Genomic DNA, 72,089 nt, shown 5'->3' with positions numbered 1-72,089 from the left:
TAAGAAGGCAACTCCCAGAGTGCCTGGTTGCAGATCATGACCTTCTGATTTACAAATTTAGTTGCATTTTGTACGTTTAGATGAACTAATTCATTAACAATGTGAAGGGGCAGGAACCAGCCATTTTTCCCACTAATGCCTATATGTAAAGGGACATCACTATTTATGCACTTTAATGAGTCCAATGCCCCATTGCTAGGAATCTCAGCTGCCAATAAATATTTAATCTAGCAGTCGATAATTCCAAAATGAAATAATACTACACCTATAGTTTACGACTTTTCACATTTCTTGCAAAATGGAAACCAAATGTAATGTCATCAGTAGGCCTTTGTCTATTTTCGCAATCACCAAACTTATCTCATGCTAGCATATTGTGTTCATGAAAAGACAAACTATCATATTTTCAATAGCACATGTCTACCCAATAGTTTTTTGGGGAGAGGTTACCCATAGTTTTTTGGGCTTAGATAGCACATGTCTACCCAATAGCGTTTTCTGGGATCGTTAATATATTCTTATATTGATTGTGAACACATGTAGCGCACTGAGCCTGGAAATTTGGTTGAGTTCTACAAGGAGACGCGTTGGTCCAAGAAAAAGAACAAGTTTGTGACAGACGCTACAGAAGAGACTTATGTGAGTAGTAAACTTACAGCCCTTGGGATCTATGTTTATTTCTGAATGTGATAAATGCCACCTTTTAGCACTAAACATAGATTGTTAATAATTGTTGTTTTCTCAATGTGCAGAAGGAGATGCAATGTAGGTTGCAAACTAGTTTGGATGGCCTAGGACCAGAGCAGCCTAGTGATGAGGCAGCAGCGGCTATCTTTAGGGAGGTCCTTGGCCATCGACCGGGATACGCAAGAGGACTCGGGGAGATGGTCATCCCCGAGTCAAGTAGACAACGCGAGCAACTTCAAACGCAACATTACTTGTCTGAAATAGAAAAACACAATAAAGATGTTAAACAACATAAGAAAGATGCTGAAGAGTACAAGAGTCAGTTGGATGAGATGAGGAGAGAGATGCGGGATCTTAGGGAGCATCAGATACAGACTGACAACATGCTTCAGTCTTTCTTTAGGGGTTTTCCGTCATTCACTGAGTCTCTTCGACAGACTCAGTGTAACAATTCCCCAGACCCATAAGGGGGTCCTATCTTTTGGGAAATTTTGGGTGGTTTTTTGTTAGTCAATATGACAACTGGGCAATATATATATATATATATATATGTATATATAGTACTATCTATATATATATATATGAAGGGATCTATGTCTACATCGGGGATATACAAAAGTCTGGGTATCTTGTTTTTTGGGAAGTTTCTGAATTATATCTTGGGACTCCATACCTGAGCCATTCCAGTAGGGAGATGTTTTGTGAAAATCTTTTGTGGGCATGTCCCTTTTATTCACAAGTAGGGGGCAATTATCGTTGTCGTGAACGTAAGTTGTACAGTTAACTCTCAGTGTAAGTTAAATGTTTTTCAGAAATAATTTTCTCCATTCAAACAGTACAAATTGCTATTTGTATGACTCTTTCTTCCTATTTTCTGATTCGGGTTATTTTTTATTCTAGTGATGTGACTAGCTTAAATCAACTAATGGGACGTGGCTGTGAACATAGTGCAAGATGAATGTATATTTGTAATGATTTGCTGTTTGTACTTTAAATGTTAATATGAACAAGATCTAGGCCTCGTTTGTTTTCATAAAACATCTCATTTCATCTCATCTCATCCCATCTTATCATTACAACTTTTTCAAATCCCCATACAAAATAAAATAAACAATTCAACTTTTTCAAATCCTAAAATAAAAATAATACTAAAAAATATATTCTAACAATATTTTATTCAACTTTTTAACTTTAATCTCATCTCATCTCATCTCATCTCTGAAAACAAACGAGCCCCTAATGTCTATTCATTGCTTAATTGGTAATACTCAAGACTAAGTGAAAAGCAAGTAGAATTTCATTTTTCCTTGGATCACTGAGCGAAGTTATTAGCAGTCCTGCTCAAGATGCTGTTAATTGGGCTTGTACCCATTTTGATTGTCAAGTTTTTTTAGTTGACGAGGAGAGTAAAAGAGATGCGCATCCTTATTTTTTTCATTGTCACATACCTTCGCTCAGTGACTGCATCTTATTGGAGTTGCAGCCTTGATTTCTAATTTCTATTTTTTTATTCATTCATAAAAATTTTCCCAGATTGACATAGATGGGAATCAGCCTGGATTTGGTCATCCGGACTGGGTGAAGACACATGAAAAAGCTTTCTTGAACATCTCCCGTGGCAAGTACTATTGTCGAAGGAGGTACTACTATTGGACATCTACCTTGGGTTTTTAGCATGATTTAAGATAACTGTAGAATGTTTAGATCCAATTCTTATGTTAGCTCCAGATTTGATTTACTTCATGATATTATCAATGGGGAACATTACTCTCTTGAAGAGTTTGATTGTCTTGATTTTAAAAAATGAAGTATTACAAATATTAATGCACAAATTATTTACAAAATTAGATGGATTCAGTTTGTTTTTAAAACTGAGTTTAATGTTAAGATTGTTGAATAGACTTATGATATTTCAAAAACTCATGCAAAACGTTGTTTGTATAATCGAAAGTTCAACCACCATTTTCTTTTCCGAGACTCATCTTCCATACCCATTCTGGACTACGTATGAGTTCTTAATTTTCTTTTCATGTTTTCATCTTTCATACCCCTTATGTTTATATTGAAATCATAATATACCTCCAATATATATATATATATATGTTAAGCACTTGTGTGTGTGTGTGTGTGTGTGTGTCTTAAATAAAGACTTTTGGAAAATTCCAAGTCATGTGAACTAATTCATGTGACATGAAAGCCCTCAAGTGCAACCCAGCATCACTATCTCCATATGAGAGAGAGAACCCTTTCAAAGGTATAGATTCTAGAAGGCAGGTGTTGTGAAAGAAAAAGATAAGGTCTCAAAATTATATTAGGTAAAACCATTTGTCTTGATTATTGTAAGCTTCCACTACAGCAAAACCATCTCAAAGTTGAATATTGTAAGCAGGATATAACATTAAATATACATCTAGAAATGACCGAGTTCACTTATTGGCAGATGGGTATTCATTTCATAAAAGTCTAAATGTGATTGGCAGTAAAATTGTATATATAGTCAAACAAAGTTTGACTTTGAGATGGTTTTGCATTAGTGGAAGCTTACAATAATCAAGACAAATGGTTTTACCTAAAATAATTTTGAGACCTTATCTTTTACTCTTAATGAATGCCTTCTAGAATCTATACATCTCAATCTTTTTGGATAGGGACATTGACAAACATATAAAACCATCAAAGTTCTAACATGGGGATTTTTAATATGAATACAAAATCTCCCCCTCTTGAGAATGACGAAACCAGTACTGCAGAGACATTTCAAAATGATGGCAAGCCGTAGATTCATGCACATCCTTCCTATTGTTTACACCTTCTTCATTTTCATCACTGCTAGAAGTACTGCCATGGCTGCCTCGCGATCCACTTCTTCATTTTCACCCCCCATGTTTCCCACCCACTTCTCATTTTCGATCTTCATGCTCTTTGTCTCTATTGTCTTTCGACTTTTTAATTCTTGAAGTGAATTTTTGAGAAACAAATGCAAGGTTAAACACCATGATTCCAGCAAGTTTCAGCTCAAGTACCTGATCCACAAAACCTCATTACCAAACCCAGCTCTGCGGCTCTCCCTCTTATACTTATAAAAAAAACAACTAAAATACCTATTCATGATTTTTGACGAGTCACTGTGTGTTCTGTACCTCAGGACTTTTAGTAAGTAAATTTATATTTTTCCAATAAAAATTTAGTGACAAGTCCTGTAGCATTCTTTATGTTATCAGCTCTGTTTAAAAATTGAATACTCGTGTTTGTTGTGATGCTTGATCATATTTTAAATCATTGAGCAAGCTAATTGTTTTAATATGTTGATTAAGCCTTTCTTACTAACAGTACATATATGGCAAGTGTTGATGGTGTTGGTGGGGTGAGAATACCTGCTGTTGATTGTGGCATTCTAGGATTTTGGCATTCTAGGATTCTAACCCTCACATCTATATATTTCACATTAACTTTCATCCTTGTCAAGGGGCTTTTACTATACTTATCAGGCTCTACTATTGTTTTTTTGCCTTGGGTATATCCTATAGGTTTTCTTCATAACATGCTTTGTTAAATCTATTCTTTTCATATAACTGATTTTTTTAGTTTTCCTTAATGTTGTGCAGATAGTTGATTTTGTCAAATACACAGATAAGGAGTATGAGAACACACATGATAGTGCTATATCTATGAAATCGCCACCTTTCTTGATCAAAGTCGATATGTAAAACTGTTTGGGTGCCAATGCTGATGGGCAGTCCCACTCTAATAGAAACTGATGTGGAACTTGGTAGTAGTTATTTCGGTGGATATATTTAAGAGTTAAACAATTTGTTATAACTGTGATATTGTATCTAGTATTTAATATGTAGCTAGCTCAGTTTGTACTTGATATGAGAATGTAATGCACCACCCTAGTGTATATATGTATATATATTTGTTGATGGATTAGTTTTATGAGATGCTTTTAGTCTTCAATTTGAACGAATGGATGTGAGGTTGTTTGAATAATGAATGTTGCCTCTAGGAACAAGCAAAAAACAACGCCCAGTAAAGAAAACAGAGTCCATAAAATGATGAAATTATTCTTGCGGCGATTTACAAACTTATACCGGCGAAATATTATCGCCGCTAAATATATCTTCAGATACTTTTGAATCAAATACCAGCGAGTCATTTTCGCTGCTATTTACCATCTATTGGCGATTTAATATATCGTCGCCATTGGATAAACAAAATAGAAATGTCTATAACGGCGCTTTAATTTATCGCTAGTATTTCACATATACCGGCGATTTTGTAATCGATGCAATTGAACACAGAAACGAAAGGATTCATAACGGTGATTTAATTTATCGCTGGTATATCACAAATACCAGCGATAAATTAATCGCTGCAAAATGAGTTAAGAAAACCAAAACTAAATTGCAGCGATAAAAAACTCGCTGCAAATTCATATTTACCAGCGATATAAAGATCGTTGGGAAACTTGTATCCGGCGATTTATAATCGCCGCAAGAAGTCTCATGCGACTGTGAAGTCATTGCCGGCGTTGTTGTGAAAACGCTGGGAAGATATATTTGCGGCGATTTAGTTACTCTATAGTGATGATGTAGACTCACCGGAATTAATCTTTCACAACGATTATAACTGAAATCTACATGGCATATTGCGGCGATATGTAATACTATTTGGGGTGAAAACTTTCGTCGGTAAAGTTTAATTTTTAGCGGCGATTTTTGGCTTCCGTTGGCGTAGCTCAGAAGGGGAGATTTAATACCGGCGAATGTCCGGCGATGTTAATATTGCTGGCAAAGGTGTTTAGCAGCGATTTGTATGCCTTATACCGGCGAAATTGATCGCCGAGAAATACTATTTTTCTTGTAGTGACAGTTGTTCTTCTTTTTTTGTTTGTTGTTTTTATTATTTTCATGCTTTGAATGCACGAGAGATATTGAAACAGGTGGGACAACAATGGAGTTTTCAGGGCCCTCCATGAATGGCCTATATGCTCCAACTACAAGGAGCAGCAAGCCAGCCTGTACGGACCACCAACAATGGATTTTTTTTTAATATATTTTTTAAAGAGGAAGGTACTTCTTAAACTTTATTAAAGAAATCTCTCATTTATAGATAAGGATATAAGGTACAAAAAAAATATTTATAATTATAGAATGTCTAAGCGTTGCATCTTCATTTTGAAAAAAAAAAAATAAATACTGAATTCACATAAAAAAAATAACTTTTAATGATGGACTCTACTTATTTTAAAATGAAATGTGTGGCGTTTACAAAACCCATAAATGTATGTCGTATGTATATATATCTCGACGAAGATGCACCAACTCCTTCCCCTCTAGATCAAAGAGAAAAGTGAAATGTTATAGGAGGAGTGTGATACAGTTGTTGCCTGTTGGCCAGTGCATGGAATCTACTTTCCCCCCCCCCTCTCTCTCTCAACAAGCATGCATTATATTGAAAACTAAATTAGAGAATACATAAAGTTTAAGGTGGGTTTTGCCACTATTAATATATAAGATATATCTAGGAATGCTATCAAGGGGTATATGACAAAAAAATAAATTGGTTGTTACCCATTATGCCATAGAATGCGCACACCAATATTGTAACTCTGATGCTATTAGACCCAGTAAAGGAATTGGGTTGATTAACAATTGTATCCAATCAATTATTGAGTTGATTGGTAGTAATGAAAGGTTTAATGGCCAACTACTTTGTTGCCATATTATGCGAGCAACAGGACATTGAACGAAGAGATGACGCAATGTTTCTTCTTACTCGTTGCACATAGGCCAATTTTCATGTTAAAAATTTGGGATGATGTTGCTCAGTCTTGTCCTCGTAGGAAGCATATTTGATATTATTTTCTCGAGTAGCAAGTTGGGTTGATCATGGATTTTCAATCTCCAAAGTTTTATGAAGTTGGAATTTGTGAAATTTTGGGGAGAGGTCATACTTGAGTCATTTGCTGCTAAGTGATATGCAGTTTTGACTGTGAATTTCTCATTCTGATTTGGGTACTAGATCACTGAGTCATTTCTTTGGCTATTTTGAGGAAGAGAGATGTTTTGGATTTGTGCAATGATATCTTGTTCAAACAGTGTTAGCATTTTCTCTATGTTTCAGGAGCGATGATTATTTGTAATGATATCAGAAACTTTCAAAAGAGGGTGTACTCCATTCATTTGCTGAATAGACATTGGCTTGAAAGTTTATATTGTTAGGATCCAAGATTCTGTTCATACATTTACTATTAGTCCATTGAAGATTTGATAGCATTTGCCTTTTGAAATCAATTTCCTCGTCTTAAGGATTCCTTTCCATATCCATGAGTTTGATGATTTTAGAGTTGCACTCGAGAAGTCTGTTGAGCTGAGGTATTTTTTTTTTTAATAGAATCTCATGTCACTCGCTTGACTCAATTCCCAACCTGTTTTTTCTAATAGTGCTAAATTCATATTCTCCATGATTTCAAAGAGAGGTTGTATTTTTTCTTTAGAGAAACCCCACCTGAAATTTTGTAAGCTAGTATTTAATGATTTGCACACTGATTGTGGTAGCATAAAAGTTTGCATTTGATATGTCGGGATCGTGCTTGCAACCGTTCTTATTAGCATTGTTCGTCTTGCTTGTGAAAGTAATTTTGATTTCCAACCTTCTAATTTGTTGTTGATTTTTTCCATTAAATGTTCAAAACTCTCTTTTTTGGCTTTGATGAAGGAGGTTAGAAGACCTAAATACTTCATTCTGGACGAGGATGACTTGTATGACAATATTTGAGTAATCGATGTTTTGATCATGAAATTGGTGTTCCTCGTGATGAAAATGGATGATTTTTTTAGATTGATTTTTGTCTTGACCATTCTATATATTTTCCAAAATTTCCAAATATGAATTGAGCATTTTGTTCGTTTGCTCTCCCAAAAACTATGAGGTCATTTGCGAATAATAGGTGGAAGATTGGATGATTGTTTCTGCTTAATTGAATACTCTTAAACTTTCCTTGAGCTTCTGATCTAGTTATTAATTTGGGTAACACCTCCGTGCATAAAGTGAATAAGAAATGTGAGATGGAGTTGCCTTGTCCGAGTCCCTTTGAACTTTAAAGAAACCTATTAGGGTTTCGTTAATGATGATGGAGAAAGATGTTGCAGTTATACATTCTCTTATAAGGGTTTTCCAAATGGTGCTGAATCCCATAACTTCCATCACTTTGAACAAAAACTCTCATTCTACATAATCAAAAGTCTTTTCCATATCAAACTTTATTGTCATTAGTCATCTTTTCCCTGATTTCTTTTTTCAGGTAATGAAATAGCTCATGGGCAATCATTGTATTTTCTTTTATGTTTATACCAGGAACAAAAGTCGTTTGGAGTAAGATGATGCGGGGAAGGGTAGTTTTGAGACAGCTTTCCAAGATTTTAGTGATGATTTGTGGATGGCATTCGTCAAGCAGATTGGACAATAATGTTGGGGTTGACTAGGGTTGAGAATTTTTGGAATGACTGCAATATTTGTGTGGTTCATTTGTTTCAGTAGTTTACCACTTTGAAAGAAATTATGTATTACTTTGATGACTTCACTCTTAATAAAATTCCAATAGTGTCAGTAAAAAAGAGTAGTCATTCGTCTAGGCTTGGGGCTTTTTGATTCGGGATTTGTTTTAGTGCTGTAAAAAATTATTCTTCATTGAGTAGAGCACTAAGAAAATTATTATCTTGATCCGAGATTTGCCTTTCGAAAAGATTTTCAAGATGTCTCAAGGCAGTTGGATTTGAGGTGACATATATGGTCCAAAAATAATCAATAAAAGTAGACTCAATTAAAGATTGGCCCATCGACCAATTACCTAGGACCCAATTTAATGGAGTCGATCACATTTCTCCATCTTTTGATAGTTGTTGATAAATGATAGAATTTGGTGTTGAGATCCGTGGTTGTCAACCATGAGATTCATGATTTTTGACGCCATAAGACTTCTTCATTTTTCAGTTACTTCTAGAGGTTGTGTTGGATATGTTGTTCTCTTATCTGATTCTGTAGAGATGGGGTGCGACGTTATACTTCAGGGACCTCACTTTCTAATTTTTGGATGTTGACTTGGATTTTTCCAAAATGAACTATGCTCCAATGTTTAAGAGCATCTTTGGTGGCCTGATTGTTTTGCATAAAATGTAAGTTGTGGTTCCTCTAAATTGGTTGCTCCATACTTTTTAGATTATTATTTGACTGAAAGATTTATGGATCCAGAATTCTTCAAATTTAAAAGAATGAGGCCAAATTTGTTGAGCTATTGTGTTTAGTAGTAGAGGATGATGATCCAAAGCCAAGGAGGTCAGATGTTGAAGGGTGGCATTAGGGAATAGCAGTCTCCACTATTGATTTACAATACACCGATTCAGTTTCTCTCGAATGAGTGCTCTACCTTGTCTGTTATTTGTCCATGTAAAAGATGGGCTTGTCTGTTTTTTTGACTGGTTAAGTCATTGAAATTGCCAATGGAACACCATGTTCCAAAAAAAGCCATGATTATAGAATCCAAGTCTTTCCAAAAATTTGCTTTGAAATGCCATTTAGCCGGATCATTAAAAAAAGTATTTAGCAATGGATGATATGGAGGATCATAGTAGATTAAAATAGAAATAGCATTCATATTAATATTGACCGGTTTAATATATCTACACCTGATCACCATATAAGCAAAAGACCTCATTTGTTCCCTGAGGCTAGGAAATTTACAAAATAGTGGAAACTAGTACTATTTACAATAGCTAAGGTGCGTTATGCAGGCACCATGCTTTCTGACAAAAAGATAATATCCATATTATATTTTCTAATATTAGCCATTAGATATCTGATTGCTTTGGGTTGGCTAGTCCCCTACAATCCCAAACCAATGTCTTCAAATAGCTGGTGGAGGCATTTTTAAGCTTGTCTCTTTAGCTTTTTTGGTTCTTTTAGACACGGGTGAATGTGATATGAGGTATGGGGTGACCCTTGATTGCTCTTTGTATTTCTTTTCTTTCCCCACAAAGTTGATTTTCAGTTCCAAAAGCATAATGGCCATATCTGAGTCATCAAGGTTGGGTTCGAGAGACCCTGTTTTTTTTTTTCACACAAATGGTGGTTTTTTGTGATATTTTCTTAAGGGGTAGCTGATCAGAGAGACTTGCATGGGTGGGCTCAGCCTTTTTGTTGTTTCTGGCTTTTTTAAGAGTGGGTGGGTGGACTCTATCACTTATGTTGGGCTATTTATGCTGGTGGGGGTCTCGATAGTGGATGATGTATTAATCAATAGATTTGTGATTTTTGGGCCACTTGATTTAGTACTTGAGGCTAATTGGGCTTGATCACTCCTAAATGGACTTTGCAATATAAAATAAGACAAATGGTAGTTAGGCTCACTCTGAAGGGTTGAGTATTGGCAGTCCTGTGTTTGATTTGTTGTGCATTAAAGCCTTGCATTGTCGATTGGAGTTGTCTCCACTGAGAGCGATAAGGGGCCTTCTTCGTCTGACTCTCAGCTATTGAAGAGAGGGATCCATCTAGATGCGACATTTCTGTCAAAGCCTTGAGGGTATAATTTCCCCTAGTGATAGGAGTTGCAATCTTGTCTTAGCTGATGATGAGATTGCATTAACAGTGAAATATTTTATTCCCTCACTGTTTTGTTTGGGTGGGGTTGGTGCCGACGGGTTAATGCTTGGAGGATTGAAGCCATGTCACTATAGCTCTTTGCCTCAGATTGCTGAAAAATGTGTCAGTATCCTTTTGTGTTGTGGGCTTTTCAGCTGCATTGAGGTCTCCATGGGGATGTTTGGGGTGTACCCAAAAATTTATGGGCTCTTTTAACATGTAAATTCCAACATTCAAGGTTCTAGGTTACTCTACTTCTGGATTTCAATTACCTCTTCCATCAATATCCCTTTCCCTTTTTCATTTCGAGTAGGGTATTGTTGATCTATCAATTGCAGAGTTTCTTTTATAGGAGTTGTACTATGTGGCTTGTGGATGATTGAAACAGGTTTGAACTGTGATGTTGGTGGGAGCCGAGAGATGGTGGGGGATGGGTGTCTTCCAATTCTTGATTTGAGATTAAAGGGATTGTGGGTAGGATTGTTTGAGAATGATTTGGGTTGAGATTCCCAACTCGTATTCATGGTCTGTATGATAGATTCGTCACAATTGATTTGAGTAATGTGCAGAATATTTGAGAGTGACCCAATCTGCCACAAGCATACTAGAAATTTGACAATTTTTCATATTTGAAAGCCACCCACATATCAATGTTGTAGTCTCTAGGAAGAGTGAAACCTTCTGCAATGGATAGGTGATATCAATTTCCACTTTGATCCTGATAAATTTCCTGCATGTAATTCCAACTTCAAAGTTTTTTTAACCTCAATTAGGTTACCCAGGGTCTTCCCAATCCATGTAGCGTTTTCTTGTGTCATGTGGCCTAGTGGGAGGCCGTGGATCTATACGTAGGAAGCTTGGTGGCTCAACTGAATCTCTTGCAGAGTGGAACCAGGCTGCCATGATTTGAGAATTAAGAGTGTTTGTATCCTTTGAAATTACATGGGCTTGGTTAATGATTCGTTGCTTGTCATGTGAGGATTGAAAGGTGAATAAGAATAAGTTAGCTTCCAGGTCTTTGATTAGGAATTTTTGTATGAAATTTCATGCGACTTTGATGTTTGCATAGATGACAAATTTATTCAACGGGCGTGCAACAACTAGGCGCCCTATCAATGCAAGCTCTATTTTTTTTTATTTTTTTTGCTTCTTCTACTAGAGATTCGAGATTGAGGTCTTTTCAAGAGAGTGTTTTGGTTTGCGAGGTCAGGAAAATTCATATTCACCAGTGTAGTGGATTTTGGTATTTTTTTTTTTTTTTTTATTGGTTGAGAGGAAGAACTCCATTAGAAGTGGGTTATCGGGCGATGTGGAGAGACTAGAGTGGAATCTACTATATAATATTATTAGTGATAGATTTTGACTTACTGAGTAGAGAGAGAGAGATAACTTGGGTTGGAGGTTTATATTTTAAATCTTACATATCTGGTGGCGAAGGATTTTTTGGGGTCATCTTAATTGTAAGGATGCCATACATAATAAATAATAAATTAGTTTAACTTTAACACCGTTCATGCTTCATGAAATCCTATACATAGTTTAACTTAAAAAAATATTAGGCCTGTTTTGATAATAAAAGTATTTCATTTCATCTCATTATTATAATTTTTTTTAAATTTATAACAAAACATAATAAATAATTCAACTTTTTCAAATTTTAAAATAACAATAGTATTAAAAAATATTTTATTTAACTTTCAATTTTTATCTAAAATAATCTCATCTAATCTCATTAATCAATTATCCAAACTGCACCTAAATAACCCAAGTGTAAATATAAAATAAAAATATATATTTTTTCTTATAATTTTTTTTTTTCAACTACACTTATTAATATGATATATTTTAAATCATTATTATTTAAACAATAAATAAAATAATTTAAAATTTGTGACATTAATATATTAATATAATTGAGGAGGGCCTCGGCATCCTGTTGTACTTAAATTTTTAGTGGTCAATCTTTCCAGTTCAGCGGGTCACTCAATTAATGCTGAGGTTATACAGACCAACTCGGGGAGCTCTTATTTTCTTCCTATTCTTTTTGTTTTCTTTAATTTCATGGAAAACAAATAGTCAATGTAAAACATTTCTGTTTGACTGGTTCTTACAAATGATGATTGTCCCAGCATGCATGGAATCAAAGACAGATCAGGGAATAGAAGAGAATATATATCTACAGAGGACCATTAATTTCAAAATTAACACCATTAATGCAGCTTTGCGCACTTGGGGAAATTAACACCATTAAAACAAGGTGAAGCTTCCTCCTCCGATCCTCTCTCAGCTAGCTCAAGTACTCTCCCTCTCATCTTCTACCTTCTCCTTGTCCTTTCCGTATCTTTTTTCTCCATTTTTCTTTGACACTTAGGATAGATCTACTGCTTTCTGCCAGTCAAAAATCAAAATACCTCACATCCACTACCATCAGAATTGTCATTCTCTCCTCCATTGACCCAAAACCACTCAACCTCTGCCGTCATGTGCGATAGTTTTTGGATTCCATTTGATCGGTTGTTTTGTCTTTGAGTACTCTCTAGTCTCTAACCCATTTTCTAGTCTTTTTTATTTCATTTTTCCCTTTTCTTTTATCTTCCTCCCACTTTTTGTAAGGATGCTAAAACCGGCCCACTGCTGCCATGCGTCTCTCCTTCGATCTAACACTTGCCAATCCATCACCCTCTATTGCCAAATTGTTCAACATCAAAGTGGGTTCCATGCGCCTCCACCTCGAGCAATATCTTAGCTGTTTTGCATCTTCTTTCAAAGGATAGTTCACTATTCTCCTCTTTGCAAAAAGCAGGAGTTAATTCTTGCTTTCTTTTCGAAAGTTACGAAGGACCAAGTTTAGAAAGCTCCATTAAATTTATGGAACCAATAAGTTTGATGCATCATTGTCTATTACAACTTTTATGAAACAGGCTTTAATGAAAGTCATTCTCTCTCAAGAGAGGAGCTACTAGAATCGTCACCTGACTATAATAGTAGAAGTACGTACATTTGATGATTTTTGTCCATAAGTTGGTATTTTTTTTCAAGCTACAACCACACCAAATTTTATTTTATTTCTATCGCTTCCATTGGACACTACCAGCATGGCTCGTTTGGATAGTGAGATGAGATTAGATAAGATGCGTTAATTTTAGATAAGTTGAATAAAATATTTATTAGAATATTATTTTTTAATATTATTATTATTTAGAGATTTGAAAAAATTGAATTGTTTATTATATTTTGTGTGAAAATTTAAAAAAATTATAATGATGAGATGAGATAAGATCGTTTCTCTATCCAAACAACCCCTTAAACCAGTAAGACGTCAAGCACACAATCCACTACCTATTTAGTACTTGGTAGAACACAAATTAAAAATGTTAACATTACTCGATCATTCCATTCAATATGTACATTCCCCAAATTTTAAATTATCCACAGATGCCTTTTATGAGCAACAAAACAAGTAGATGTGATGATTATGAAATCTCAACACTCATTATCTTATCATCTACTTGAAAAACTTCACAGAATCGAGAAGAAGTTTAACCACTGATATTGGGTGTAGAAGATCATCTACTAGTCCAGTTATCAGTCACAGCATTTGGTGAAGCTGGCAGCTGTTTCTTCTTCAATAATCCAACCTCATCACAATCCGGTGAAGTTGGTGGGTGTACATTTAAAGTTCCAGCATCCTTACCAATTTGAATACCCTTTAATGCCTCCAAAACCTCTTCCATGGAAGGCCTCAGTTCCTTTCCCTCTTGTATACATTGGAAAGCCAAGCTTGCAACTGAAATGGTCATCCTTTTAACTTCGTCGTCTGACTGAAAGCCAAGATGTGGGTCGATCAACTCATGCAATGCGCGCTGTTCAATCTTGTTTACAGCTAAGTTAGCCAAGTTTATTTCATGCCGATGCCTAGTTACATCAACAGCCGGGAGAGATGATATGAGCTCAATGAGGACAACCCCAAAACTGTAGACATCACTCTTTTTCGTAAGCTGGTAACACTGATGATATTCGGGGTCAACATAGCCTGGAGTCCCTTGAGGTCCTGTCGAGACATGGGTGACATCATCGGGGAAGAGTCGAGAAAGCCCAAAATCTGCAACTTTGACGCAAAAGTTGTTGTCAAGGAGAATATTATTAGTTTTCACATCACGATGTATGATCTCAGAAGCATGGAGGTAAGCCAATGCACTAGCTGTTTCTATGGCGATGCTCATACGCGTAGGCCATGGAAGTGAACCAGCTGTTGCTCGTTCTCCATGAATATGATCTGCAACAGTGCCATTGGGAATGTATTCATACACGAGAAGAAGTTCACGGCTGCGGCGTGAAGTACACCCATAAAGGGACACTAGATTTTTGTGGCGCATGCGCGTGAGAATTTCAACTTCATTGATAAACTGTTGTACTTGTCTGCAGTTGCGCTCGTATAGGCGCTTGACTGCAACTTCCCGCCCATCATGGAGTTTCCCTAGTTGAGAAAAATAGCCATTGTAAGTTTGTAAATTGCTAGATGCATGTCAAGTCCTTTTGTTTTTTTTATGCATTTGTTCTACACTTCTGCTTGGAAAGTTTACGCCCGATTTAGCGATTGAAGCAACGGTTTATCTTACCATAATATACAGTCCCAAATCCACCATCTCCAAGTTCTTTTTCATCATCAAAGTTATTGGTTGCTTCTTGAAGTTCATTGAATGGGAAAATATGCACTCCAAAGTAGACACTCCCCCCTTCCACGTCTGATCTTGAGGATTGAACAGCATAACTATTCCTCGCCAAAAAGTTTGTGGAAGCATTTTTTTTCTTGTAAGAATGCCACATACGAAAACCCAAGCAAATAATTATAATGACAATCGCAGAGCATCCAACAGTACCTAAAAGTGAGAAAAGGAAGAAGTTAAGTTTTAACTGACGGGCAGCAATGGAGGAAATAAACAGAGTCGATGAATAAAAATTTCTAGTGAAGGCCAGTCACAAGGGAACTTGTGCGCGACAGAAATTTGAACGGTTGAGTAAATCATTATTATTCCTGTTATCTCTGTTGTACTTGAAAGGAGAAGCCACATCTTCCAGAGGATTATAGAAGTAGCAAATTTCCTTTTTTTTTTTTTTAGGAGGGGGGGGTGGTGTGGTGGCGGATTTGGCTCCCGGACAGGGGCAGAATTAGGTGTATTGTTGGTGCCCCAAAATTTCAGGAACTCGGGTTAATATTTTTATAGCCTCGCCCCTTCCCCCCTCAAAAAAAAAAAAAAAAAAAAAAATCAAAACAACAAACACAAAATGAGCTTTCAAATTTCTGGTTGCGCCTCTGCTGATCTCCGGGAGATAGGTGGGTAGGGGTCGATGCCATATTATGATGGAATATTATGATTTCCATAAGCAATCAAATGGCACGTGTGAATGAATATCAATTTAACAGAAACAGAAATTAGATTGAAGAGGCAGCTGAATTACGTACCCAAGGCTATCGGCAACACTTTATTCTTGTGCTTCCGCCCTGCAAACAAGATACAATAAAATGGTGTTAGTGATTGGCGCAGAATTGGGCATGGATCCCTTTGATATCTTTAAAAGGGTTATTAAGTAACAAAGCACCGTCGGCCAGCTCATACAGATTTCTTTCATTGCCACAAACTTATTTCTAATATTTGATCTCATCATCTAAATTCATAACTAATCCCAATCAATCACCTATATATAAAGCTACTGCTCATATATATATATATATATATATATATATATATATATAGAGGAGTACTGAACTCTATATATATATATATATATATATGGCACGGAACAAATTACACAGTACTAGCACGTGTATTAGGAATAACTACATTAATGTAAAAATATATTAAAAAAAAAAAAGAATTTTTCTCTGCGGCCGTTTCATGATGAATGGTTTTGTGTATCCCATACCTTCCTTTGCACAAATAAATTTTCCATCGTGGTCAAGCTGGCATTGACCTTCTCTCTCATGGCACTCGGAACAATCATCAGACACATTCACCCGAAGTTCGAACTCACCGGTTACGTACGGTTCACTGTCACTTGGCCCCGGCTTTTTTGGGAGCTGAATAATGGAACATTCAGAAGGAATATGAATACCATCGCTTGGATGACTATCGTAGACTTTAATTTTATAATTGTCTGTGCACGTAATATCGCCCGATTCCATCGGCCCAGGATCATGGACACTGCTGATGCATTTGACAAAGGTCCGATTGGGTGAAATGATTTGAAAAGAGATGAATGGAGATTGGGAGATAGTCTGATTCGTTATGAATTCGCATCTACCGGAAGACAGGTTCTTCGAAAGCGTCTGGTCCCGGATACCCAGGACATAAGCATTAGGCTCACGACTAATGAAGCTAAGTTCGTACCATCTATGATCACCTTTCACCAGTTCACCTTTCACCAGTTGAATCATCGCAGGTTTTTTGCTACAATCTACGATGCCAATACCACAGTTTGGGTGTGTGGTATTGGCGAATGGGAAGCCGATCCTGCCCAGATCTCCACAAGGGTAGAAGGGAGGACAGTTATGGGAACTGTATGTTTCTTCTTGTTGGGCCGAAAGAAGCAACACGAGGTAAGAGAGAAGAAAGAAAACAAAGAGGCCGGAGAAAGAAGCCATATCCCAATTCACCAGCAACAACCTATTACTCTATGGATCGATAGATAAAACAAACAACGTGTTGGGATAATTATTTGTGTTGGTAGCTCCTGCTGCCTTCACAATATAACATAATATAATATGGAGTTTCTCAGTTTAACACGGCAGTTGACTCGGGAACTGGAGAAGGGGAGACTTGGAAAAGCAGGCCGAGGCCTGTGCATTTGGGAAATCCCTTCATACTCACTACACGGCCGAAGAGTCCGAGCAGGTAAGGAAGTATCCTACTCATTTCCTGAATTGACTCGGGACTAGAAAGACTCCACTCCTTGACTGTGTCAAAAGCTTTGAACTTTAAACCATTTCTCATGGAAACCAAGGCGGCTGGTATCAAAATTTCCACTCTTGAAATGATAAAAATCAACCAAAAAAACACGAAAATTAGATATCTTGATTCTTGAGCCACGTCCTGGTCCATACTTCTCGTGTAAACATTGATTAATTGTGGGCCGATCTCAGAAAAAGACGAATGGGGAAAAACATCGTGTGGCCCACAAATGGCATCTTTGAAAAATCTTGACGCGTTGGCCAGGCCCGGGGGATAAGTTTTCTCTAAAGTTTGGTAACTTGTACAATAAAAGTTGATCAAACAATGAGCTTTCCATCTTATTAGCCGTTTTGTGAGGGAAGTAGGAGACCGGGGGGGGGGGGGGGGGGGGGGGGGGGGGGGGGGGGGGGGGGTGTAACGAGAGAACTTATTGACGAGGGAAAACGATTATGGAAAAAAGTCATGGATGGATGAGGAGTTGGAGTTGCAGGTCAAGAATCAAGATTACTTCCATAAAATTCTTTTCTGGGCTCTCTTCATCTCTTTCACATGCTTCGTTGCCTTTTTCTTTCCTTAACATATGTGGGGGTGACAATCAAAATTTCAATCTTCGGCCTACGGTTATTTGCTCTAATTGATTGGGCTTTCTCCGCTAATTGAAGTTAGAGAAATATTCAAGATTTTTGTTATTTTTAATCATTTGAAATTAATTTCACACGTCACTTAAAGCTTGACTGGAAGATAAGATTTTAAATGAAAAGCAGCATTCTCTTGAAAGTTCGCTCTATCTTTCGTATGCATAATGCAAAAGAGTTTCGCTACCATTGAGAACCTGATCATGATGCAACACACGTACCTAATATTATTGACGTGGGGAGTCCATGCTCTCAATAATAAAAAAAAAAAAAAAAAAATGTCAATGTGAAATCATTTCGGGTCAAGAGAAAAACTTTCTATACGTCAAAGTTTCTCTAACCAATAATAATTTTTATGTACCCAAATGGATAGCTAATATGAATGATATGAATGACGTAATATTAATTTTTATTAAAAAAATATGGTTGTCATTAAAATTATTTATATAAACACTCATTTTTAGTATTTATTGACAAGCCATAATATTAACTTTTTTTTTTTAATGTCGTGAAGCCTCTCTAAGGCCCTTCGGATCCATCCTTCAATAGTAAACTCTAATTCTGTATATTGTATTTTTAAAAATTTTCCTACACGAAATTGATTAAATAGATATGCTCTAAAATAATAATTAATCTCTTGAATAGTGTTATATGCATTTGATCTAATTAGAAATATGTTAGATTGGGATTACAAGTTTTTGGCCCAGGTCCTACATTGAGCCTACCTCACCTGACTTTATCTGCCATGTGTCATTGCATCTTGCCCCCAGAGGAAAGTTCCATCATTTTTTTTAATGAAAGTTCATTTCTGGATTTATTTAAAATCAGGCTGACAGTTTTCAAGTTTTGGTTTGATAATTAGAGATCTTAGTTTTTAAAAACTGATAACTAAAAATTAACATGATTGACATGTGGCATCAATACGCCACGCTTCAATGAAAGCTAAGGTCGATATTGATATTGCGTGTTAACCAATTAAAGAATGACACGTGGCAACACGTTAAATTAACAAAGGTACCTAATTGAATTTTTTTTGAAATTCATGTATCAATTTTTCAAAAATGGAAAACTCAGCCCGATAACTTGGCTACTGACTTCGCAATTCATCCTTTATTTTTTTAAAAAAAAATAATAATTTTTTTATATAGTTTTATTCATGAAAAATTCCAGTTTTCGTTTTGAAATTTTCTTTTAAAACAATGCTTTCGTTTTTTAAAATATAAATGGGAATTTTTAAGATAATAATTGGATGTACTCCATTTTTTTTTTCCTTTAACTAGCCAATATGTCGATATATGATTCAGAGTATGTAAAGACCTACTAGATATTTATTGAAATTGCTTTTCATAAGAAATTGTGTGGCGATATGTACATCTCACAAACATGAAGAACTGTTTGGGAGAAAAATTTTGTAAGTTAGTTGATTTTGAAGAAAAGGCTTTTCAAAGCTTCTTGAGTCCTTGACGTTTTCCTGCGAATTCTGTTCTTCTAACAAGAACGATTTTAAGGGGTACATGCTACAGAAACAGAGAAGTAAAGAAAGAAAAGCTTAAGCAGAGCAATCTCAAGAAGGGCCCTTAATTTTGATGATGGCTGTTTCTGTAATGGGTTATCTTCTTTTTATTTGTCGTATTCATTCCTACACAAACCTACCGAGTCTACAATTTTCGAACTGATCCTTATATTCCTCTCCTGATCCCTCTCCCACCTGGGATTACTTTTGCTAAGCTGACTTCCATTTCTGTTGAACTCTTTCCACAAGAAAACATCATCCCCGAATACTTCCCTTATCATTACCCAACTCATACCTGCGTGATTTATATGATTGTACTCATCCCTTGGTGATTCCCGTTCATGCCATCTATCTGGAATGAACACTCACTTTTCAATCTCATCTTTTGCGCCTTTCCACGACCCAATCCACTCTCTCTGCTTCTCCTCTCCTAGTCTTCTCCGGCACTATCTCACCAATATAATAAATATTGATGAAAAATAAGTGTAGGATTGGTTTTATGAGTTTCTCACGAGGGAATATGGCCTCTTGGTTTGGTGCAAAACGGAGGGATAAAGAGGATTTGAAACAAGTGCACAATGGTCCTATTTATAGAGGCAAACTCACCAGTTTACACTAGACACATTTTTAGGTTTTCACCAGAACGGAGGAGCCTAGGGGAAACCATCACCATGGGGGAGTTGCAATTGGAACTGGGTGACTGTTTTTGTGTGGTCACCCCATGCATCCATAAATATAGCTATGATTTACCTTTTGATTTTAACTTCTGATTTGTGATATATCAGTTAATAAAACTTGTACTATAAGTCTATATCTAATGTCACTCGTAAAATATACATGTAAAGTTATCACATTAAAATTATAAGCCCCTAGTCTGACTTTCTCTGTTCTTTACCAATTTGGAAATAGAAATGAAAACTTGTATCCGGTTACTGACTTTGAAAGCCTACTCTTCACGCATCAATATTCTTAGAATTAAGCCTGGCAACATGCTTTCAACTTCGTACGGTGGCAAAATATGTATATACAAGCAATAGAGAGATGATCATGAAGTGGTATAAGTTTTTCTCAGGTTTCAAATCTTAAGATAATAATTTCTGTATATAATAATTAGATGAGGATACTTTGTTCATTCAAGTCATCATCTACTGTGAATTAACTTTGAGTGGGATCTACCTAAATTAATGCATGGTTAATAATGAAACGCAGAGAAAGCATCTACTATGGGCACTAGATCAGTATCCTCATACCACTTCGCAGACAAGTGGAAAATGCTTATCCTAGCATGCACCCAACGCATTATCAAGTTCCATTGTACTTTTCTAGATCCGTGGAAGAGAAGAGAAAAGAAGAATTCTTGGAGAGAGAGAGAGAGAGTGACCTGCTGGATGACAGTGCGAGGCATGAGGCCTATCTGGGCAGAAGCACTTGAAAAGGTACGTCATTCTATCAAATCCACACCGTCCTCCACTTTCCTTGCAAATGCTGCAATCGCTCGCCTTCCATTTCACCAAGAACCCACTTCTGAGTGACTCTCTAATGTCACCCTCATGAGCTTCAACGGGAGCTACCACCCTAGTCGTGCATCTTTCTGATACGTACCTCAGCTTCGGGTCCCGTTCATGCAGAGCCAGAACCGGAACGTTTTTGTTTCCGCCATCACAACCAGGATAAAAATCTAAAGCACTCCTCCGAAGCTGCAACGAAGAGTTGCAACCATAAAGCAGATGTACATGGGATTGGTATGGAGCTAGCTCGAAACGGATACCACGAAGGGATATATTTTCTGCTAAAGGAATACAATCGTTAGTGGAATTGGAAAAGGCGGCATTTGAGACGCGAAGGATATGACTTTCATAGGAAATATTGTGGATGGTATAGTTGCTGTTAGATATATTGATGGTGGGTTGACCATTGTTGTTGCAAGAGAGCTGGAATCCGGGGTAGCCGCATAAGAATCTTGGTTTATCTTGGATGTAGAATGGAAAACTAATGTTTTGCCCGTCACCACAGGTACTGTGAACACCACATGCTTGAAAGTATGGGTTGTCCACGCCGAAGGATTTTCTTGGTTGGAAGGAAAAGAAGAGGATGCACAGGTTTATCAGTAGAGAAATGGGTGATCGCAGGGTCGGCAGGAGGTGTGTTCGTTTCATTTGGGGATCCAGAAGTAGTCGTTTGTGGTAGCTAAAGATCTGCAGAAATGGATGATCATCATAATTAATCTGGTGAGAAAGAGAGGAGAGTGCAGAGTTGTCAGGTGGAAAATTGGGGCGTGGAATTGAAATGATGGAGTTATGGAGACGCATTGACTTTCTTATGTGGTCTCAATAGAGTCCTTATCTGCCTTTTGCCACTACAAGTTGGCATAGAAGAAGCCAAGGAATTGTCGGTTTCTGCCCCATAACTTCCTATGGCTCTTGTCACTGTAAATTTAGATCAATTCTATATTGAATTGCCAACAAATAATCTTAAAAAATTCAATTCAACAAATAATAATAATTTGACTTGATGTAATATATTAAATTATAAAATAATTTTTATTTTAAAATAAATATAATATATTACATTAAGTTACGAAAATTTATAACTCCATTTTTATGAAATTTCTTCGTACATCTATTAATTTTAAACTGAGATAAATATAATTTTAAATTGTTTTGTGTAGTTGATTTTGTTGAAAATCATTTACAAACCGAATTTAATGATTTAAATTTCTTTTAGAATTAAACTATCCAATTTGACCCAACAATTAAAAAAGATTTGCACTTTTGAATTTAAGCTACGGTCCCGTGATCATATGACATTTTTGATCATATGACATTTTTTAGCGCATCACTTCGTAGTTCTTCGCACTCAACTTTTACCATAATGTTTTTTTGGAAAATTATTATATTGGTGTTTGAAATTTGAATATATGGTTTACGCGACGAAATCTTAAATTATTTAAAAAAAAAAAACAATATTATGGGGAACTCAAAATATTAACATGTTGCTCGTAAAGATAATACATTTTCTTTACAAAAGAAAAATTATAACCTAAAATACCACATCATGCAATATCACTTTAGAAAGTAATTTTTGTGAAGGGCTAGTTATTTTTCTTTAATTATTTATTAATCAGTAAGTGCTAAGGTAGAAAGTAGATGTTCTTCATTAATCGTTAATAGACTAAGGATTTGCTCAATACTCAGTGTATTTTATTGATGATTTATCAGGTATTTATACAAGACAAAAATGGAATAAAAGTGGTTACAAGTACAATAGAAAAACAATAACAATTGTCTACAATTCATTCTAGAACATTATTTTTCTATACATATGTCATAGCACTATAATCTATTCTAATATATTCCGTCAAGTCCAATGGGGTGGACAACACTTTGAGACTTGTCCGAAATCTGAAGAAATGTTCTGAAACCAGCTGCTTTGTAAAGATGTCTACTAGCTGATTTTGTGAACTGATGTAGGAAACATAAAGTGTGTTGGCAGCAACTCGATCACATACAAAGTGGAAGTCAATGTCCATGTGTTTGATTTTTGAGTGGTAAACTGGATTTGCAATCAAATAGGTGACCCCAATGTTGTCATACCATAAGGTTGGGGCCTTAAGGGTGAAGTGTTCAATAAGAATAGGCCAAAATTGATGGTGGCCTTGAGATGTCGAAGTATTCTCTTGATTGCGGTCCAATGGGATTGTTTTGGTGAGTGCATGAACTGACATACTTTATTCACGGCAAAGGAGATGTCGGGTCTTGTGAAGGAGAGATACTGCCAACCTCCTACTATGCTACGGAAGTGATGAGCCCATTTGGTTGGTGGGTATGAGGGCATGAAAATCGATGAGTAATGCCCAATTTTTGACACATAGGAGTGAGGGGTCCATTAGTTTGAAGTGTAATGAGCTTTGTATTGAAGAGACGTTCAACATAATGCAAAAAAGAAGTAAAAATATGAAAGACATCCAATTTCAATTTTAAAGGAAAAAACCATGTATAAAGTATATATTGATCCACAAAAGATAGATAATAGCGAAACCCATTACAAGAAATAAAAGGGGCTGGGCTCCAAAGATCTGCTACAATTAATTGTAAAGGTTGTGTGTAAGAGGCCCGACTTGAACTAAAGGGAAGTTGGTGACTCTTTGCCAGAGGACACGCTGAGCACTGAAAATAGGGGTCTTTGTGCGAAAATTTCAAATGGTTGGTGTGCAAGATAGTTGAAACAAGTTGAAGTGAAGGGTGGCCTAATCTGTGATGCCACTAAGCTATTGATGTGCGTTCGCCGAGATGAGCGGATGGAAACAAAGCAGAGGACTTTGCAGAAGGAAAGACATAAAGGCCATCATGGGTTGGATCGATGAAGAGGATCTTCCCTGTCGTTTTGTCCTTCACAAAAAAATGAGAAGCATGAAATTCAAAAAAGCAACAATTATCAACACAGAATTGAAAAACAGAAACTAATTTTTTTTGTGATGGAAGGCACGTGAAAAATATTATGAAGAATAAAGGAAGAGGAGTTTGAGTTGAGAGCGAAGTCACCGAAATGCTCAATGGGAAGATTCGAGCTATTACTCACATGGATTTGTTTGCCACCATGATACTGCTCGGATGAGAGGTTGAGGTTGTTGAGGTCATTGGTAATATGGCGGGTTGCAGCAGAATCGGGATACTAGTTGGAGTCTGAGAATGAGCTTGGTGTTGTATGGTTGGCAGAGAATGAAATTGGTGCCTTAAGTTGATATGCATGGTCAAATCGATATAGACACTGCAGAGCTACGTGATCGGTTTTGTTACAGACCTGGCAAGTGGGACGGGTAGATACAGAGGGTTGGAAGGGAGGCTAAAAAGTAGGGGAAAAGGAACGACAGCTGTGAGAGAACGAGGCAGATTGACCTCTGCCACTACGACCTTGGCATCCACCTCGAAAGGAACCACGTCCTCGCAGATTATGACCAACAACAACAGAGAAGTGAGCAGTGGGCTTCAAAGATAAAGGAGAGTTTCTGGTGTAGTGGGACATGCGGCTCTCATGGACCAGAAGTAGTTGGTAGAGTTCAAAAGAGGAGATGGGTTCAGCACGAGTAGGAATTGATGTAATAAAGGATTCATAAGTTGATCCAAGGCCAGTTAGCAAGTAGGTCATAAATTCCTTATCAAGAAGGGAATGACCAGTAGCTGCTAAGATGTCTACAAGAGAACAGACTTTGGCAAAATAATTAGTGATTGATTAGGTACCTTGAGTGAGATTGGTTAACTGAAAACGAACATGAAATTCTTTGGCCTGAGAATGGGAAGCAAATATGGTGTTAGAGACTAAATTGACCGAGTCAAGCCCTCTGAAAATCTATCACTAAGCCAAGAGATAAGGTAAAAAAGTTAGCTCAGACTCCTAAAATGAAAAGGTATCACAAGTCAAGTTAGACTTTATTATTCTAAGGAAATAACGTCTATATAAGGAGCAGCTCCCCCACAAATCTGACAGGCTCACTCCATGGATTCTCCACCAATTCTCTAGATGGACTCTCCTGAGACAAATTCTCTCATTGTATTGAGCGATATGTAACGTTACGATATATTGTAAAATCATCACCTGATATAGTGAATTTTACCCCAACAACCCGTAGACGTAGGCTTTTATGTCGAGCCACATAAATTCTTGTGTCCTCTTTTATTTATTTTTATTTGCTTATTTATTATTTATTTTATAGATGAACGTGAAGAGTACCGTATCGAAATCCGAATCACCAACGAGGGTCGGTGATGACTCTTTCTTCCTTTCCAATTTGTTGTGTAATTTTTTACATTAATAGTTGGTGCCGTCTGTAGGATCAACTTTTTCTCTATACCGAAATTGGGAGAAGGATATTCTCTGACTCACGAGATCATCTACAAAAGTTTAGATTCCTTGGTTCGTGAGATCGTCTAAAAAAAAAAACAGATATATATTTATTATATGTTGCCCGCCACACCCCTGCATGATGTGAATTCTACACCACAAGATCGTCATCAAAACATCAGATAAGATATCCTTAGCTTTGCTATTTTTCTTGTTGTTTACATTCTAACACTGTAAAAAAAAAAAAAAAAAAAAAAAAAAAAAAAAAAAAAAAAAAAGAAAAGAAAAAAAAAAAGGATTGAAGAAGAAAAAGAAGAAAGAAAGTTGAGCCGGTTAACTCAAAAAGTGAACTTGCCAAAGACGAAGAATTTTCATTACTACAAAAGCGCTCAAGGATGAACAAATTCCCCGTGCAAAAATTCAGCAGCGAATGATCTCAATCAGGACAAATTACTCTGGTTTAGCTCCTTCAAATTTGTTATTTTATTTTTACTAACGAAGTTGATTTTTTGAAAGACTTTTTCAATGAAGCTCTTCAAGGTCTCACAAGAAACTTGGCTGCTACATGTCGTGGGAACATACTTCACTGGAAATTAATCGCATGGCACGAAGCACCAATAATGAAGCAGATCTCGGGCTCTGCTTATGCATCTCAATTTATCTTTAACAAAATAGGTTGTTCGGTATAGTAGGCATCCTGGGCCTTTTTGCTGGTATCGCGGGTATCTCGGGCCTTCATCAATGCTAGAGCATGGCTGCCCGGGGCATCGCCTGTGGGTCACCAGCCTTTGCCACACTCAAGCAAGATAACTAAGGTTTGCAAACCTCAAACTTGTGACTTGGATTATTTAATCTAACTATTTTGGTTTTTATTTTAAGGATAGCTTTATCTCCAGCCATAGAGTGTGGTCGCGTTTTATCTCCCACTATAACAAAGCAGTTGAGCTCAACCTTAACATCAACGCAGTCAAGGGCATCTCCCGCTACACTCCACTCGCCAAGGTTACGCAGTCGAGAGCATCTCCTGCTACACTTATTCGCCAAGGTTACATGGTCGATGATCTCTCCATTACTCCCATTGCCAAGAGTTACGTGGTCGAGAGCATCTCCCGCTACACTCCACTCACCAACACTAAACTTGCCAAGGTTACAAGGTCGAGGGTATCTCCCGCTACACCTATTCGCCAAGGCTACACGGTCGAAGATCTCTCCTGTTACATCCATTGCCAAGAGTTACATGGTTGAGGACATCTCCCTCTACACTTCACTCACCAAGGTCACGCGGTTAAGAGCATCTCCCGCTACACCTATTTGCCAAGGCTACACGGTCAATGATCTCTCTCGTTACGCCCATCGCCAAGAGTTACGCGGTCGAGGGCATCTCTCGCTACACTCCACTCGCCAAGTTATGTGGTTAAGGGCATCTCCTGCTACACCTATTCTCCAAGGCTACACGGTCGATAATCTTTCCCGTTACGCCCATCTCCAAGAGTTACGCAGTCGAGGGCATCTCCCACTACACTCCACAGGCCGTACACTTCACTCATCAAGGTTATGCAGTCGAGGGCATCTCCCACTACACCTATTTGCCAAGGCTACACGGTCGAGGATATCTCCCGTTACGCCCATCACTATCGAGGGCATCTCTCACTACACCCCCATCACCAGAGTACGCAGTTGAGTCACTCTCCCTCTACACTCACATTTGACTGTCTCCACTCGCTATAATTGCCGCCAACGGGTTACCTTCAGGAACAAACCTCCAAGCTCTATAACTGCCTTGCGCAGGTGTCCTTCTGGAACAAGTCGACGAGCTCGGCAACCGCCTAAGATGGATCTAGGGGGTCGACGGGCACCCTGACCACTTAAGCGTGGATTACTACAAACAAACTTTTACATCCACATCAAAATGGAAGCATGGGGCAATTTTTCATTATTAGGCAACCGTAGTGGAGGTAACCTGCAGAAAAAGAAATTTTGGCAGCTGATAGTTTTTCATTGTTATGCAATGGAGATCTCCATGAGTGGTCCTCAAGTTGACCTTAAGAATGGAGGGCATCTATTAGGGACTAAATTGACTAGGTCAAATCTTCTGAAAATCTATCACTAAGCCAAGAGATAAGGCAGTAAAGAGATAAGACAAAGAAGCTGGCTCAGACTCCTAAAAGGAAAATGTATCGCAAGTCAAGTTAGACTCTATCACTCCAAGAAAATAACGTCTATATAAGGAGCAGCTCCCCCACAAATCTGACAAGCTCACTCTATGCACTCTCCACCAATTCTCTAGAGGGACTCTCCTGAGACTAAATTCTTCGATTGTATTAAGTGATATGTGAGGCTATGAAATATTGTAAAATCATCACCTGATACAGTAGATTTTGCCCCCAATAACTCGTGGACGTAGGCTTTTATTCCAAACCACGTAAATTCTTGTCTCCTCTTTTATTTATTTTTATTTGTTTATTTATTATTTATTTCATGGATGAACACGAAGAGCACCGTATCGAAGTCCGAATCACCAACGTGAGTTGGAGATGACTCTTTCTTCCTTTCTGGTCTGTTGTGCAATTTTTGGCATTAACACATTGTTTCCAACGATAACTAGAGTTCCCAAAAGGTTGTAGAGGAGAGGACATGACCAATGATAGAGTCGGAAAGAGAAGAAAAAATGATACTAAGAACCAGTTGATCGGTACGTTTCCACGAGAAAAAATCTGGATTCGGGTCAGTTGAATTGGATAAAAACTCAGAAGGAGAGGAACGAGAGCCATCAATAAATTGATAAAGATCCTGACCTCGAAAATATGCATTGATTTGAACCTTCCATAAGGTATAATTTTCAATAGTTAACTTAGTGGTGACAATGTGGGAGAAGGAGGAAGCAATGGAGGTGTTTGGGGGAAGGAAGGGGTGGGTTGGATAGGGACATGGAATCATGCGACAGCTAGTCTTGCCGCTCTGATACTATAACAGACTAAGGATTTGCTCAATATTCAATGCATTTCATTGATGATTTATTAGGTATTTATACAAGGCAAAAGGGAATAAAAGTGGTTACAAGAACAACAAAGACACAATAACAATTGTTTATAGTTTTTTATAGAAGGTTATTTTTTTGTACATGTGTCGTAACACTATCATCTATTCTAATAATCGTAACACTTGAAGCATATGGTATTTATGTTTTTAAATAAATTTATTCGAAAATATATGTAAGAGCGTGAAGATTAAAATCAAAATAATTTGTCTATAAATAGATTTTATATATAAAAAAATTAATATAATTTGATATGATGTGAAATTTTATAATTATAAAATAATTTTTTGTATTACGTCAGTTTGAATTTATAAAAATAACGCTTCAATCTATTGTCCTCCATTTCAAATTACATCATCGTCCCAGCTTTAACTCATAATAGCACTGGGGTTGAATTATTTATATTTCTAGCCAAATTTTAACCAAGGAAGGCATAATAGTTATTTTAGCTAACCTATTTCAAATACATTCTACTATGGATTAGCTATAAATCTGTCTAAACTATTATTTTACTTCTCCAAAGGCATTTTCTAGCCAAATTTTAACCAAGAAAGGCATAATAGTTATTTTAGCTAACCTATTTCAAATACATTCACAATGGATTAGCTATAAGTCTGACTAAACTATTATTTTACTTCTCCAAAGGCTTTGTCTGTCGTCGGCAATGGCAACGAGGAGACAAAAGGTAGAAGTGAGTAAAAATGCTTTCGGCAGTACGAAGATGTCTCGAGGCATTAATGTCTAGAATAACAGAAATGCTTTGGATTTGGAATTCGGGATTCCGTCCCGAATGTTTTTTTATTTATTATTATTTAGTAATTAAGTAAATATTTTTTAATAATATTGTAAATTTTTATTTTTTTTAAAAATATTTATAATGATTAAAAAAATACATAAAAAAAAAATCAACTATTCGGTAATCTGCTTCAGACTACTTTTTCGGTAGCCCTACATAACTCCTAGAATAAACAAAGATGAGAAGATATATATGATATTTATTTGAACGCCAGTGCTCAACTTTTTTTTATTCTAATCAAGCTTGCATATTTATAAATAAGAGATTTCAGTTACAAAATAAGAAGAATCCTTGCAATGATAAGGAGCCCAAATGAGAGACGACTAATCAGCTGCCATATCAATTTTCACCATCTCAACTTGCAATGATTCCGGATCGATCGTTTCCATAAAAGAAAGAGACCCATCTTTTCTCTCTCGTTTCCATTCCTTTTTCTAATCAACAAATCTGACTTTGAAAAGGATAAGATATGGACATCTTCCTTCTCCACCAAACTGCATTCTCTCATATGAATATAGATCTCTCATATGAGAAATTACTACATAGAGTAAGTTATACAAATGTCATAAACCGCAGGGAGGAATAATCAACCATCAATCTTTAAATTTTTAGGTCTCTTTTGATAAAATGAGATAAGATAAAATGAAATTGAATAGAACATGATTAGAATACAATTTTATAATATTAATTTTATTTTATAATTTAAAAAAATTAAATTATTTATTATATTTTATTTAAAAATTTGAAAATATTATAATAATTAGATGAGATTAAATAGTTGAAAAACGTTTGGATTAAAAATTGAAATCATCTTGTACTTTTAAGATTCCCAATGTCATGAGTCGATGAAATTTCGTATTTAATCATGAATCCAAAGAAAATACAGGGCACGTGATCAGTACAACTGCTACGTGGTGAACGCGGGCTTGGCTAGAAAGATCAAATTATTTGATAAAATTATAATCGCTTGTGAACGGAGTAAAGCCTCCTTCTCGTATATATATATATATATATATATTAGTCTGCATCTCCTGCAAGGAACCATAGAAATTGCAAGCTATTTCAACAGAGACAGAAAGAGAGAGAGAGAAATAAAGCTGTTAGAACATATATATATAGATGGTCAGGGAATGGAAAGCAGCAGTGCGAGGGGATCATGAAAGCATCAACATTAATGAAAGCTTAAGCAGTGCAGTTTTAGTGATCTTTTGGGTTGTGCTGGCTATGCTTTCTCTTATTACAGCAGTCATCTTTGCCTGTGCAGGTGGAGCATCCAAAGACAAAGCCTCGGCCACCCAAAAAGATACGTATGGAACAGCTTGTGCAGCCGGGTGTGGTGCAGGTTGCGGTGCTTGAATTTAAACTGTGCCAAAGGACTGCTTAATTCCCTTCTGCTTTAAAGTAATGTCAAAGCTATTGTTTGTTCTAAACATTCTGGTACATAGCAATCCAGAAGTGTTTAGAGGTAAAGATATGAGGATGTTGATGTAAGAATAATAAGCCAATGAAAGCAGATTTTCAGTTTCTTGATTCAATGATGATTGCCTTGCAATATAGTACTCTCTCTTTCTCCCTACTTTTTTCATTCATATACAACAAATGTACATATTTGGGTTGTGTTCTAATGGAGTTACCCGATTTGATTGTGATCATTGAATGTTCAAAAAACCAGTAAGAATGTGAGGCATTGTTTGACTCTGACAATTAGAATGATAAGTGTCCCCAAAAAAGCCAAGAATCATACAAAAATGGGCTAATTTTAATGGACTATCATGAGTTGAAACTCGTAAGAGAAGAAAGCGCGATGTTAGGTAAACTCACGCAGGCCATGGAGGTTGTGAGAAACATTGAGAAGATGTTGACCACTTCCAATATTAGCAGAAGCTCAAGCTCCTTGTATGCTATCTTGCAGAGAAAGGTAAAGATAGTTCTTTGACAGCAATGTTGAATACAAAGATGGAAGATGGATGAAGAAGGGAGCAATTAATGCAGAAGATGATGGTACTTAACGTGTTGAACTAAAACAGTAGCTGACATGGGTAAACAAGAAATTGGTGCAAGAGAGGAGCAGCTAGAGATTGAACTACAGAACTGTAATAAAGCGGGGGGTGCCCTTAGTGGGCGTGCCCCTGATGGCCGTAACGTTGGCTTGGCTACCATGCGAAGTCCATCCCGGCAGATATCATCTCATCATTTGGAGTCTCTCTGTTTTATAGTGAAAATACTTAGACTATAAGTATATTGAGTGTATCTCTAGATTTATCTACGTAGCACACTCACACACCGGATGAAATGCAAAATCAGAGATTTGAACATTGGATTTACTTATAGAACAACTACACAGATTATCTTTAAGGTATTTTTTTTGTTGTGTATATTTACATAAACTTTAACAAAAACAATATTTAATTTCCTACCTATCAAACAAAGAAAAAGAAAAAAAAAAAAAAAGAACTTTTCTATAGATTTCAACGAGATTCTTATCTGCTTTCTTTTTATATCGACTGGCTAATAATTTGCCACATTTGCGCATCTTTCCTATACTATAACATTAAACCACAAACGTTACTTTTCTCCATCCCCATCTCCAAATGTCTTTTAGTACTTTGCCGTGACAAGTGACAACGCTGGCTTCTTTATGAACAAGAAAAATAGGTATAAATAATTATATTCTTTTTTCAACTAATTTTAAGATAAGCACGGCATCGTATGATCATTGATCATCACGTACTCAAATCTTTGCAAACTTTTCCCAGCGTGCCTATAATCTACGGTATTCTGGTGCGGGGCCCAGACCCTGATTTGCAGATATCCGTTTCCCTTTTTCTTGGATTTGAAAATATCCATGAAAATCCTAGTCTTTAGAATATATAGATAGAAAAATGCTTGTTACAAGCATATGGGGTAAACGGCATGCAAATAGAGTTGACGTGAAGATACTTGATGAGAGAGACCGAACTGATGAGACAGAGAGATGAGAGAGAGCTAAGGAGAGAGAGATCGAGCTGATGAGATAGCTTATGAAAGAGAACATATACGTTTAGAGAAAGAATAAATAACTTATTTTAAATTGACGTGACATGAATGACTGCACGCCTGTTGTATCTACTGACTGTATATAGAAAAACTAATATAGACTTGGCTCGATTTTTGTAGGCTTGAAAGTGGAAACAAAAACACAAAAAATCTTACGCTTTAGAGTAAGGAGAATGTCAAATCATGATAAAAATGAAATGAAAATATAGTATATAGTATATGCAAGCTATAGATCAATTTCCGGGACAAAGTTAAATGGGGTAATTTACTTGCACAAGATGCTAATTGCTGAGGCTTGGATGACATTTTCAATCAGTCATTTGATCATTCTTTCTGTTCATACAGATCAGATCAGATCATATCAATAAAATTCAAACTTGGTAGAGGAAAAATGTATTGGATTTGTGGGTTTGGTTCTTCAATGAAAGTCATGAGGTTAATGCTTACAGTTACAGACTCATCTGTTTCTATATATACCTAAATTATAAAGGAAGTGCACCATTAACATAGGACGGGCAAAACAGTACAGTCTCCCTTAACATAAAATATTAATTTGAAGTACCTCAAAAAACGATTCGATTTCCTTTTAATACACCAAGAATTAACGTATCAGTCTCAAACAAAAACCTATTAATGTGGGGTTCACACCCACTCACAAACGGCTACTTGTAAAGTTTGCCATCGTGGCTTGGAGCTCTGTTTTCTCGACACGCGGCACATACACAATGGTGCCGTACTATGGACCCACTCACTAGGCAAAGAAAGATCAGGACCATTCATTTAAGAAAAGACCTGTAGATACAGTCTCTGAGTAAATACTGCAAATAAAATTTTTCTTCGTATATCATGATCTCTTTCGGCGAACTGGGTTTCTAATGAATAAAATTATGATCATTGGGGGCACAACGTGACCTTAATCATAGTATGTCTCCCAAACGGTTTATAAGCATCAGAGGTTAATCATGGCTGCCCAACGCATTGACTCTGGCTATCTCTTCCATTCTGAACCGTCCAATTATCATTTTCCCTTCATTAGAGGGAGAGAGAGAGAGAGTCTACCCTCTTTTTCCAAACAGAAGAAGAGCAAATGATTTTTCTTTTGTTTTCTTGGAGAATTGGAGCTAATTTGCACATGCAGCAAGGGATATTCACCCATATATAATTCCCAATGGATTCTTCATCATTAATCATTATCACTTCCAAACATTGATTATTTGGGATTGGATTAGATTTTGCCCTCAGTTTGATAGTAAGTTAAGATGAGATAAAAGTTAAAAGTTAAATAAAATATTGTTAAAATATTTTTTTTAATATTATTATTGTTTTGAAATTTTAAAAAGTTGAATTATTTATTATATTTGTGTGAAAATTTTAAAAAATTATTATAATTAGATTAGATGAGATAAGATGAATTGATATCAACTCTAAATCCAAACCGGCCTTTATATACTCAAACCTCCTTAATTCTAATTAGATAGTCTAATTTACAAATGATGAATATATGATGAATATATGATGCAAATTTTTTTTTTATATTTTTAATAATTTTTTTAACAAAATAATCTCGTATAATGTCCAATTTTTGTTTCCACAGCAAATGGATCAACTGGATTAAAGAATGTATCACTACTGTTTCATACTATGTGATCATAAATGGAAGCCCTTGCGGCTACTCTCAACCATTCGGAGGTCTTCGGCAAGGGATTTTTTTATATCCCTTCCTCTTCATTCTTGGAACTATGGTCCTCACTCGTATTATCATAAAAGAAGAAAACCTTGTTCACCTCATAGGCATCTCCATTAGCAAGAATGGACCCACTATATCACATCTATTTTTTGTAGATGATTTGATCATCTTTGGAAAAGCCTTCAAGAATAATGCGCAAAGATTCTGTAACTGTCTTGAAAAATACTCTTTGATTAGGTAGTTCACGCTGCTAAGTCCTTCATACAATTTAGTGGCAACACCTTACCCCAAATTAGAAGAGAAGTAAAATAGATCCTTGGTTTAAAAAATGTCACCTCTAATATCAAATATCTTGGTCTGTCCCTTCACTTCAAAGTTTCAAAAAAAGCTCATTTCAAAGAAATGCAACAGAGGATCACTCAGAAACTGGTAGGGTGGAAAACCAAGTTCCTCTCCCAGGGTGGCAAGACCACTTTAATATGATTAGTAGTCAGTTCCATTTCTTCTTATCAAATGCCCACCCTCTTAATTCCAAAAGCTGTTACTAGCTTCATTGACAAATCCTTCATGAAATTCTAGTGAGGTTTCTCAACTGTAAAATCTCACAACTCCACTCCTAAATTGTGGAAATCTAGTTGCAAACCTAAATTAGTAGGTAGCCTTGGTATAAGGCTAACTTCTGATTTCAACATAGCACTCATTAGCAAAATAGGTTGGCAAAGGATTAATGGAGGTGAAGCAACTTGGAAGAAAATGCTCACCAGAAAGTACTTGAAAAACCTTTCTTTCTTTGCAATCAGTCCAAAGAACACTGACTCATGGATATGGAAAGGGATCTCAAAACAAAAAGATATTCTGAAGAGCATTGTGTGCTTTCAGATTAATAATGGTGTAAGCATAAGGGTTCGGACTGATCCTTGGATCCCCACTCTCCCCACCTTTCAACCCAGTCCAAAATCTCCATCTACACAAAAGGACCTAGCATTAATTGTTTCTGAATTAACAATGGAAGAGCCTAGAGGATGGGACATAATTCTACTTCAAGCCCTCTTCCATCAAGATACAACGAATGAGATTAGAAAAATCCCTCTTGCCCAATATGATTTTCATAACCAAGAAGACAAACTCATGTGGATACATCATAACACTGAGAAATTTTCAGTCAAGTCTACTTATGCAGCTATCTCCATGAACCAAGATCACACTAACTCTACTGATCAATTCAGTAAATGGAAAAAATTTTGGAAGATTAGGATCCAAGATCGTCTAAAACTCTTTTGCTGGAAAGTCATCCACAACATCACTCCCATGAAAAAACAATCTGAAAATGTTTCTCCCTCTAAGTGAAGAGGATATCAAATGCCCCATATGTAACACTGAGGAAGAAACACAAATACATCTCTTTTTGACTTGTCCTTTCACAAGAATTCTCTAGAGGCACTCCCCCTGGCCCTTAGATATCACTAACTTTGCTAATAGGGACATCAAACAATGTATGGATTGTATAATTACCCCTTTAAGGAATCTCAACATTCCCAACAGTGAAGAATATCACTTCTAAATCTTTACCATCATAACCATGTACAGCATCTGGTTTCTTAAAAATAAGATAATACACGAGACCATCCAACCAAATATTGAGAATTTTTTATTGGCACCATCAAAGTTTTTAAAGAGCACTGTCAAGCTTAATAAGCAGGCTAATGATAGTCACAAGTGGAGAGCCATACCTAGAGAATACCGCACCTTAACATTTGACATGGCGGTTAGAAGCTTAGGCAACACAACAGTAGCCATATGTAGATTAGAAAAGGTGTTCCCAATCTTTGTTCAAACCAGATTCATCCCCAGCTTGAATCCAAACCATGGAGAAGCTACAACTATACTCATAGGAGTCAATGAAGTCAAGGAAAAACACATTGAAAAATTGGTAATTGCATGTGATTCACTGACAACACTACAAACAGTAAATGACCCGGAAAGTATTTCAAATTGGACTGTCCAACCTATCATAAAAGATATGAGGAATTCATTGAAAACTTTTTTAAGCTAGAAAATCAGGAAAATTCATTGAGATCTGAATCGATACGCGCATTCCATTGCGCATTAAGCAACCTCCAATTATCTATATAGAAGCATAGCTCTCATCTCAATTTATCCATGTCTTCTAGATTTTCACAGTGGTACAAACCCACCTGGCTTGTAATTCTTCCATTGTAATGGTTGATGGACAATGCTTGTAATCTACTATCTGGAATGAAGCCCTATTTGTCAGGGAAGAAAAATAAAAAAAACTCATATAACCATTTAGGAAAACACTACTATGCCTACTCATTTTAACATTTCTATTTGATCGTTGGTCAAAATTTATTTTTTTTTATTTTTTATTTTTTTACTTAGTGATTAAGAAAGTGATTTTAAATGTATTGGTGTATTTTTTTTTATTTTTTAAATGTATTTAAATATGTTAAAAAATATGAAAAAAAAAAAATTTACGCTGGGCGGTATGCGTAGTGTTCAAGATGGGGTGGCTTACTAGCCACACCCAACTATTTAATATTAGAAAAATTCTTGATAGCAGTCACTGTTTTGCTGCATCCAAATTGCACACATTACGTATCACACGAACAGTCCTTGATAATATAGAGATGAGAGATGATGAGAGAGAGCAGAGATGAGAGAGAGATGCTGATGAGAGAGAGAGTTAGAGATAAGAGAGAGTCGGAGATGAGAGAGAGACCGAGATGAGAGAGAGAGAGAGAGTCGGAGATGAGAGAGAGAGCATGAGGGATGAGAGAGAGAGTCGAGGAGAGAGAGATGATGAGGGATGAGAGAGAGAGAGAGAGTCGAGGAGAGAGAAAGAGCCGGCAAGAGAGAGAGTTGATGAGAGAGAAAGACGTTGGAGAGATGATGAGAGAAAGAGAGGGGTAGCGTCTTTAGAGAGAGAGAGAGATGCTGGAGAGATAATGAGAGAGATAGGGGTAGCGTCTTGAGAGAGAGAGAGAGATGATGAGAGAGAGAGAGGGGTAGCATCTATGACTATGTGGGTATTAAAAAAAATAAAAAATAAAATAAATGAAACACATGCATCTACATAATATATGCATTGTATGCATCACTACAGTAAATATTATACAACAGTAGTATATTTGTTTTTCTAGATTATCAGAGTGAAGAAATTCCTTTGCTTTAGCAGCGAATGTGGTTGTCCTCAATTCCTCGTCGAGAGTAAACTGCCAACAAAATGTCGCGGGATTCTCTCTCCAACTTTCTTCTTTCCCCACTTTGTTCTCTTTTTCTCTTATCTTTTTGTATCTTCCCGAGGTCCTTGTCTCCTGAACCTTTACCATTCTTCAACACTCCCTCTCTTCCACCCCCGTCAAAGGTTTCATATATTTCCTGGTCTCTCTTTCACACTCACGCCCCTCCATTCTATCTGCCCAACCTTTCTCGTCGCTTGGTTCTCTGCTACAGACTTGTAAGTCCTGTTAATTCCATCTTTTATTTAGATCTCCTCAAACCGTCATTATTTTTATTTTCCTGGATATGTGTCCATTGGTTTTGTTTCTTCTTCTTCTCTGCAACTCCCATTGTCTAGTGGGTTCTTTGAATGATGAAGGCTATGCACTTTTGTCGTTCAAAGGGCGCATTACAGTAGACCCGGAAGGGTCTCTGAGTAACTGGAACTCTTCTGATGAGAGCCCTTGTTTGTGGAACGGGATTACATGCAAAGAACAAAGGGTTGTTTCTATTAGCATTCCAAAGAAGAAACTTTATGGGTTTCTTCCTTCTACTCTTGGAGCTCTCTCTCAGCTCCGCCATGTAAATCTGAGGAACAATAAGTTGTTTGGAAGCTTGCCTGTTGAGCTCTTTGAAGTTCAGGGGCTACAAAGTCTGGTACTGTATGGGAATCTCTTATCTGGGTCCGTGCCTAGTGAGATTGGGAAGCTCACATACCTCCAAACCTTAGATTTATCCCAGAATTTCTTTAATGGGTCTTTACCGAGTTCAGTTGTTCAATGCAAGAGACTCAGAATCCTTGATCTCAGTCAAAATAATCTCACCGGTTCTCTGCCAGATGGATTTGGAACTGGTTTGGTTTCTCTGGAAAAACTTGATCTTTCATTCAATATATTCAATGGTTCAATTCCTAGTGATATTGGAAATTTGTCCAGGTTGCAAGGTACGGTTGATTTATCTCACAATCGTTTCTCTGGATCAATCCCAGCCAGCCTTGGAAACCTTCCTGAGAAGGTATATATTGATCTCACTTATAACAATTTGAGCGGGCCTGTACCTCAAAATGGTGCACTAATGAACAGAGGACCAACAGCTTTTATTGGGAATTCTTGGCTCTGTGGCCCTCCACTGAAGAACCCATGTTCTTCAGATACAAACAGTGCGAGTTCACCTTCCTCCATTCCATTTTTGCCAGATAATTACCCACCTGAGAATCCTGATGACAGTGCTGGAAAGAAAGCAAGAGGCTTAAGTAAGAGCGCTGTAACTGCGATTGTAGTGGGTGATGTAATCGGCATTTGCCTCGTTGGATTGCTGTTCTCGTCTTGTTATGCAAGGATTTGTGCTTGTGGTAAGGGTAAGGAAGAAAATGATTATGGTTTTGAGAAGGGGGGTAAGGGAAGGAAGGATTGTTTGTGCTTTAGGAAGGATGAATCAGAGACTTTAGAAAATGTTGAGCAGTATGACCTTGTGCCATTGGATACGCAGGTGGCTTTTGATTTGGATGAGCTTCTTAAGGCATCGGCTTTTGTTCTAGGAAAGAGTGGAATTGGAATTATGTACAAAGTTGTCCTTGAAGATGGGCTTACCTTAGCTGTGAGAAGGTTGGGTGAGGGAGGTTCTCAGAGATTTAAAGAGTTTCAGACAGAAGTAGAAGCAATTGGAAAAGTAAGGCATCCTAATATTGTAACAGTAAGAGCCTATTATTGGTCTGTTGAAGAGAAACTGCTCATCTATGATTATCTGCCCAGTGGAAACCTTGCTACTGCAATTCATGGTAAGTCTTACGCAGCCCTCTTTCTTGAACTAGGTTCCTTTTTTTTTTATGTATTCTCTTTTGTGCTGGTTACTTACCTTATTTTGATTTATTAAATGCTTTTATTAATGTAATTTTTTTGGAATTGATTTTGTTGGTTTAATGTCATCAGGGAAACCTGGAATGATATCATTTACACCACTATCGTGGTCTGTTCGATTGAAAATTATGAAAGGAATTGCAAAAGGGTTGGTATATTTGCATGAGTTTAGCCCCAAAAAATATGTACATGGAGACCTGAAGCCGAGTAATATATTGCTTGGAGAGAATATGGAACCGCACATCTCTGATTTTGGACTTGGGCGCCTTGCTAATATTGCTGGAGGGTCCCCAACCCTGCAATCTAATCGAATGGCCACTGAGAGACCACAAGAAAGACAACATAAGAGTGCAACCTCAGAAGTTACTACGATTAGCTCAGGTACTAGTATAGGATCTAATTATCAAGCTCCTGAGGCACTTAAAGTGGTCAAACCCTCACAGAAATGGGATGTTTATTCATTTGGGGTGATCCTACTGGAAATGATTACCGGAAGATTGCCCATTGTTCATGTGGGTACCTTAGAGATGGATATTGTGCAATGGATTCAGCTCTGCATTGAAGAAAAGAAGCCACTTTCAGATGTTTTGGAACCATATTTGGCTCTAGATGCAGATAATGAAGAGCAGATGATTGCAGTTCTAAAGATTGCAATGGCTTGTGTTCATAGCAGCCCTGAAAGCAGACCAGCAATGAGACATGTGTATGATGCTTTAGACAGACTTACCATGACCACTGATTGAGAAGCCCCATACAATTATGAATTTGATCATTGATGTAGCTTGTCATTTCACTGAGATATACACAGGGTAGCTGAATTTTCCTAAATTCAGAAAAAAAGAGAGAGAGAGAGAGAGAAAAATTAAGATAGAACCGATATCAGAATTGAAGTGTTGGAAGAGAGGTAATGGTCAATTTGTGTTGGTGACTTTATTCTCTGTAAGGTTCTCTTTGTCAATTGTCATTGCATAGGGGCTAGGTGAAGGTAGGTCTGCTAGAGGAGCATGCGATGAGACTTCATATCCTATCTTCAATGAGTTGGCTGTTGGAATATATGTAAAAGCATGTCTTTTTTTTTCTTTTAGTTCTTGAAGTAGACCCTTTTTGTCTTCTTGTTTCATGTTAATTATTTTATTGTTGTTTCTTCCACTCTACCCTGTCTAATGAATCCTGAAACAATTGATCAAAAAAGAAAAGTGTATACTGATCGCATGTATGCAAAACTGAGATTGTGATGACCATATTACTTGGGGGTATGGAGTCCATCCAGCTGAACTCCTTTGGTCTGTTTCCTGATTAATGGCCTGTTATATACTATCATGAACTTTCCCAGCAAAAGATGTACTTCAAGACAAGATTATCTGGGAGCATGCCCTCGTTGGCCTCTTTCACATTAGTGAAAGCATGAAGTAAACGTGGTCCAGCATTCTAAGATCAAGTTTAACTTGATTTTGGCCCCTTATTTGAATTTTATATATTGTTTATGGTAGTTAGCGAATGCTGCTTAATCCGGATTTATTTCTACCTGTATAGTGCATGTCTGAATTGGGATCTTCTTCTTCTTTTTTTTAATAGAGGTTGCCCCTTTGTTAACAAATCCTCACTTTTGGCGGAGGAATACATTTACAAAACCTCAACCAAAGCAAAACATACCAACAACACTAATATATCTCAATGCAAGAAAACCTCACAATCTCATACATGGCAAACCCAAATAATCCAATCTCAACAAACCTCTCACCTCTCTCGGCAGCTCTCTAAGCTATCCCACGAACTCGAGATGTCCATACGTGCCAAGTAATCTGCCGGACTATTTCCTTGGCATCTTTCTCTTTTGGATGCTACCCTTCTTTATGCACGTCAAATTTGTGCGATCTTCACGTATATTTTGTAATCCATCTTTATTCTCAAACCTATTTTCACTTTTCATATATCCATTTCAATGTTAAGGTGTTCTTTTCTCTCATGTAAAATATCATTTTCTTCTTACCCAACAATGTGGCTTGCAGAAGTCTTTGGTGTCCCTGGATTTATTTTTTGTTCAATCTGCATTTTTTTTTTTACTATAAGAGAGCTTCTTGCTGGAATGTAAATAAATTTTGGGGCAGACATACCTTAGTAATAGTATTTATTTGAAAAAAAATTATTACTTTATCAAGTGGTTGGTTAGAAAATTGTAGATAGGTTGGTGTTTTGTCATTTCTGTTTATTTTAACTCAATTGAATTTTACGAGTGTTAGAGTGTGGATTGTATCATGTTCACGCATGGATGCAGATCACGATAAAGAAAAAAGCAATGTTTCTCTGATGTTTTGTCATTATCAATCACACTGATTGATATGGTACATTTTAAGTATTTTATAAGTCAATCATTTAAATAAAAATTAATTAATTAAAATATGTTAAATCATGCGATTAGACATAACAAAATTAATGGAAATATTAGAATTAACACGAGATAGTGCTAACAATATTTAAAAACATATTGGTTTGATCACCTGAACATCCACCAACTAAAAGTTGATACTGATCAGCCTGCTTATGCGGTCTTTCATTAAGATGCTCCTTTACATTATTTTAGGATTACCAAAGTTGCAGTGGACATTGCGATTTTGAAAGACATTTGCTTGGGAAGTTTTCCACCTTAACTTTACTTCTAATTAGTCAGATACGCTTAAAAAACATGAGAGAGGGGGGAGGGAATGAAGAAAACTCAGGTGAATTTTGATGAAGAACCAGGAACAGGATCTGCATTCTTTCGTGCAATCCTCAGCCGCTTCACACATTGCACAAACACCCTGTGGCAAGAGAAACAAAACAGTCAAACACAATGCTAGCTGCTTCCAAGACTTTTTCCTGTACTTTAGGCCTGGTTTGGTTAGTCAATACAGATGAAAACATCTCATTTGGAGTTGTACCGAACAGTAGTTTTGGCTATCCAAATACAATATTTTATCTTTTAAATTTTGAAAATATTCACTTAAATGAACGGTAAATAAACAGTATGAAACAGTAAAAACTGACATTCGGGATAAAAGAGAACAAGAAAAATGCCAATTCTTAAAAGCAAGCAGGAGATTATGACTATTTAAGAACCTACTTCCATGGCACATCACCAACTGCCCTCCAATTCTCCTCTGATCTGTCCTTATACAACAGCGTAAATTCGGATCCATCCTGGAACAACCTTAACCCAGATACCACTTGTGTCCCTGAAATATTGAGGGAATTAATCATTAATTGGTTATTATTTAACTAAAAAAAATTATCATTTTTAAATTTCTAGCATGGTAGCTTTTACTTACCAAACATGTCCTCCAGATGATATGCGAGGCCAGAGTAATCGCCATGATCAGGGATGCAAATTTTCCGGCCAACGATAACCCCATCCATGTTAACCTTCACATAACCCCAACTCTCTTTGCTTTGGACTCCCTCCGATTCTTCATCACAACCTTCTGGGATATTTCTTCGGTGCATACTGTTTAAACTGTTCAAGTTCAGGTTAGCCTCATGAGGCCAATCATCATATCCCTCAAGGCTTAAGACTGATCCAAATGATGCAACACTCCGGTCAGTACATTGCAACTAATGTTACTAAACTGAAAGGCCTAAAAAAATTTCCTTTTAAGCATTATCATGAAAGTGTTATGATAAAAAATATTAAAACTGTAACCAAATCAATATCCGATAATTTTTTAGGGTTTTTGAATCAATGATTAGATTTTAACGATCAGTAGTACCGGAGAAAAAACTATGGGGTGAGATGCGATGATTTTAAAGCTAAAAGTTAAAGATTTAACTAAATTAGTATCTAACAACTCTAGTACTTTTAGATCATGAATGAGTAAACCTTTAACAAAAAGCATAACCATCCATGCAATACTACCTCGAATTAACGATTTATATTGGCACATAACAACGTATCATATGATTTTATTTGTTCTTGTGTCAAATTAGTACCATATACCCCAAATGTGTCACCATGATGGCGGGGCATTTTGCCCATAATTAATTGAAAGCCGCATGAAAGCCTTAATCTCAACTGGAAAGCATTCAAAGCTAGCTAGACATGAGTAACTTAGATAAACAACAAATGACAACATGCAACAAAAACCAAGGCACAAAGCAAGGGCATACGACGACTGCTGCCGGAGGGATGATAATCTTCAGGTTGCAGAGTTCTCAGACTAAGACCCAGGTCAATGCTACCATGATCACCATCCTGCTTGGCTTCGAAATGAGCTGACTGAAGAGTTGAGGAGAGAAGAAATCCCGATGTGTTTGAATCCATGATCGGAATATTGCAGTCAACCGTACTTAGCTAGGCTGTGTCGATTGCAATGGTGTGCGGATTTGCATTCAAAGGAGGTACCTATTTATAGAACTTTTGGGCAAAAACAACTGAAAATGTGAAGCAGATCAAAAGCGAACTGTGCCAGTGGGAGGGGGGGGGGGGGGGGGGGGGGGGGGGGGGGGGGGGGGGGGGGGGGGGGGGGGGGGCAGCTGAGTAGACACTGAAGACAAGAAAGCGTCCTTACCATTATGTATTATTGAAAGAAGGTTTATCCTCTAGTGCTGCTGTCAAACATGCAAAAAACATAAGGGATTCGGTAACAGTAGCAGAAGAACAAAAAGATGGCCAGACTGATGCAAAATAAAAGTAGTTGCGGATCCTGCTACCTAACATTGCTACAAAGGTTCAGCCTTCTCAGGTTGGTCTCCCTGGGTGACCTGGGTCCAGTCCCCGGGCAACTAACCGATGCCGGATATATACGAGTATGAACTGCTTAGACCAACATGTTCAATTCTACTGCATTGTGCGTTCATGTCTGCGCTCCAGTGGGGGGTCAGGCTATTAAGGCTGTGGCACTTATCTTTTAACGGTTTAATATATACCTTCGAGGACATGGAATAATTACTACTGCCTTAGATAATTGATGTAGAGTACAGACCTAATCTGACGCTACGAATGCAGCCAAACAGATCAAATACAGATCTAATTTACGAAAATGAAGCATTTTTTTTTGTTTTTTTTTAAATCTCAAAGTTCACTCTAAGATCATCACAAGGAATAGAAATAAACCCTCTCAAATGAGTTCTCAAATTGAATAAAATCAAATGATATCAATGACTATTGTTCTCCCTAGTCTAAACATAGTAATTATTCTGTTTCATTCATTTTGTCTTATCCTCCTTATCTTTCGAAAAAAGTGAAGAGGATTCTTTAGTGGATTGCTCTCTCTTTGTTTCAGAAGTTGTTTTATTTCTACATCTTTTTCTCTCTCTTCCTAAATAGAATCTAAAAAGAAGCCTAAAACGAGTACAAATCGTATAAAAGAAAGTGTGCTATTCGCTCAACCAAAGGGTCGCATGCATGTTGAGCGAACTTAGAATGGTAAATCTCGAGCAAAATCTCAAACGAACTCTTTGAAAGGGATTCATTCAACCTAATGTCAAGGGAGTACTTGTAACGCTTGTTCCCGGAAGTCCAGGAAGTTAACTCATATCACCTTACTTAACAATGTTAATATATTTTTCAAATTCAAATATATATACTTCCAAATGCTCCAAATCAAATATAAATACCTCTAATTTAATTAACCACACATATTCATTTATTAGATCTTCAATACAATAAACCAGAAAAAATAGGTCAACTGCCCCTCATATCTCAACTAACAAAATAAAATGAAACGAAGTTTACATAAGTCTCCATAAAACATCTAAACATACTGAAGTCCAACTACTAAATAAAATAAATTATCCAACAACAATAGTACCCCGAGGTACTCAACTACTATCCTTAGCTAATTTTGCCCATGCACTCTATTACTGATCATCAACTGAACCATCAAAGTCATCTGTAATATTGTGAAGATAATGAGGTGAGTTATCAACAACTCAATAAGCAGAGAACATATACTACTATGTAAATATGAACATTTACAGAACTTAGAATGCATAACAAAATATTTACTTTCAAAATGTAGAATCAAAACATGTTATCAAAATATCAGAGCAAAACTTTCAGAAAGCTTTCTTATTCAAAAATCTTTTGGGATATCATAAACTGAGACATCATCTTATATAATATCAGAGCATCACATCGAGACATATATTATGTTTAACCCCCGTGGTAGAGTTATAAACCATCATTATACTCGTGGCGGGGCCATATACCATGTTTAACCCCCGTGGTAGGGTTATAAATCACAATTATACCCTTGACGAGGTTGTATGTCACTATTATACCCATGATGGAGTCGTATACCACTATTATATCCGTTGCAGGGTCGTATATCATGTTTAACCCCCATGGTAGTGTTATAAATCACCAATATACTTGTGGCGGAGCCATATTACTATTATACTCGTGATAGGGCCTTAACAAAAACAGAACAGAAACAACATCGGAACTAGATTATAATCAGATACAGAATCAGAAATTCATGTCAAGATTTTCATATGACATATCATATCAAAACAGAGTACTGAATAGCTTAAGATCATTTCACATATTCAAAATAACATAATCAAAGCAAAATTTTTTAGATCTCATATTTGCTCTTTTTCGCAATTCAAAAACAGAATGCTAAAATAAACTCATGTCTACATCAGTCATGACAAAAAATACTTCATTCTTATATAGATTTCATCAGTATGCAAAAACACATATCTGAGGTTGTTTTCAGTTTTCTTTTTAAAGCAAGCATGAATATTTTCAAAATCAATCTCATTCATTTCTTTTATGCAAAATCTAGTATAAGGACCCCGCTTACCTCAATTTTTGCAGTGTGTTATCTTAGTCTTGAGTTCGACCTCTAAATATTTCACCACCCAAAATAGAAAAAATATTCATTGAGTTTTTAATAATCGAAACTCATCATAGCTAATTCTATCAACTATTTCCGTATAAGAACAAGTCAACCAAAAGCAGTCCTGAAACTCAACTCCCGCATCCATACTTACGTCAAGTGTATATTCATACTTCTTAGTTAATCTACTTACTCCCAAAGTCAAATACTCAAAGACAAGCATATTAACCCAATCAACCAATCCAATAGCCACTTATCAGTTCCCAAAAGCAACTCATCAATCCATCTTAACCAACATCAAACTCAAACTATCAGCCTGTATAAACCACAAACACAGCCCACATATAGCTCAAAACAACCCACCAATAACTCCGAAAAGCCACATAACTCCATAACCTGCCACGACTTCTAACTCATCCAATCTTACGCCAAGAGAATTTCCACAAATCAAGAGACCCTCCACAAGGAATAACCCAATTCACCATTTCTAACATACCAAAGAGACAACATAACTTTGAAAATATACCATATATATAGGGTTGTAATCCAGCCGATCCGAGTCGAGCTGAGCTGAGCCAGTCTTTGGTTTGTCAAGCTCGGCTCGACTCAAAATACTCGAGCTCGAGCTCGAGATTTTTTTTTATTCTTTGTTCGAGTTCGACTCGAAAAGCTAAACTCTCAACTCGAGCTCGAGTTCGTCCCACAAACGAGCTTGAGTCGAGTCGAACTCGAGCTAGAGCTCAAACTCGAGCTCGTCCCACAAACGAGCTTGAGTCAAGTCGAGCTCGAGCTCGAGCTCGAACTCGAGCTCGTCCCACAAAAGAGCTTGAGTCGAGTCAAGCTCAAGCTAGAGCTTGAGCTCGAATTATTTATTTTTTAATTTTTTGAATAATATTTAATAATTAATAAATTAAACAAATAAAAAAATAAAAAATCTAATATTGAATTTATACAACTAATAAGTAGAACCTCTATTGAATTATAAAATTTTAAAAAATTTATAAATAATTAATATATAACTAGTTGATATTTATCCAAAATAACAATATATTATATGCTTACATATATTAATACATACACTTAATATGATAGCATATATCTATTTCATATATATTTCTCACATACTAGTATATGAAATTATTAAATTTTATCGACTAATTATTATACAAATTATATATTATATATTTAATATAATATATATGAAAATGGTATGCTTATATTATTAGCTAATATGTATATATATATATGTATATATACATAGGTGTATGTATATATTTATCAATATATGAATGAGTTTTAATCGAGTCGAGCTAACAAGTCGACTCGAGCATAAACGAGCGGGTCTTAACGAGTCTTAGCCGAGTCGAGTCGAGTTTTGTCGGGTAGGTGTCGTTTACAAATCGAGCAGGTATCTGCTTTCACGAGCGAGCTTTTTTTTTCACGAGTCAAGTTTAATCAAGCTAGTACCGAGCGGGCTATCAAACAGTCTGGTTCATTTACAGCCCTATATATATACAATGCGTAGTTAATAGAAAATTTGCATTGCTAGTGCTTCAATACTTATTAAATTTTTGTATAATTGATACAACTAGGACGATGGCAAGAAGGTGTTGTTAACGACTAGTCTATTATAGTTCTAACAAAGGTATATGATGCACAAGTGAGAAAATCCAAGGGTTAGTGAGGGAATATTGTGTGACAAAGAGAAAATAAATAAATCAATCAATCAAGGAGGGCAACAAACTACAATTCAAGACGGCAAAGGGACTTACCAATGTTGGAGTTCATGTACAAAGGAAAGGGAAAAATATAGGGGCGTTGGTAACAATTGATTACACACAGACAGAAAGGTGTCACATGACTGTACAATTGGTAAAGTAGAAATAATGAAATAAAATAATTAAAGTAAATAAAAGTAAAATCAAATACCACTATTTCAGGTAATTCGATGAACATAAAGGGAGATATCTGAATCTTAATGCAGGTGTGAATGAAGAGTGGCTTCCGACGTGGAGAACATTCGACGACGGTGCCAACCATGGTGGGTGGCACTGCTCGATGGGGAAGAACAATCTACGGAAAAAAAATTGTGAGTTGAGGGTCAAGGTGTATGTGTGAGTGGAATGAGTGAGTGAGAGTCTCATTGTGTGCATGATTGAGAGCGAGATCAGAGAGTGAGAATGGGAGGGAGATAGTGTGGGTGAGATCGTAACCAGCATGTGCGGGGTATGGCAGCAGATCGAACAGAGATGAGAGAAGAGAGAGTACTTGCAGGAAAAATGAGCCCAATGGATGAAGAGATCAGTTATGGAAATGGTGGTTCGAGTGGGGTGTTTGAATGAGACCAGGGTGGAGATTACAAAGACGTGGGAGAGGAAATAGGAGGTTGGGGAAAACTAAAACTCAAAAAGGAGAAGGGGAAGGGAAAACTGTCGGGAAGGGGAGAAGGGAGGAAGAAGAGAGTGTAGAGGTTTACCTAAACGGCGTCGTTCCGTGGTGTGGGTTGGCATTCTTGCAGGCCTAGGCTTAGGCTTGCTACTGGGCATAGGTATTACAGTACTTGTCATGTCAACTCTCGAGTTGATCTATGCCGAGAGTCTTAAATTAGTTTTCACCCAACTTAATCTCAAGTAAGTATTGAGCGATCTCACTCTCAGTTAGAACATTTCCTAATGGCGAGCTATTCTTCTAAGGTGTCAATTTAAATGAGGGCAAGACGATCTACATCAATAATAAATAATAAGTATTATTATGTTAAACTCATTAAATGAATTATATTATTATATGTCTAATTGAATTCTTAATTTTTATTTAAATATAATAGTTTTCTCTTTCCTAATATATATTTTTTTAGCTGTCTCAACTTACTTTATTTTAATTTCATAACGAATGAATTCGCAAATATTATTAAATTTTGAAAGAATTATTGATCTTAACAAACGGCAGGCAATACTGTTCAGCTAAATTTTTGTTTCTGATCATTCTAACTGGAATCTCTTAGATGACAGTACTGCTAAACTGCCACTTGGGAAGGAAACAGCAATCTGATCAAAGCCCCACTTCCCATGAACCTCCACCCCAAGAGCCTAGAGAAGGATGCTATTCACCTACGACAATAAATGACCCTTCAGAACACCGTTTGTTCTCTCCAATTCAGCCTATTCTTACAACAAGAAACACAATCACCCACCATCTGTGAATATCAGATCCACCCTCCAACACAAAACCACATTTGTAACCTATGTGATCTCTGCCTTTTTTTAACCACAAAAACAGGTTTGGCCCCATAATGGGGCACGGATTTCTAGTTCAGACAGGTCTGAAAACAAAGACAGTCTGAGCTCGCACTGTCTGCAGAAAATGTTCCTAAACCATATAACATCCTGCAACATTATGCATAGAAGGGCCACAAATTATTACGACTACAGAAATATATGTGCAACGACTTTAACCTTTAACCTTTTGTTCCATGTTCCACTTCTCGAAATTGACGGCAAGGAAATTTGTTTTTGTTTTTACTTACTGCCGAGTGTGCCAACACAAGCTTTGTACTACTTTTATTGATGCTTCGTGTGCTAACGTGTACGGAGGATGCCAAGAGGAAATTCTTCTCAGTTTGTTTGTTGGACTCTATTGAAATTAATTCAATTCAATTTAATTTTAAGTTAAATCTAATATTTAGATTACGTTTAGATATTAAGAGTATCTCAAATACTCTCACTATTATTTTTATTTTATTATTATTTTTCACTTACTTTTTTACTATTCATTACTTTTTACCTACTATTCATTATTCTATTATTACTTTTTCACTACTTTTTCATTACTATTCACAAACATTCTCAACACTTCTCAAGTATTCTCATTACCCAAACGTAGCCTTAAACATCCAACTCTTAAATTATTATATTCAACTCAACTCAAAATATTTTTACATATAAAATCCACAACCTTTTTCAATTCAATATCTCTTTACAAATGGGACCTATAACTTTTTTTAAATTCTCATAAATAAATATAAATTCATTTTAATATATAAACACATCTAAATTCATCTTAAATAAGCCCCACAAAATATATTCTACCATCTCAATTCACTACTATTCATCAGGAAAGGCCCAAAGCCAATCCCAGGGAACAGTGAAGCTTCATAGGGTCTTTCTGTCCAGGTGCAGGTAGTCCGCATCTTCACAGACATGTCTATTTCACCGAGTTGGCCTCAAAAGCCATTAGATCCCAATCAATTATTTTGTCCATCTCTAATTTTATATTTTTATGTTTCTATTGGTACTGTATTGATTATATAGGAATGATTGTTAGGGCCTCCACCCTCCTTTCTGTATCTTGGTTAGTATGTAATCAATAAAACCTTTTTTGTTCAGAAGAAGAAAAAGCTTTGAATCAACTTCGCTCCACATTGTGCCTTAAGTGTTGCCTTAAGAGTAATTATGGGAAGGGCGAAATAAAGATTTAGAGTTTGTATGTATGTCTCAATTGTATTGCCAATCAAATAAATACTGTATATCCAAATTGCTATATATATATATATATATATGTGTGTGTGATGAAACGAAGCATGCGTTTCTGCGCCTTTGTTCCTCGGTTTTGATTTTCCTATTACCAACTGTAATGCTAATCTACGACACAGAAGTGAAGCATCGCAACTTCTGCTAAAAATCTGGATGCTAGCTTTATCTGCACATCCTTTCTGCTGCATCAATCAAAATGGCAAACAATAACACTTATCACGAGGAAAGAAAAGTCCAAGCATGTTTCAAGCTGCCAAGATTCTACGGGGATGTGTAATAAGCGAAACCATAGATACAGATTTCATGCCTGCTTGGAAATCAAAATCGTTTGGCGACGTGAAGTTCCATTGCCAAGGTAATCATGTTGAGTCATGACGAGCAAGAAATTGTATTACACGAGGATATACCTGCTCCACTGCCTGCATTTTAGATCATTGAACAATAAGCCTTGCAGATTAATGATAGACAGAATTGTTATTTTATACTATCACAGTTCCAAGAAAACAAAGAACAAAATAGGTACTACCAATCGTCCTCCCACCAAATCATAGTGGGCATAATGTGGACCTCCAGGTTCTCCAAATACTTTATAGGTAACCAGGTGCTCGGGAATCAGCTTGACAGTGTCTGGTCCATCCAAATCATCGTAAGCAAGAAGCATAGACTTCCTATCAAATGGATATAGATAGATAGATAGATAAATCATTTTAATTTAAACATACCCTCTACAGCTTCAGGTGGGCATATAAGGTCCCGGTCTCCTGCAAGTGCTAAGATAGGGACATTGCTTTTGTGTATGTGATCCTTGTAGGAAAAGCTACCACTCCTGTCACACAACCCACCCTCTCGAAAAGCTGTTGTTAGCTGCAAGAGAAGTTTAGCCGGTATGGTACCTGCAAGTTGTAATCGTAGGTTATGTCTGCCAGTAGTGAATGCAATTTATGGTAAGATATCGTGCATATGCTGGAACCATTTAATTGATGAAGTGACATGGCCCACTGATTGGTAAGATCTTGTATGATCCACCCCATATTACAGGATATAAGGCAAGGAAAAAAGTATTTGACTTTAATTAGAACTTGAGGAGATTGTGCATTGACTCTACTTCTTGGTGTGTCCCCCCATCGGTTCATATTGACCCTTTAGGCTCATTATTTTATTTGCAAAAAATCAGTAATCTAATTCAAATAATGAAATCACCTATCTTCTTGGTGTGTCCCCCCACTTTGTCCATGTCAAAAGAGCAAATTCGGGATATAATAATTAGGACTTCACCAATAAAGCGTTTGGACAAAGGGTGCTTAAATAAGTACAGAAGTCAAGGACTGAGAAAATTATGCATGTGCTGAAACCAACTACCAAGGCATTAACTGCTTACATATACAACTCCAACTGAAAGAATCCGTTGATCCCTTGAGCCAAACTATTCAACCGAAAGCCATCGTACTTCCCTTATATGGCAACACCCTCAACCTTACATTCTCATACCTAAGCAATCTAGGCTCAGCCAAAATATCTCACGGTTCTTACAGTGGAAGTGAATGAATAATTTTCCTCAGGTGCCAAATAACCCTAATAACTTTCCCTCATCCTTTTTTTTTTTTTTTTTATAAGTTAATAACTTCCCCTCATCCTGCCTGCTAGTGGACTATATTCACATAGCTACAGATAATAATAAAATGAGATACTTTCTTTTCAGTACCCCATCCATTTTATGCAATATCCCATTCCATTTGTGCTCCATAGATGGATACTTCTGGCAACTTCTCAGAATCCTACACCGAACTAGTCTGTCGCATGTGGCTTAATAAAGTTATATTCCATTGGCATAAATTACATAATCTTTTAATATCACTAATACACCTTTTTTCCATTATCGTGGGGATAACCATCCCTGGATATCACTAATCATAATATTTCTTTAAAAAGAATCTTTTAAACTATCACTACTAAAAGTTATTGTACTTGTAAAAAAAAAATCTTCTAAACCATTTTGTTAGCTACCAAAGGAAAAACAGTCTCCATGTTCAACCCCCACAAATGAAGCCAAAGGAAAGTAAGTTCTCCTATTCATGATGCAAAATGAATATCAGATTAACTTTTATATAAAGACGTGACATTGTTTGTTTCTCTTTGTTTTCCAAAACAATTCATGTCCACTTTAAGGGTATCAGGGATGAGTACACCTCAACAAGAACAAGGTGTCCTCACAAACTGTGATGAATACAAAATCTTTCTCCTAGGAATATCTTGCCCATGTTCACACTTTTATATGTGCACAAGCAAAGCGTGACTGGGGAACGCGTACAAGTGTATTATTACGTATCACATTTATGGGAAGACTTACAAAAGTTGTTCATGACAAGCTTTTCAAACAACTCTGGATGCATCATGTCTTCTGCTGAAATTAGATCATTAAGCCAAGACAAGACATAAGGAGGTCGCGATGAAAGAGGATAAGCCGCTGCCAGTAATGCCCCTAAAGGAACAACAGGTACACTAAGAGCCTGTGCAGGATCCGCCTGTATGACAATTGCCTTGATATTAGTTTCTCAACAAAGGGCGTAATACAAACATTTTTAGTACAGTCATTAGAGCTACCTCAGAGATGATCCAACAACAGTATTATACACCTACTTACAAGCGGTAGGAGCAATTTGAGAGTCGATTCTGAAGAAGTGTAGTCAAGGGATGATGCCAATGTAACAATAGCTGCCAATCTGGAGTCTCTTCCTTCAAAAGCTTACAATATAAAATACCCATCTTAATTGGCATGAAACTTAACAAACATAGCATAAAGAGAACTAAAAGAAATGACATTGTAAAAATCAAAGGAATGACATTTTTAGGAATTTTCTTTCTATTCCAAATAAAACAGGAAGAAAAATAAAGAGAGGTCATAGAAATGACATTATAAAAACGCCCATCTCAAATAACATATGAAAACTTAAACATTCAACTCTTGGCACAAGAACCAGGATTGGACACAACTAGAACCATTGCTTTTGAGACATCCTCATGAGAACAGACTAACTGAGATTTTATAGTGTCATCAATCTTCCCCCAAAGCAACCAGCATCACCATTAATGAACACGATTTAACATAAAATCGACAACTACTCCTTAAAAAGAAAAGTACATTACACAAAAGCTGGACGACCATCTGATATAAATGTGTGCATAAAATGTCGAGAAGAAATGAAAAAAAAGTGTAAAATCTCAAGAAGAAAAAGATAATTTCAGAGAGAGAGAGAGAGAGAGAGAGAGAGAGATGAACGACACATTCCCTCTTGTTGTCTGCTGATTCCCATGACTTTGGTTATTTTCCCACATCTCAGTGGAGGTCAGGATACCAATTAAATATAGAGTGTAGGCTTTCATTATTTTGAAATTGAAAATTTTTCTATTATTTTTTGTTCACACAATTTAAAGGCTCGTTTCATTGTTGTAATATTACCTAACCAGATTTTCCTCTAGAAGCCTTGGCTGGGCTACTATTAGGATTTTCTACCTTCCTTTCCTAACATTTTCGAACACAGGGAGAGAAGTCTCATTGGTCAAGCAGATACACTCAAACAGAGTTCATACATAATCGAAACTATGGACCTTTAATTCAGTTCAATTTTAAAGCATCCACCTTTGCTTGCAAATCTTAATCTTCAACAGAACACAGTAAAAGAAAAGGAGGAGAGAGAGAGAGAGAGAGAGAGATTGACAACTATACAGGAAAAAAAGAGGCAAGGATCTTGGATGTAAATAGTCAAGATTATGACAAACTAGAACTGAAAGAAAGATTGCAAGCGGCAACAAGCCTCCAGTCCAACTTAGTATAAGGTCAAGCCCATTAGAGCAAGCCACAGTATACAATGAAAAGCTTACTTACTGGTGCAATAAAATAAAAATATTTATGCTGATATAATACTTGTCAAAAAATATTTTTGCTGATATAATGATAACATGACAAACTACAAGGGATTGAGCCATACCACATCGTGACAGATTCGCATAAAGCAAAATACCGCCCATGGAGTGTCCAATTGCCAGCAACTTACCATCCTTTGGCCTGCTTTTGCTTCTTATATATTCCATCTATATTGACACAAATGGATACTATCAGTTCATCATGTCAAGGGCAGGCATCTTCGGTTTATTGATTATAGCTATGCAGAAAGATCAAATGTCACCTCACCGCAGCTGGCACATCCTCTTCCAAGTAATTATCAAAATCCCAATCGTACTTCACTATTAAGTCAAGTTGTTTCTGAAAATCTTCTATTGTTGACGCAAAACGCTCTTGCAAGTCAAACAATGGAGGTGAGACAGATCGTTGACCCTCTTCGATTATATATACTATCCTTTGACTCAGATCCCTAATTTGGCTAGCAATACTGGAATTTTGCCTTGTTTCCAACAAACTTGATAGCTTTTCTCTTATCTCATTAAATCGTTCAGACAATGGGGAATCCGCCAAAAGTTTGGAAATCTGGTCAGATAATTTGGCGAACATGATCTTGGACTGGCCTTCACTGAGAAAACCAGATAGTCTTTCTGACAAACGCATGAAGGTTTCTGTCAACTTCATCACCAGTCTTGATTCGTCCCACACTGTTGCTATCCGCATCATGTCTCCCTTTACAGCTATGTTCTCAGATTCTTTTCCTTTGACAGAAAAAGTCTCAGGTTTTGCCAAGGCACCAGTACCATTAGTTGACTGAAGCCCCACAGGTAAAGCTCCATTGGTTGCACTCCTTGAAGCAGCTTCCATCTGCTCAGATATTTTATTGGCAGACTGCTTAATTTCTTTGGAATTCGCTCCCTGCACACTCAACCCAGCACCCCGAACTTCAAGGATCCATGTGTCAAACCCTTGGCTTGACATGTACCGAGCATATGAAGACTGAAAAAAATACCTCATATATTAGTAAGCTGGAATAGCATGGTATAGAGACATAGAAGATGTAGCAGAAAGCAAAAGGACAGCTATAAGACTGATTATGACAACTCACAGTCACAGGGTTGACCAACAAATGGCATAACAAAGAATTCTTCAGGGAAGCAGACCAACAAATAGCATAACAAAGAATCATGTTACCAGAAGAATTAAATTTCAAAAAGAACGTAGGTATGGATGATTAGAAAATACCTAATTTCTGTTGTCTTATCAGAGGACACAACTCTTAATGGAGTTAAATCCTAAAGGATTCATATGCCGACTACAATTGGGATTGCAGCTCATATTGAGTTGGGTAAGCCATGCTAGCATTGTAGTGTCATTTTGTAAAGCTCTCTCTTATGCTCCCAACAACGAGACAATAAACTGAATGTGGTTGTATACTTCATATTCCACCACAACATGATAAGCAATGACATTTTAGTCTCTCATTCTTAATGAATGATCATTAAAACTACGATAAAGAGTCAATCTGGGTCTCCCTCTTTCCCAAAAATCAATTTTTACCATCCCTGGTCCTATTTCAGATTTTTTAAAATTTTATTTTCATAATTTGTTAAGCCCAGTGTCCTAAATACACTACAACATTCTAGATTCTAAAGAATATTATTATAGTTTAGTTCAGAAGTTTACAAGTCATGCACTCTCAACACAACTGATTGGGATCAGCTCTGTAAATCGTCATCAAAATGATTGGGGATCAATCACAGGTATTCTCTTCTGCCATTCTATCCTCAAATGCGTCACTATGTCACCATTCTTTCCTTAGTTGACATACCCATTCCAGAGAAATGCAATATTGGAATTCTCCATCAAATTTTATCTGGCAAAAGAACGGTCATAGGGCTCTGTGTCAAATGCACCAAAATATCATAGATTTTTCCCTTCAAATGGATGAAGGCTTCTAAAAACACAAAAATCTCGGCACCAGAAGCTTTTTTGTTAATCCTTTGCTGTCAATTGTCAAATTTTCACATGAAGTCATTAACAACATTGTCGATCACCAAAAGTTAAATGCCATTATAAGCCATCACATAAATTAAATAAATGCATTGATATCGAAAACCTTTTTTTTTTTTTTTTTTTTTGAGCATGCATTGATATTGAAACTTTACATTACAATTTACAATAATTACGCTGAGATACATAAATTTAGTAAGATGAGGGTTAAAAATGAAAAAAAAAAAAAAAAAAAAAAAAAGAAGAAGAAGAAGAAAAACCTCAGGGGAGAGATCGTATCCAATGGCGTTAGTCCCCACCCCAGACAATAGCAGCAGCGGGTGATTCCTCTGAGGTGCCTATTTATACATATAATTAACAGAAAGATATTAAAAATATCAATCTTTTGGATAATTGAAATGAATGACTAAAGACGCTATCTGAAAAAAACTAAGAAAAAAAAAGATAAATAAAATATTGTATTTCCAGGAACCTGAGGAGAAGGATGGTAGCGCCAAAGGGCGAGTTTCCAATCAGAGCTTGATACGGAGACATAATGGAGCTCATCGGCCGTACATATGGACGGCAATTCCGGAGCCTTCAGGACGGCGTCGCTCACGGAGTTGGTGGAGTAGAAACCTCTCAGGCTGAGCGACGTGGTTGTAGCCGCCGTAAAGGACGATGAGATGGACGAAGAAAACGGTAGAGCACGACGCGCGGCGGCGCGTGAAGGAATAAGGACCTTGGGGCTGAAAGAGCGGAAGGTCGAAGTCGCCATATGCATAGCCGAACGAATATCGGATCGAATCGTCGTCGCCATTTCTGTAGTTAAACGTTCCTTTTCTTTTTGGTGGTTACGTTGCAAGCAGCGACAGCTCTTTATCAAAAAAACTATGACCCGGTTTGGAGTGGGAGATGCTGACTATTATTTATTATTTTTTATAAATTTTAACTTATAAATTTTATTATTTTTTATAAATTATTTTAATTTATCTTATCTCATTTTTTAATTCAAACAGTACCTATAAAAACGTCTCGAAATTAAACTTAGAAGTTAGAAAAAAAAAACCGAAATTATCTAGATTTTTAGCTTTTAAAAATTGGTATATTACATCTTCAAATTATTAAAAAAATAAAAAAAAAATAACAGAGTCTATCATGTTGAAATTTAATTGTTGGGTAATAATATGGACTTTTTATTTCTCTTTCTCATTTGTAGCATTGCTGCACCTCTGGTACCCTCCCCTGATTTTTCTAGCACTCATAAATATTTAAAACCAGTTATTAAATAAAAAGAAATTATATTTATAATTGTAAAATGTATAAGTATCATATAATTTTTTAAAAAAATAAATAAATATAAAATCTACATAAAAAATTAAATTTTAGTCTCATTATTTTTCAAAACGATTATGAGGCGTTTACTTACTTCACGACTGCATATAACATTATAAATTCTTTTATTTTACATCTTATATCTGTTAGTAGAAAAAAATTAAAAAAAAAAAAAAAGAAAAGTAGACGTATGATGTAAGAGTATTGAATAAAAATAAATATTACCAAACAAATAAATTTTTTTTTTACATTATTTCAAAGAGTTTTATAGGGATAAGCGACTGTAGCGGTATTTTGCACACCCTACATGATAATCCTTTTTTTTTTTTTTCCTTATGAAAAACGGTGCGTTTTGCACAGTTTCATGTTTTCGTATTCCCAATTCAAAATTATTACATTATTTCAAAGAGTTTTATAAGGATCAGTGATTCAGTAGGGGTGAACAAAAACGCCGACTACCGACACGATCGAATTGCCGACCCGTTGTTGTTTTTAAACGGAAACGGAATACCCGTTACCCGATTTTTTTTTAAACGGGTAATACCCGTTTACCCGATTTCGTCTAAAACTCACGGAATACCCGCTCGACACTCTCTCCCTAGCAGCCGCTCTCCTCCTCGCAAGCTCACTCTCTCCATCGCAACTGACTCTCGCAGCTCTCACTCTGTCCATCGCAACTCAGAATCAAGGTTAGTGCGTTTTTCGTTTGGTTTATGGGTGTTTGGATGGTTGGAAAACAGATTCTTGCTCCCTTGCATGAGATTAGTTTGTGAGTTTGTTAGTCGTGGGTTTATGGGTGTTTTGGGTATTTTCTTATGAAGGAATCGACTATACTGAATATTTTCGGTTTATGGGTATTTTGAGTTTATGGGTGTTTTTTTTTTATCCATCTTGGCCTCAAGAAACTTGAGTGTGGGTGGTGGGCTGCCTTGAGATAAAACCCAGAAACATATACCCCAAAAGGAGATGAGATGTACTCTGACCAAAACTGAGGGACTAATGAATGATTGATACACTTGTATATGATGATTTGAAGGCAACTTCAGTGCCAGTATGATTGATATTGGCAGTATCGGGAAGATAACAACAAACCCATATTGATTAGATGAACAAGATCATGCATTAACCCAACTGGAATAGTTGCATGATATTAATTTTATTTATTAATAAAGTAATGAAATGCAACTTTCCTTGGGCAGAGGTCACAACTTTCCTTGGCCTCATCATCGTAGCTTGTCAGAGAAATCAACCTCAATCACTTTGAATCATGGATGTATACACTATTTTCCTTCCATTTCACATTAATCATGATTCAGCCGAGACACAAGAACACAGATTTATTAGTAATCAAATAATGAATTGGACACTTCATCAGTCCTGAGTTTGCATATCATCCCAAGCGTAGTGCTTTTCTTTCTTTTCTATTCTTATTTGATTTGCAATTGCTTGGTTCAGTCCAAAAAAATATGGTTGGCAATGCACTCACTGAGCATCGAAGCCTAAAGGCACTTACAAAATCAGGTGATAGTTTATCAACATGAAGAAACCAGGTGGAATGGACTCAGAAATCTACATGAAACACGACTATTTTTTTTTTATAAGTTGATAGTTTATCAAATAATCATTACTGAGTATTCAGACACAGGAATAGCCCAATAAACTTCAAAACTATTCTAATAAGTTCTGATTGTGCCACATTTGTCAAAGGTCCTCTCAAATATTGTCAAAGGAAGCAGGTGATGTGCTTAATTAGAAAGTTGTTTAGAAGGTGAGTTGTTATAATACTTTCAAAATTAGAAAGTGGTGCAGGTATCTTATCACCATCATTAAGAAAGTGAAAAGAATGAATATGGCGTCGCTGTTCATGTTTTCTTTAATTTGTGAAAAGCATCTGCATGCCTTGACAATGATTTTGCACCAGCTTCTACGAGTTTTTTTACTTCTATCTCTTCTGGTACTTTTAGGTTTTGTGAAGCTGGGAGATGTTGACCCATCAAACATTGAAATTTGTTGATATGAAATTTGAATTAATTGGAAGATAAATTGTCATTTTCACTCAAATGAATATTGAAACTTAATTCATGTGCAGGTATCTTACTCTCTTTTTTTTTTTATACTGCAGTTGAACTCTATGGAACGTAGTGCTGCTATGCCTTCATCTGGGTCTGAATCAATGCCCAATGTGATTCATTTGGATAGTACTCAGCCTCCAACTTTGGATAGCTCTCTCCCAACAATTAGTCCTCAAGTTCGTCCTCCTATCACAAGAAAACGGGGAAGATCAGATGTATGGCAATACTTTACGAGGATTGAGAATGTCGAGGATCCCAATGAGCCCAAAGCCACGTGCGATTATTGTGATAAGGTTTTGTTATGTCATCCTAAAAAACAAGGTACTTCATCTTTGAAGTACCATCATCAGACATGTAAAGTCTTTATTGCTATTGGAGTTGGAAGGGATAACCCCCAATAAAAAATGACTGGGACTAAGAAGACAGGGGTGGATGGTACAACTAGCAGTCCTAGTGTTGGACTTGCTAAGTACAATGAACAGAAAATACGATCGGCGGTAGCTAAAATGATAATCATGGATGAGCTACCGTTTAGATTTGTAGAAAAACAAGGTTTTAAGGACTTTATGGCCGTAGTTGAGCCTAGATTTCTAATCCCCTCTCGCATTACTGTTATGCGAGATTGTATGAAGATGTACATATTAGAAAAAGATAAGTTGAAGAACATGTTCATGGCATCTGATTATAAGATTTGCATCACTACTGACATGTGAACATCAATTCAAAATCTTAACTATATGTGCATAACAACCCATTTTATTGATGATAATTGGATTTTACATAAGAGGATTATAGATTTTAAGAAAGTTCCTGATCACAAAGGAATAACAATAGAAAAAGAGATTGAGTCATATGTACTTGGATGAGGCATAAAGAAGATATTTACAATCAAAGTCGACAATGCATCCTCTAATACTACGGCTATCGATTATTTGAGGAAAATTGTCAAACTTAGGGATTGTATGGTATTAGAGAATGAACTTATGTATATAAGATGTTGTGCACATATTTTGAATGTCATTGTCCAGGCTGGATTGAAAGAAGTTGATAAATCAATTGTTAAGATTTGAAATGCAGTTAAATATGTGAAGTCTTCCCCTGCAAGACTTAATAAATTCAAGTCATGCGCAGAGAAGCAAAATATTTTGGGTGGTGGGCTTCTTTGTCTTGACGTTCCAACTAGGTGGAACTCAACATATCTAATGTTGAGTGCGGCTCTCAAATATTATGCACCATTTGAGGTGATGCAAGATGAAGACAACGAGTTTGGCCCATATTTATGTGAAGTTGGACAAGGAATACCAACTTTACATGATTGGGAAACCATCAAGATTTTTGTACAATTTTTTAAGCTTTTTTATGATACGACTTTGCGGGTTTCAGGCTCAGTTTATGCAAGTTCAAATTTGTTCATTAGAGAAATATTTACAATCTATAATTATTTGAACAAATTTTTTATGAGTGAGAGTAATATGCTGAAAACCATGTCGGAGAGGATGTTGTTGAAATATGACAAGTATTGGGGGATTTTGAGAAATTTAACAAAATGTTGTTTATTGTATCTATGCTTGATCTGCGTTTCAAGTTGAAAGTTTTGGAATTTTGTTTTAGAAATTTTCTTGGGAATGAACGAGCGTCTGAAATTGTTGATTGGTTAAGGAGGATGATTGAGTGGATGTATAAGCAATATTCAAAATCCAGTGTAGGTTCAAGTAGAGCCAATCAAGTGTTGGTAAGACCCAAAGCAACACTTATTATGATAATGTGGATGATATATTAAGTATGTTTGAACAATATCAAGCATCAAAGGATGTGGTAGAGTCTAAATCAGAATTGGATAAGTATTTCATGGAAAGTGTTGAAGGATCGACACCCGACTTTGATATTTTACTATGGTGGAAGGTGAACTCAATCAAATATCCGATCCTTGCTAATATGGCTCGAGATGTATTAGCTATTCTCATATCTACTATTGCTTCTGAGTCGGCATTTAGCGTTGGAGATCGTGTCTTAGATTTATTTCGTAGCTCATTGGCCCCAACAACAGTTGAATCTCTTATCTGCACACAAAACTGGTTAATGGCTCAATCCATTAATTATGACTCTCAAGATGTAATGAAAGATGCTGAAAGCTACAAGTTAAAAACCGGTAAGATTCACATTTGAAAATTATTTTCATATAATCTTTTCAATTAATTATATTTTTAACATATTTTTTTTTTCATGTAGAGATAACTTTGAAGAATATTTTAAATGAGGTCAATTGAAGATTACTTGAAATACTTTTGCTGTTTTAAACTGGTAAGAATATTTCGGTTTTATCCCTTGCCCAAGTTACTCTTGAAGTTTATATTTAATTAAAAAAATGTCAACTAGAGTACTTGGCATCACTCTCATGACTCTCACGGATTAGACAAGTTCTACTAGTTATTATGATCATGATCTATATATATATATATATGATGCAAATTCCTTTATATTAATACCTGCATATCAAGAATCCCATTTTTAATAAAAAATTTCAGGAGCAGCAGCAGTAGCTAGGATATTGAAAGGGGAAGCAGCAGCAGCAGCCTCCTCCACAGCAGCAGTTGCAGAAGCAAATAATGCAATGCAACAAAGGAAAATCAAGCAAGTTCAAGTGAAATAGTAAATGGAAATTCCCCTATCAGATCATTAACGGCTACCAACTACTGCAAAGTTTACAAATATGCATGATATGTCAATAGAATGTGAATTCTGCAACTGGTACTTAAACTAGGATATTGATGTAACTAGGATATTTACAAATAGATTTTTTGTAAATAGATTTTTTGTAAATGGATTTTTTCTCATTGAAATGTAGTGGATCAAAATAACTTACAGGATCAAAATAACTTAACTTTCTATTTTTCTTAAAAATAAAAAATAAAAAAAGGGTAATTGGGTATTCCGAATTACCCAATTTTTGTTTTCTTTTTCTGATTTTCTTTCCTTCATTTTTGTTTTGGGCATTTGAGATTGATTTTGGGAAATACATGTCGCACGGTTTCTAACTCTCTCATCTTCCTTGCTTCAGAATCGACATCAAAGATCCGAATCTACATCTTGGCAGTCAGGTGAGTGGTTTCTTACCCTAGAGTCCCTCTATTATGATTCTCTTAAATTGAAGATTTAGTAAGGGAATGTAAGGGATGTAGAACCTGTTGGTTTGAATGTTGTAATAATGGATTGCAGTGATTGAAATTAACCTAGGGTAATAAGATGAAAAATAAGCACAACAAGTGTTTGAAGAAAAGCTCAAATGAGCCACAACTCTATTACACCCGTTGTCTACCATTAGTTGCACTGCATAACTGGTGAAGGAGATTATTCATTTTTTTTTTTTATAAGACAAATTGTATCAAAGACAACGGGCGTTACCCCAGTGTAGACCACCTGCTCATGTTAAAGAGTGTTTAGAACACCACAGACTTCTCACTCCCTTGTAAAATACTTGTTTAAGACCCCAGAGCTAAAAGTTGAAACATGTATTTTATAAATTTCAGTTAGTTACCTGAACAAGCAAGCCAATAGCTCAAATGTTTGATTACACATAACAAAGACTGAATAGGTTCAATACTCATGATTTCAACCAAACTTTGATGAACCATGCAGCAAGATTTTCTTTAAAAATGTGTGTTAGCAAATAAAAAATTACAAGATAATCCAGACCAAAATTTCAAAATTTCATTCTCATTTCAAAATTTATTGTATTAATATTTGAGTGAAGAAGGTTAAAGAAAGATCGGGCATTGATCCCATTTGGTATGAACCTTGAAGATGAATATGTATAATTTTCCCTCTAATACTAGACTTGTTGTTTATATTTCCCAAATATTTCATATAAATTCTTTTGGAAAATTATCATGTTGAATTACCTCACAGATTGTCAGTACTACTTATAATTAATAGTTGAATCAACTATAGTCCCCAAAAACTATAATTATAAATATATCTATGTAATTCTCAAATGCAAGATCACAAATATAACAGAAGTCGAAGCAGTTAATACTAAACTCATGAGGAGACTTTCAGTAATATTATTAATGATATTATTGTAGGGTACAAATGCATGTATTATAATTCTGCAAGTACTATTGGTATAACATGATATAGATCATATATTATTGCTTCATTAACCAAGTTTATGTATAGATTTGTTTGTCTATACTTTTTTGTGAATTTGTAGGAAGTGCTGAGAGTATAAAAATAAGCACTGTTATTCTTGGTTAACAACTTCCTGACCCATGGAGGCATGGCATCTTTGATTGTTAAACCTGCCGTTTTGCAAAGATTTTAATTCCATCAAACAACATTCACATGAGCTATGCAAAAAAGGGTAATTTTATTCTATATAATTATGTGGTCTGCATGTGGGTTTGATACTAATCCATCCACATGTTTCCAGTTTTTTAAAAAATGTTATTCAATATAAATGAAGAATTAAAGGGTACCACTGATGTCCCAGATGATGAGGTACGAATTAAAGCACCAAGATCCGGTATGGAATTCGAGAGTGAGAAAGAGCTTATGGAGAGGTTGTGGTGTAGTTTGTGTAATTTTTGTACCTCTTGGAGAGGATGTTTTGGTAGCATTTTCTGATCACATTATGATGGTATTCTTGTAAGTCCAAACTCTTTTTTCTGGTTTATCATTAGTCAAATTTCCTCATTAGCTTTCTCGTATCTGATCTGTTTGTTTGTGCCATTTTTTAGATTTGCTTTTGACCTTTTGGTAAACATTCAACCCACGCAGTATTGAATGCTTTTGACCTTTTGGGCTGCCAGTCATCTATTACAGCCTCTGTGTTGATGGATGGAGATATTACAGCTTCGGGCTAGGTATATTCACAGTTCTCTTATCAAAAATATTCGCAGTTCTCTTTGAAATGAGTTTTTCATCCATGTTCATTTGGTGGACACTTATGTGATTTCTAAGCTTAGATTTCCTGCTTTATGCCATAGATTATATGCTTATAGGAATACATAATAACTGTAACTTGTTTTCACCTATCAAAAAGAATAATAACTGCAGCTTGCTTTCTTTGAAGTGGAGGGGAACTTGACATAGGTTGATTCTTGTATGGAGTAATGACGGGATGAAGCAAACTAGGTAAGCAAGACTTCATGTTGGTTTCTTGTGTTTTCTCCAAAGGGTTATGGGTACCTCCATCTATTTTGAGGTAGCTTCCATCTTCAAGTTGTTTTTTTTTTTTTTTTTTGTTATCGTTTCCTTTCTTTTTTTTCTTTTTATTTTTTCTTCTTCTTTTTTTTTTTTTTGACTAGTAAGCAAGACTTCGAGTTTTTTTTTTTTTTTTCCTATAAGCAAGACTTCCATCTATTTTGAGGTAGCTTCCATCTTCAAGTTGTTTTCCTTTGTTATCTTTTTTTTTTTGACAAGTAAGCAAGACTTCAAGTTGGTTTCTTGTGTTTTCTCCAAAGGGTTATGGGTACCTCCATCTATTTTCAGGTAGCTTCCATCTTCAAGTTGTTTTTCTTTGTTATCTTTTTTTTTTTTTTTTTGACAAGTAAAACAGAAATGGGCATATTGTATGTGTTAGCAAGAGGGATGGAGGGGCGCCCACGTGGGCTGACCCCCTCCCTTTATGCCTAGAGTAACGTCTGGCATTAAGCCATACGTTGCTTGACTTGTAATGGATGGCTTAATGCCAAACATTACAAGTTGTTGCAGCTTGCAACGGCTGCAATTTAATTGCAGTGTAATGGTTGGCCTTCAAGGCCAGTTGTGTGTTGGTGGACTATAAATAGTCCACCTCAGTTTGGTTTTGGCATCATCTAAAATACACAAAAGTTCTCTCTCTTTTTGTTTTCTCTTGATAAAATATTTAGGTTGTGGATTTGTTAAGTATTACTCTAGTTTTATACTACGTAGTACACTTCGCTACAAAGAGGAAACGCTTGGGATTTGTTAATCTAGAGAAACTTGTGGAGCAATTTTATAAGCTGAGCTTGAGGTATTTTTTTCGTTGTGCATTCTTACAGTATGGTTTTATTTTGAAGCACGTATTGATTTCCACCATTAAAGTGAGGATGCAAGAAGCTAAATTGGCCAAGGAGAAGATGCATGGGAAAATAAAATTAGCTTGTGGTCTCCCATTGGTTGTCCAATTGGCTAGTGAGTATACTTGGTGGAAACAGCTGATCAGAAGTCTTTCAAAGGAGTGCGGCGGTCAAACAAGATAAGTCTTTGGAGGATGAGGAGAGCTAAGGTGGAAAGAAGCAGAAGCTGGGGGAAAGCATATCCTATAGCGAAAAGCTGGATCTCCCTTTTGGCTAGTGAGGCATTAGCATGATCGACTTGTTGAAATGGAAATGATTTCACATCATAGTAATACTGTATAATGGTGGCATTATCAATGCAATGCTTTTTTGTATCAATTTGAACCTTTTGCATCGTGACTAAAAAGCAATGGTGAAACACATGGCGTGTTTGTGGCCTTATACGAAAGATGAAGAAAGAAGTTTTAGTTAGAAGTTGTCGATCAACTGGCATAAGACTTTTTAAGTTTTTCCAGTACCTGATATATTTCTTGCACTTTTAAGTTTTTCCAATACCTGATATATAGTTTTCATTCATGAGATGTGCATAAGCTTTCTGAGCTCTATAATTTTTGTTTCATTCATGAGATGTGTACAAGTTATTTTCATTACATAACTTTTCATTACAACGGAAAATTTAAGAAATCTACACATACTCCTTTTGTACATCGTAACCAAAACATAGGGGAGTACCATACAACGTCCTATTTACATATAGTTTATCCAAATCATACAAAAACTATTATAAATGTGACAACCCAATACAAACACAATAATTTTTGCTTTTCATTTCGTAGAGTTGTCTCTTTCTCTCATACTTTATCTTCCCTTATACGAACTTTATGCTTGCGTAGCAATATATCATCCCACATCTTATTGACTTTATTCTCTCTTGTATGAATGTTCTCCTCTAGCAAGTGAAATATATCTGCCCAAACGAAAAATTCACATTTCCTTAATTCTCCAGCAAGTCATCTTCCTTCCTACTCAGTTTTTGACATGCACTGAGTTAGGAAATTACAAAGTATTCATTCCTCATAAAGCTTTGTGTGTGTTACATCCCAGTAATATTATTGTTGAGAAAATGTATAAAACCAAGATTTAGAGCATAAATATTTAGAGTTTAAACTTCCGAGTAAGAGAATGATAGACTCTTAAGAAGAGGGCAACTCAAAATAAGATTTTCAACTGCATTACAGGCAACAAAAACTTGGTAAAGATTATGGCTCTTCAAACACAAAATCCTTTAAAAGTAGGAGTTGTGTAGCCAGTTCACAAAAAAATGTGACATAATGGCACACTAAGCCACATTAAAAGACAACCCATCTAAGCCTATAGCATCGCCATCATGGTTCTACAACTTACATGAGTATGAAAAACTCTATGGAATGTCAAAAATTGTTCAAAGTATAAAGTTTGGACATAAGATACTATGGGCAAAATAACAATTGGTTTACATTGGAACAATCAATTTACCAGATTTATAATAAAATCACAAGCTTAGGATTATTACTATAAATATTTTGTAAAAAACATATTCTCAAAAATGATAGAGGTCAATTCACAATCATAACTTAATTTATGGAATTTGAATGATGTTGTTAGCCCCAAACAAAGATAAAGCAAAGATAAAATAAGGAAAAGAAAGAAAATGGTCAATCGCAGTTTTTTTGTTTATGCAGCAACTTCTTGATCTTTAAATTCCGAATTCATAATTTTTCTTGACAATCTAAATGGATAAACTAATTAACATTCCTCAACAACCACAATTTTTCCACTACAAAGAATACTCCATAGGACAGAAATGGGGGTACATACTCCATAGGGCCAAATTACAAAGTACAGATCGCCTACAAACCTAGATTCTGAGATCAACTTTTCAGTAATTTTGGGCAAAATTTTAAATTTTAGATAAATTACAAACCTTAAAAATTTCAAATCTATTTCATATCTATTTGTATATGAACGAAATTGAAGTGTGTGCGTGAGTGGTCAGAATCTGAGTGTGAGTGAGTAATAACAAAGAGTATGTGAGAAGTTTGGGAAAAATACTTACCCGCGTCGAAATCATAGAGAAGAAGAAACGGGGGTTGGGGGAGAAAGCAGGCTTTGAGGGCTTCACTGGGGTTTGGGGTAGACTGAAGTGGGCTCGCGCAGGGGGGAGAAGGAGGAGGGCGACGCGAGGAGGGGTGGGGATAAGAAGAAAAGAAACGGGAAGGGAGGAGAGGAAAAAATTGATGTGGCTTAAGGGACGGGAAAGAGGATGCCAACTCAGGTGGTATGGGTGTTAGAGACCCCGGTCTTGTCCCTAAACATTAAGTTCCCGAGCTCGCCTTGGTGATGATGGTGACCGAGTGATCTTGCCAACTTGCTTGACCTTCACTAACAGGTAGGTGTTTAGTAGTGTGATTGTTGGTGGAATGGGTAGGCTAAGTGTTTAGGGCTTGCAATTCACTGTGGACGGCAATGGTTAATTCCTTGAGTTGGCGCCAAGTGATAGGGTTGGAGTGATGAGAGGAAGTGAGGCTAGGGTTCGGGTGGATGGAACTAGGGTTGCCGAACTCACTAAGAGAAATTAGGGTTGGCGCCCAAGGGAGGAAGAGGCTAGGGTTTCGGATGGGTTAGGCAACTAGAGTTGCCGAAAATAGATGGGAGTTGGTGTTTGGAAAGATTCCTAGTGGATAAGAATCTTAGAGGATTCGGTGGAGCTATTTGGAAAAGTCAAAGTTGATTTGAGTGATTCAAGGGATTTGAATTGAGAAGGGTAGGACTCCTAAAAGGAAAGTGTTTCCTTATGGAGGAGGCAGTGTTCGGCTAGGGCAACTTGGGATGGAAGAAGGGTATTTATGGTAATGCCGAATATGGAGGTGGGGATTAGGGTAAACACATTAGTGGGCGGCACTATGTGTTAAGATGGATCGAGTGAGGCTATTTGGTGATTTCGGCAATGCACCCAAGATGAACACAAAATATTCTCAAGAACATTTCAAGAACAAGTCATGAACAATTCACAAGAAAAGATAAAATCCATGAAAAGTAAAATGGAAGACAAGAAAATGAATGAATAATACTCATAAGATTGATAAACCAAATTACACTTATTCACGAATTACAAAGTGTGATTTTCTCCTTAGGGATTCACGAATTGCACCCCAAAGAGCCCAAGTGCTAAGCACCGATAAATGATTTCAAGAACAAAGCCGTCCAAAAGAAATTTTGTCAAAAGATATCAAAGAAAAGACTAAGGATCCTATTTATAAGAATTACAAGTTGGAAACCTCCACTATGTCCCTTAAAAGTAAATAATAATAAAATAAATAAAAAGCAATAAGATAATGCAATGGACCCATCTTGGCCGTGACATGCATGGCCCATGGTGGGCTAGAGTGGTGCATGGTGGTCTTCGGATTGGTCCATGGTTAGGTGGCACAACATGGTTTGCTGATGGGCATGGCCTGGTGCCATACAAGGCCTGTTGATGGGAGGCCATGTGTGCGTGCTGCATGGCTCAGGCTAATGGCCTGGGAGCTGGACTGCAAGGCATGGGCTGGAGCCATGCGTTGGGTGGCATGCCTAGTAGGCATGCCACTGGCCTGCTCCGTAAGGCACGGGCTGGAGCCATGCACTGGGTGGCATGCCTGGTGGGCATGCCACTAGCATGCTCTGCAAGGCACGGGCTGGGGCACTAGCCTCGCTGGCATGCTGCACGGGCCGCATGCTGGGGCGCGCGCGGGGGCGTGCGCCTAAGAGTGTGCACAGGGGTGCGCGCAGGCTCATGCACATGGGGGTGCGCAGGGCCGCGCACATGTGCGTGCGCGGATGCAGGGGCGTGCGCTGAGGCGCGCGCAGGGGCATGCACGAGGGAGCGCGCAGGGGTGTGCACGCGCGCATGGATGTGCGCATGGGCGCGCACGGAGGCGCGCGGGCACCAGCCTCGCTGGCCTGCATGCTGGGCACCCCGTGCGTGTCAACAAGCGGGCCAAGACATGCGTATAGGCTAGCCGTGGTGCTATCCTTGCCTTCCAGGGGTAGTGTCGAGACATGTCCCAAGGTCACTTTTCTAAGAGTTTTAACAGGGGTGGGGGGCGACGTAGGGGTGGGTGGGAATAGGAAGAAAAGAAACGAGGAGAGAGAAGAGGAAGAAAGTTATTTTCAAAATGTGAAGGCCTTTCCATCTGAGAGAGGGAACAAAACGTGCTTTTAATAGACACATAAGGTGTGCATCCGGCTGCAATTGTGCAGTGGCTGATCTTAATATTTTCTCTATTTCAAAATAGAATCTAATGTTTTACAAAATAATTACGCGGACTTACAAATAATTTCGCTAAACAAAAAGGGAAACAAATGATTCAAAGTTGTCTTGCAAAAAACATGAAGGACGCATAACTATCATAGTGATGGGCCTCGATAGTCAAAGCCTATTTTGGCTAGATTATGGACTAAAGTTTGCATTGCCATTATGGACCTTTAGACCTTCCACTCGTGTATATTGAAAGGAAGAGATTCCAATGTACGACAGCATTGACTGCTCAATCATAAATCAATTTAAAAGTAAATATTTAATTATTATTGGAGCATTTTGGGTGAGTTTTGAATGTTGTTACGTAAAATATTTCATCTGATCTAATCTCATTTTATTATTATAATTTTTTTAAATTTTTATATAAAAATATAATAGACAATTCAATTTTTTCAAAACTTATAATAAAAATAATACTAAAAAATTATATTTAACAATTTTTTATTTAACTTTCAATAAAATATCTCATCGCATCTCATATGAACTTTGTATTCAAACCCACCTTAGTTGCCGTTTGAATAATGAGTTGAGATGAGATAAGTTGAGATATAAGTTGAAAGTTAAATAAAATATTATTAAAATATTATTTTTTTAATATTAGTATTGTTTTAGAATTTGAAAACGTTGAATTGTTTCTTATATTTTGTGTGAAAATTTAAAAAAAATATAATGATGAAATGAAATAAGATAAAATAAGATGAAACACTTCTTGTATCCAAATAGGACCATGTATCCATAAATAAGTTTGTTAATGTAAATTTTTTTATTCTGCAATTAACCAAATATAATCAAAGTATGATAATCTATTTTATAATAAAATTAGTTTTATAATTTAACTATTTACATTAAATTGCATGAATTTATAGGTTTATTTTTTTTTTAATTTTTTCTAGTTAAATATATTTTTTAATCGCTCCTTTTTGTAGCTTATAACAGTGTGTAGTGTAACAAAGATATTGAACTTCTTTTGTGCCATTCGTCTAGCTTTTGGATAAGTGTATTAATTTTTCTTAATTGAAACTCTTATTTTGGACTTAGATTGGATAGTAAGTTGAGATATGATGATATCTAAATAGCAATAAAATAGTTTATGAATTATAGTAAAATGATTTGAGTTAAGATATTTTGAAGTTTTGGAAAAAAAAAAAAACTTGAATAAAAATATTATAAATTTAAAATATTGTTAGAATATAATTTTTTAATATAATTTTTTATTTTAGTAGTTGAAATTTTTTTTTTATTTTTTTTATGTTTTGTTTGAAATTTTAGAAAATTTGTAATGATTAGGTAACAATTAGATAAAAAAGTTAAAAATTTGAAATTAAAAAGTGTTTGTGTTTGTAGAGCCTATTTGAGATTGAGTTTGAAAGCTTAAAAAGTACTTTTAACTATTTAAAATCTCTTTTAAAAAAAAATGATATGTTTGGTAAATTTATAAAAAGTGCTTTAATCACCTAAAAAATTTGAAAATCTACTTTTTTTTAAAAGCATCAAATTGAAGCTTTTATCTAAAAGCTCATGTAGAAAATTGTATATTTTAAAAAAATTAATGTAACTAACTTTAAAAGTACTTTAGATACATGTTCATCAAACAGTAAACAACTTTTCAAATATAAAGCTTATTATTTAAGTTATAAGTTATAAGCCCTAAAAATATACACTATATTTTCCGACACAATCCCAAATATGCACGTAGTGATTGAATATTGAGATGAGAGTATCTCAATACTCAATTCTATAATTCTATCCAAATCATGCCTTATAGGTTGAATTTTTTCCTTTTTTAAATAATTTTTATCGAAATGATTAGGGGGTTTTACTAGTGGGCTGAAATAATTAGTTGTTGAAAGTAAGTAAGAAAATTCAGCGGCTAAATGATCAAATATTGAAGCTTATAGTTGAGCTGTACGTTAATATAATTTGGTGAATAGAATAATAGATTAGTAGGAATAAAAGCCTCGCTTGTTTTCATAAAACTTTTCAATTTATCTCATTTAATTTAATTATTGTAACTTTTTCAATCATATAAAATAAAATAAACAATTTAACATGTTCAAATCTCTAATTCTAAAAGAAAAATTTTATTAAAAAAATATATTCTAATAATATTTTATTTAATTTTTAATTTTTATTTCAATTTATCTTATCATA

At 36.2% G+C, this 72,089-nt stretch overlaps 4 protein-coding genes across 6 annotated transcripts; 1 reads left to right on the top strand and 3 right to left on the bottom strand.

The window, feature by feature from the left end:
- Window positions 1–13,855: 13,855 nt before the first annotated feature.
- On the bottom strand, window positions 13,856–21,748 carry LOC121257164 (LEAF RUST 10 DISEASE-RESISTANCE LOCUS RECEPTOR-LIKE PROTEIN KINASE-like 1.2). The gene is made up of 4 exons (XM_041158071.1): window positions 20,806–21,748; window positions 15,791–15,829; window positions 14,946–15,206; window positions 13,856–14,803 (listed from the first exon to the last, which is right to left on the bottom strand). The coding sequence occupies exons 1-4, from the start codon at window positions 21,731–21,733 to the stop codon at window positions 13,893–13,895; spliced, it is 2,139 nt and encodes a 712-aa protein (XP_041014005.1). The 5' UTR covers window positions 21,734–21,748; the 3' UTR covers window positions 13,856–13,892.
- Window positions 21,749–37,010: 15,262 nt separating this feature from the next.
- LOC121257967 (receptor protein kinase-like protein ZAR1) lies at window positions 37,011–39,746 on the top strand. The gene is made up of 2 exons (XM_041159267.1): window positions 37,011–38,835; window positions 38,987–39,746. Exons 1-2 carry the CDS (start codon window positions 37,365–37,367, stop codon window positions 39,655–39,657), a joined length of 2,142 nt encoding a protein of 713 aa, XP_041015201.1. The 5' UTR covers window positions 37,011–37,364; the 3' UTR covers window positions 39,658–39,746.
- Window positions 39,747–41,403: 1,657 nt separating this feature from the next.
- On the bottom strand, window positions 41,404–43,355 carry LOC121257968 (auxin-responsive protein IAA32-like). Its single transcript, XM_041159268.1, has 4 exons — window positions 43,055–43,355; window positions 42,220–42,462; window positions 42,015–42,126; window positions 41,404–41,712 (listed from the first exon to the last, which is right to left on the bottom strand). Exons 1-4 carry the CDS (start codon window positions 43,206–43,208, stop codon window positions 41,628–41,630), a joined length of 594 nt encoding a protein of 197 aa, XP_041015202.1. The 5' UTR covers window positions 43,209–43,355; the 3' UTR covers window positions 41,404–41,627.
- A 6,892-nt stretch (window positions 43,356–50,247) lies between these two features.
- Window positions 50,248–57,024, bottom strand: LOC121258080. 3 transcript variants are annotated; one of them, XR_005939329.1, is made up of 10 exons: window positions 56,645–57,024; window positions 56,433–56,510; window positions 54,451–55,158; window positions 54,248–54,350; window positions 52,903–53,003; window positions 52,609–52,783; window positions 50,984–51,154; window positions 50,788–50,888; window positions 50,566–50,680; window positions 50,248–50,427 (listed from the first exon to the last, which is right to left on the bottom strand). XR_005939329.1 is itself a non-coding variant. In XM_041159428.1 (9 exons), exons 1-9 carry the CDS (start codon window positions 56,969–56,971, stop codon window positions 50,621–50,623), a joined length of 1,824 nt encoding a protein of 607 aa, XP_041015362.1. In that variant the 5' UTR covers window positions 56,972–57,007; the 3' UTR covers window positions 50,441–50,620. The 3 variants fall into 3 exon arrangements, 1 of the variants encoding a protein (XP_041015362.1); XR_005939328.1 differs by having other exon boundaries at window positions 52,903–52,994; window positions 56,645–57,007; XM_041159428.1 differs by lacking the exon at window positions 50,248–50,427 and having other exon boundaries at window positions 50,441–50,680; window positions 56,645–57,007.
- Window positions 57,025–72,089: the final 15,065 nt, after the last annotated feature.

This window comes from Juglans microcarpa x Juglans regia, chromosome 3S (genome assembly GCF_004785595.1).
Source record: "Juglans microcarpa x Juglans regia isolate MS1-56 chromosome 3S, Jm3101_v1.0, whole genome shotgun sequence".
Classification (NCBI taxonomy): domain Eukaryota; kingdom Viridiplantae; phylum Streptophyta; class Magnoliopsida; order Fagales; family Juglandaceae; genus Juglans; species Juglans microcarpa x Juglans regia.
The sequence above is the reverse complement of the archived record's forward strand: the minus strand, read 5'-3'. Positions and strand labels throughout refer to the sequence as shown.

Bases quoted from the DNA above. Each gene is read 5' to 3' on its own strand.
- LOC121258080 (XM_041159428.1), bottom strand. From the start codon at position 56,971: ATGGCGACGACGATTCGATCCGATATTCGTTCGGCTATGCATATGGCG. The intron at 54,351-54,450 runs GTGAGGTGACAT...GTGTCAATATAG, and splicing joins AAGAGGATGTGCCAGCTGCG to ATGGAATATATAAGAAGCAA. The intron at 52,784-52,902 runs GTAAGTAGGTGT...ATTGTCATACAG, and splicing joins TCAAATTGCTCCTACCGCTT to GCGGATCCTGCACAGGCTCT.
- LOC121257968 (XM_041159268.1), bottom strand. From the start codon at position 43,208: ATGGATTCAAACACATCGGGATTTCTTCTCTCCTCAACTCTTCAGTCA. The intron at 42,127-42,219 runs GTAAGTAAAAGC...TCAATATTTCAG, and splicing joins TCATCTGGAGGACATGTTTG to GGACACAAGTGGTATCTGGG. The intron at 41,713-42,014 runs GTAGGTTCTTAA...CTCTTGCCACAG, and splicing joins GTTGGTGATGTGCCATGGAA to GGTGTTTGTGCAATGTGTGA.
- LOC121257164 (XM_041158071.1), bottom strand. From the start codon at position 21,733: ATGCGTCTCCATAACTCCATCATTTCAATTCCACGCCCCAATTTTCCA. The intron at 15,830-20,805 runs GTCACTCTCTCT...TCTTGTTTGCAG, and splicing joins CTCGCACTGTCATCCAGCAG to GGCGGAAGCACAAGAATAAA. The intron at 15,207-15,790 runs GTACGTAATTCA...TCTCACTTTTAG, and splicing joins AGTGTTGCCGATAGCCTTGG to GTACTGTTGGATGCTCTGCG.
- LOC121257967 (XM_041159267.1), top strand. From the start codon at position 37,365: ATGTGTCCATTGGTTTTGTTTCTTCTTCTTCTCTGCAACTCCCATTGT. The intron at 38,836-38,986 runs GTAAGTCTTACG...TAATGTCATCAG, and splicing joins CCTTGCTACTGCAATTCATG to GGAAACCTGGAATGATATCA.